The sequence below is a fragment of the Coffea arabica genome, chromosome 5e, assembly GCF_036785885.1.
Source record: "Coffea arabica cultivar ET-39 chromosome 5e, Coffea Arabica ET-39 HiFi, whole genome shotgun sequence".
Lineage (NCBI taxonomy): Eukaryota > Viridiplantae > Streptophyta > Magnoliopsida > Gentianales > Rubiaceae > Coffea > Coffea arabica.
This window is the reverse complement of record NC_092318.1, coordinates 861,889-933,977: the sequence shown is the minus strand read 5'-3', so window position 1 is coordinate 933,977 and position 72,089 is coordinate 861,889. Positions and strand designations below refer to the sequence as shown.

Below are 72,089 nucleotides of genomic sequence, written 5' to 3'. Positions count from 1 at the left end.
CAACAAGCGGAGTATGCGCCGGAACAGATGGAGTTTGAGCAAATAATAGTGAGCCCAGTAAATAGTACCATCAGTGACTCTCCCATGGCAGAAGAGAAGTCAAATGAGGAAGAGATTTCAACTCAAGAACCTCAACAACAGCAAGAGTCAATTGCCATTAATAGGCTAAGACGAGAAATTCAAAAACCTGCTCGTTTTACTGACATGGTGGCCTATGCACTTCTAGTTGTTAATGATGTTCCATCCACCTTTTCTAAAGCAGTTCGAAGTACAGAAAATGGTAGATGAAAAAATGCTATGGAAGAAGAGATGCAATCTCTTCAGAAGAACAAGACATGAAAGTTGACACAACTACCGAAAGACAAGAAGGCAATTGAATGCAAATGAGTATTTGCAAAGAAAGAAGGATTTCTTGACAAGAATGATGTTTGCTGCAAGGCAAGATTGGTGGCTAAAGACTACGCTCAGATGGAGGGAGTTGATTATAATGAGGTATTTTCTCTAGTGGTTAAACATTCCTCTATTAGAATCCTGTTGGCCTTGGTAGTACAGTTGAATTTGGAGTTAACTCAACTTGATGAGAAGACCGCGTTCCTTCACAGTGACTTGAAGGAGGAAATCTATATGTTTCAGTCAGATGGATTCAAAGTTGTTGGTAAAGAGAATTGGGTTTGTAAGATAAGCAAATCGTTGTACGGATTGAAAGAATCACCGAGGCAATAATACAAACGCTTTGACCAGTTCATGATGGGCCAGAAGTACACGAGAAGTAAATACAACCAATGTATGTATTTGCGCAAGCTACGAGATGAGTCCTACATCTACTTGCTCTTGTATGTTGATGATATGTTGATAGCATCAAAGAGCAAAGTTGAAATTGACAAATTGAAGGCTCAGTTGAGTAAAGAGTTTGAGATGAAGAATTTGGGAGAATCCAAGAAAATTCTCGGCATGGAGATAAGTAGGGATAGAATGAGAGGCAAATTTTCTCTCACACAGAAGCAGTATTTGGAGAAGGTACTACAATATTTTGGTATGAATGGAGATTCAAAACCTGTAAGCACTCCGCTTGCTCCTTATTTGAAACTTAGCAGCCTATTATCTCCAAAGACGGATAAAGAGCGAGCATACATGGCGAAAGTCCCGTATGCTAATGCAGTTGGTAGCTTGATGTATACAATGGTGTGTACGAGACCCGACATTTTACAAGCAATTAGTGTGGTAAACAGGTTCATGCATGATTCCGGCAAGGGTCATTGGCAAGCTGTGAAATGGATTCTACGGTATATCCAAAATATTGTAGATGTTGGATTAGTATTTGAGCAAGATGAATCACTTGGTCAATGTGTAGTTGGATATTGTGATTCTGACTATGCAGGTGACTTGGATAAGTGACGTTCTACAACTGACTACTTGTTCGCATTTGCTGAGGTGCCAGTTAGTTGGAAATCTACTTTGCAGTCAACAGTGGTTTTATCTACAACAGAGGTAGAGTATATGGCAATTACTAAAGCTGGGAAGGAGGCAATTTGGCTTCAAGGATTGCTTGAAGACTTGGGAGTTGGTCAAAAATACATTGATATTTTTTGTGACAGTCAGAGTGCTATTCACTTAGCGAAACATCAGGTCTTGCACACAAGAACGAAGCACATTGATGTTCGCTATCATTTCGTGCGGGAAATTCTCGAAGAAAAAGACATTTTTCTCCAAAAGATTCGGACTACGGAAAATCCTGCAGATATGCTGACCAAGGTGGTTACAAGATCCATGTTTAAACATTCTTTAGACTTAGTCAACATCCTGCACATTTGAGTTGGCGCCTGAGGGCGCAAATTTGAAAGTACCGCAAAGGCCATTTGTTATTTTGTTTAAGTGAGAAGGTTTGTATTTGTGGTGGGACTAGAAATTATGCCAAGGTGGAGATTTGTCGCCTTTTTGGCATAAGTCTCTGTCCCACATCGGTGGGATAGGTCTTGGGGGGAGTGCTTGTGTAAGAACCCGTGAATTTTCTTATTTTCTAGACTTTATTTTATTTAATTACACGCCTTTTCTATATTTTTTATTTGAAAATTTTTTTAGATAATTTCTACGAGTAAATATAGTTTTCAAATCATTTTTCTAGTAGAAGTTAGCTCATGAGTTTTTAGGGGTGTATATTGTACGTGGGACTCGCTAGTGCGGTAAGTTCGATAAATTTTAGCCGATTAGGTTAAATTTAGTATTCAGGGATTAATTTACTAGGTGTTCAGAGATAATTAGAGGTTACCAAATAGATGAGAGTTGGGGAGACAAAAGGATAGCTTTGCATTAAAGAAAGTGACAAGTGTCACTTTCTTATTTCTTCTTGGACTTTGACCAACTTACTAACTTTACTAAATAATCCAAAAATTGACCAAATTTCATTATCTTACAACCTCCTCTTGGCCGACTCCTCTCAAGGAGAAAAGAAAAGAAAACTCTCAACTTTCTTGCTCATAATCTTGCTCAATCTTTCAATCCAACCGATTAAACTTGAAATTCCTCCATAAAAATCCTTAGTTTAGTAGTAGTGAGGTTGGTTGTGAAGTGGTTTGGAAGAAAGTGGTGCTAAGTTGGGTCTTTTCTTGAGGTTGCAAGGTGAGTAGTTAAGGAATTCCTTCTTTGGTTTTGATAATGTGAAATTAATGACTTGTGTTAGTCACAGAGTTGATTTTGTGACTTTTGGTAGAGATTGGTGAATTTTATAATTATTCATGAATTTTCTGATTTTATATGTTTAGTGTTGGTTAGTCATGGATTGATGGTTTATTATAGTGTAAAATGGAGTTGGTATATGTCGGAAATGATTGGTTGTGTAAAATCGTTGGTTTGAAGCGGAAATTCCAAATTAGGGTTTCACCTAACCCTGTTCTGTCCGGTACTGTTTGGATAGGATGAAGGCCGAATTAGCCTTAGATTAAAACATGAAAGCTGTAGGAAATAATGTTTTATAGTTGCTTGCAAAATTTCAGCCCAATCCGAGCTCGATAGCCTGTGAAAAGACGGAAATACCCAGACTGTCATAGGTAAGAGTTTGGTGACATTGTTGACAGTTCACCCAATCTGACCGCGACCGTTCACCCTGATGCGTACTAAATTAGATTTTGACCAAAACACAAACATTGTAGTGCTGTGTCTTAGCTTTCTAACGGCCCTGGAAACACCTTAATTATACTTCGGTAGCCTGAGTTATGGTCGTTTAACCAAAATGCGGTTAGTTGATCTGTTTGTGCGATTCTGGTTTGGTACATTGAAATTTTGACCTAGCTATACTATGAACTGGACTGAGTGCTCTTCATAAAAATTGTAGCCCTTTATCTTAGCTTCGAAACGGTATAAATTATACCTCAATCCGATAATCGTAGCTCTAGTTGTGTCCAATACGCTAAATAACGTCAAATCTGCCTTTTGGATTTAGGGTTTAAACTTCATTTCCGGACTCTCCCTAGTTTGATTTTGCACTTATACGTTCTATTTGGTCTTACTCTAGTAGTATGTGGATTCGGATTATGACTCGTATTCGAGTCTCATTGTGTTTACTTGAATGTTTTAGGGCGTGCCGGTGACCCAAGGCGCTCATTGGACGGAAATTTGTGAAATTCCTTTTGTTTGATTGGTGAGTGTACTACTCACATGATTGATACTTCTTGGCTTTGTTATACTTGAGATGTATGATTGGAATGTTTGTGTTTACTGATGATACTGGTTGAGACGAGGGTGTACTTTACCACTCTCGTACTCTATGGCTTAATTGACTGTTTACTGTATCACTTGAATTATCTTGATTATACTTGAATTGGTGTCGTTTGGACGTGCATCCAACGACTTATACTGTTGATTATGAGCTCAACCCCATTGGTGGTCAATTGAATCGAGCCAGCAAGGGATTGGTCGAGAAAATTGATAAGCCATGGGGAACTGTTTCTAAAGAATCGATGGGTACGAGACTCTTGATTGCGGTATATTTGAGTATTATCATTATTGAATTGGTTGGAGTTTGGGCCTGTAGGGGTATGTGAGGTGGAAGGAATCGGAGAAAGTGGAGTCTACGGTATTGGTTACTCCTTAAACATTGACGGAGGGTCAACGAGGCGAGATCAAGTACGGCAAGTGAGGAAAAGGGCTCTTGAGAGCCGACCGTATCCTTTTAGAAATCTTTATTGAAATGTGGTGCTAGTTGATTCATTTATTGAACGTATTTGGATTGAGCAACTTTGTGCTTATGTGAATTTTGTTTACTTGCGTGATGGTACCTCATTGGGCGAAAACTCACATTGTTGACTGTTTTCCTTACAGGGAGTATCTTTTGAAGGTTATGGAGCTTTAAAGCATGAGTTGAGCCAGTTTAAATATTCTTTTGTATAGCTCATCGATGGGTGGAAAACCTTAAATGTATCTTGATTGAACATTTCCTTTTGATCTATAAAGTTGCAACCTTGTGTATATTAAAGTATTTAGTAATGTTCATGTATTGTTTTGGCTTGGAATTGTTCTTTTCCTATGGTGGTAGAATCGTTTAAGTGCAGTATTATATTTTGGAATGTTTAGATTGTGTTAAGTTTGTCCTAGTAGTTCTAGCGAGAGTTGGGCAGGCAGTCCGCTAACCCCTTTGGTCCGTCTTAGGGGAAGGTGGGGCTGTCATAGGTGGTATCAGAGCTTAGGTTAGAAATGACCTAGACAAGTTTGAAATTTTGTTCCTTAGGGCCTGCGAGGGAAGTGTTAAGGTACTGTTAGGCGCGATTATCCTTACGTTGCTTAAGATATGAATCCTTTTGCCATCCTTGTAGGTTATGGCTGGAACAAGCGAAGAAGGTGGAGGTGAGCCACCTCAGATGCGGCCACGAATCATTGATTACCAGGAGAGGCCCAATCCGGCTTTGGTATACCGCCAGTCTGGCTCGTCGTTGTGACCGTTGCCGAAACCACTCTTACGTCGACCACGTGGTCGTGACGGTGTTAGGCGAACGAAGGAGATTTAGGCGTGCCGCCGCCAGGGATCACACGGAGATACTTAGGCTGAAGGGCATCACGAGGATGCAAGCCGACCGGATAGGGGAGCTCCGTGAGGACATAGCTATGGAGCAGGAACACACTAATGCTCTTAGGGAGCAGTTGCAAGGGGTTAACCAACGTCTGACCAATGTCGTCCGGGAAATTAGAGACCGTTCTGGAGGCATTATTAATAAGTGTGAAGCGTTGATCCAAGATATGATTGGCGCCAATGCGCAGGTAGTGGCTCTTGGTGGCGATGCACCTAGTGAGGGGAGTACCCCTAGTTCTAGTCAAGGGGAAGAGTCTGTGGCCTCCGTAGGGAATTAGGCTAGAACTTTTGAACTGCTTTTGATTCCATGGAGGGAATAGTTAGGAAAGACTCTTAGTTAGCCGTTTTGGCCTAACTTTGTATATTGTTTTGGAGGACCCTTTTGTTTTATGGGATGACTTTTGTATGTACCTGACTGACTGTTTTGTATAATGGCTTGATCCTGTTATGTGTTCTATGTACATGTGTTATGTGTTTAAATGCTCTATGAAGTAGTTGTTTTGGCTAATTGTTCGTGTTTATTGTTATGAAAAGGGGTTATGTGCCCTTTCGCATTATACTTATATTTTGACCTTAGATCGACTTAGATCGATGGAGGGCACTAGTAATGGTCGAGGCCGGAGACGCTGGAGTAGGCAACCCACGTCGGAAAGGGGTAATGGGGAAACCTCGTCTGGACCAAATCCTGAACCTAGGGTTGATCCCAACGTCCAAATAGCGGCTGCCATGCAGCAAATGACTAATTTACTAGCCCAAGTGGTGCACCAACAGGGTCAAAACCCTAACCCCAACCCTGAGAATCCTGGTAATCACGTGGAGAGCGAGGATAGGGCTCTCGAGAGATTCCAGAAGTTTGCTCCACCAAAGTTCATTGGGGGGCCCGATCCGGACGTGGCCGAAAGGTGGTTAGAAAAGATGGTGGACATCTTTACCGCCTTACATTATACGGAAGAGAGGCAGGTGACTTTCGCCGTCTTTTAACTGGAAAGGGCGGCCCGTTCCTGGTGGAGCGTCATACGGCAAAAGTGGGAACGGGAACAAACGCCCAGGACTTAGGTGAACTTTATGAGGGAGTTCAATGCCAAATTCTTCCCTCCTCTGGTTCAGGAGTGGAAAGAAGATGAATTTATCCGATTTCGCCAAGGGACCCAGACTGTGGCCGAGTACGAGAGCCAATTCACTCGACTGTCCAAATTTGCACCCGAACTCATCATGACCGAGCAACGGAGAATACGGCGATTCGTCAAAGGTCTGAACGTGAAAATCCAAAAGGATCTAGCCGTGGCCCAAATTAACGCCTTCAGCGATGCCGAAGAGAAGGCGCAAAGAGTAAGGAATGCTCGGCTACAGGTGAGAAACTTCTAAGCTAAAAAACGAGGGTTCCCTAGAAGTAGCTCGGGGCAGAGGGATAAGAGTACCCCTCCCAAATTTGGACGAGGAGCCGAAGATGGAAGGCAGCCGGGCGTAGGTAGAGAGGCTCAGTCAAGATGTGGCCCAGCGGGAAGAGGTCAAAGAGGAGGTTTCCAGAGAGGTTCGAGTTCTGTATCCCGTGGACCCTGCGGGTATTGCGGAAAGTCAAATCATACAGAGGACAACTGCTGGAAGGAGAGAAAGTGCCTGCGTTGCGGAAGCGCAGACCACCAGCTCGCCACCTGCCCAGTTCTAAAGCAAGATGGAAAGGGAAGTCAACAACTGCAAAGGACCAGTTCTGGACCAGTTAAGATGGACAGGACAAAACCCAAGATGTCGGCTCTAGTGTATTCGCTAGAGCCCCAACAGGTCCCAGACTTTTCCGAGGTCGTAGAAGATACGATCCCTATATTTCACCGATTTGCGAAAGTTTTAGTAGATCGCAGTGTCACCCATTCCTTTGTTAACCCTAATTTCATGTGTGGTATGGATATCAAGCCTGCTAGTTTTTCTTATGACCTAGAAGTTAGTACCCCCACTAGGGACCATCGTTTGATCACTAGTATGGTTTATAAGGACTGCGAGATTTGGGTAGAAGAGAGAAAATTGCTAAGGGATTTGATAAGCCTGTCCATTAAAGGGTATGACGTGATCTTGGGCATGGAGTGGTTAGCCAGGTATAATGCTCAATTAGATTGTAAGAAGAAGATGGTAGAGTTCCGCATTTCTGGGGAGGCGACCTTAAGGTTAGATATAAGGGGAAGGTTAGCTTCATCCGCCTTGATCTCGGGCATTCGGGTTAGAAAACTGTTAAGTAGAGGGGCGCAAGGGTTCTTAGCCTTTCTAATCAATGCCTCCACCGATAAATTGAAGGTAGAGGATGTGCACATAGTAAAGGAATATCCAGATGTATTCCCTGATGAGTTAGTAGCCCTACCTCCAGAGAGAGAGATAGAGTTCAAAATTGACTTGTTATCTGGAACGTCACCTATCTCAAAAATCCCGTATCGGATGGCACCTGCTGAGTTTAGGGAGTTGAAATTACAGTTATAAGACCTTTTGGAACGGGGTTTCATTCACGAGAGTGGGTCTCCCTAGGGAGCCCCTGTGTTGTTCGTGAAGAAAAAGGACGGGAGTCTGCGTATGTGCATCAACTACCGGGGGCTGAACAATGTGACGGTTAAAAAGAAGTATCCATTGCCCCATATTGATGAGTTATTCGACCAGTTGCAGGGAGTCGTGGTCTTCTCGAAATTAGATCTTCGACAGGAGTATTACCAATTGTTGATTCGGAAAGAAGATATCCCGAAAACTGCTTTTAATTCGAGATATGGGCACTACGAATTCGCAGTTATGCCCTTTGGACTGACCAATGCCCCTGCCACCTTCATGGACTTAATGCATAGGGTTTTTATGCCCTACCTAGATCGATTTGTTGTTATTTTTATTGATGACATCTTGATTTACTCCAAAACGCGTGAAGAGCATGAGCAGCACCTAAGAGTCGTTTTGCAAACCCTAAGAAACTATCAGTTGTACGCCAAGTTCAGTAAGTGTGAGTTTTGGCTGGAGAAAATTTCATTCTTAGGGCACGTAATTTCCCAAAAGGGCATCTCGGTTGACCCAGTAAAAGTAGAGGCCGTGACTAATTGGAAGAGGTCAGAAAATCCCACGGAAATTCATAGTTTTCTAGGGTTAGATGGGTACTATTGGCGTTTCATTAAAGACTTTTTCAAACTGGCCGGTCCTTTAACCGACCTGACGAAGAAACATGTCGGTTTGTGTGGGATGCCAAATGCGAAGCGAGTTTTCGAGAGTTAAAGAAAAAATTAACCACGGTGCCAGTTCTAACTTTGCCTAACGGAGTAGACGAGTTCACCGTTTACACCGACGCGTCACAGGAAGGTCTGGGGTGTGTGCTGATGCAAAACCAAAATTTGATATCTTTTGCCTCTAGAAAGTTGAAACCCCACGAGCAGAACTACCCAACCCACGATCTTGAGTTAGCCGCGGTTGTTTTCGCTCTGAAAAAGTGGAGGCACTATCTATACGGGGTAACATTCGAGGTGTACTCAGACCATAAGAGTGTTAAATACCTCTTCTCGCAGAAGGAATTAAACATGAGGCAGCGACGGTGGATGGAATTTCTGGAGGATTACGACTGCACCATCAACTATCATCCGAGAAAAGCGAACGTAGTAGCCGATGCCTTAAGTCGAAAGGCTCAAGTAGCAGGGTTAATGATTAAGGAATGGGATTTGTTAGAATCCGTTTGTGAGTGGAAACCCAGCCTTGGGAGTCATAAGGTGGCTTTTAGTAATATTAAGGTAACATCCACCCTACTGGAACGAATTAAGGAAGCGCAAAAGGAGGATTCGATGGTGCAGAAGTAGGGAGAGAAGGTGGAAAAAGAGGAATCGACCGACTTCAACTTTAGTCTCGAGGGGGTTTTGAAATACCGAAACCGCGTGGTGGTGCCTAAAGATGCAACGTTGAAGACGGAGATCTTAGAGGAGGCTCATCGATCCAAATATATAATCCTTCCGGGTAATAGCAAGATGTACCAGGATCTAAAAGGAGTTTATTGGTGGGATAACATGAAAAAGGAAATTGCTTTATATGTGCAAAAATGCTTGTTTGCCAACAAGTCAAGGCGGAGCATAAAAAATCATCAGGCTTGTTACACCCTCTTGAGATACCCGAATGGAAATGGGAAAACATCACAATGGATTTCGTTTCAGGTTTGCCGCGAACGCAACGAGGACACGATGCCGTGTGGGTGATCGTCGATCGATTAATCAAATCGGCTCATTTCTTGCCGGTAAACATGAAGTATTCCATGAAAAAATTGGTTAAGATGTACATGGACGAGATCGTAAGGCTACATGGCGTTCCTGTGAGCATCGTTTCAGATAGAGATCCCCGCTTCGTATCTAAGTTTTGGCAGAAGTTTCAGAAGACTCTAGGGACTAAACTCAACCTAAGTACCACCTATCACCCTCAGACGGATGGACAATCGGAGCGAACAATTCAAACTCTCGAGGATATGCTAAGGACCTGCATTCTGGATTTTAGAGGTAATTGGGGTCAACATATGACCTTAGTAGAGTTTGCTTACAATAATAGTTACCATTCGTCAATTCAAATGGTCCCATACGAAGCGCTGTACGGGAGGAAGTGTCGGTCACCGATCTATTGGGATAAAGTCGGCGAGAGGAAGGTGCTAGATCCAATAACTATCCCATGGATGGAAGATGCACAAGAAAAAGTCAAGTTGATACGACAAAGACTCCAAACAGCTCAAAGCTGACAGAAGAGCTACGAGGACAATCGAAGAAAAGATCTGGAGTTCAAAGTTGGGGACCGTGTGTTCCTTAAGGTCACACCATTACGAAGCGTCACAGCAGGTAGAGGAAAGAAACTCCAACCAAGGTTCGTCGAACCTTTCAAGATTCTCCAGAGGATTGGTAAAGTAGCATATCAGCTAGAACTACCGTCAAGCCTATCCAGAATTCACGACGTCTTCCACGTCTCGATGCTTAAAAAGTATTATCCCGACCCGTTTCATATCTTACAATCGGAGGAAATCGAGATAGACGAATCTCTCACCTACAAAGAAAAACCTGTACAGTTGCTTGATCGAAAAGTTAAGGAACTGAGAAACAAACAGATTCCGTTGGTGAAGATCTTGTGGAGAAACCATGGAGTAGAGGAAGCTACCTGGGAGGTGGAAGAAGAGATGAAAAAGAAATACCCTGAACTGTTCGTGAATCAAGGTGAGAAAATTTTGAGAGCGAAATTCTTTTAAGGGGAAGAGAGTGTGAGAACCCGTGAATTTTCCTATTTTCTAGACTTTATTTTATTTAATTGCATGCCTTTTCTATATTTTTTATTTGGAAAATTTTTTAGATAATTTCTATGAGTAAATATAGTTTTCAAATCATTTTTCTAGTATAAGTTAGCTCATGAGTTTTTAGGGGTGTATATTGTACGTGGGACCCGCTAGTGCGGTAAGTTCGATAAATTCGGCCGATTAGGTTAAGTTTAGTATTCAGGGATTAATTTACTAGATGTTCAGAGATAATTAGAGGTTACCAAATAGATGAGAGTTGGGGAGACAAAAGGATAGCTTTGCATTAAAGAAAGTGACAAGTGTCACTTTCTTATTTCTTCTTGGACTTTGACCAACTTACTAACTTTACTAAATAATCCAAAAATTGACCAAATTTCATTATCTTACAACCTCCTCTTGGCCGACTCCTCTCAAGGAGAAAAGAAAAGAAAACTCTCAACTTTCTTGCTCATAATCTTGCTCAATCTTTCAATCCAACCGATTAAACTTGAAATTCCTCCATAAAAATCCTTAGTTTAGTAGTAGTGAGGTTGGTTGTGAAGTGGTTTGGAAGAAAGTGGTGCTAAGTTGGGTCTTTTCTTGAGGTTGCAAGGTGAGTAGTTAAGGAATTCCTTCTTTGGTTTTGATAATGTGAAATTAATGACTTGTGTTAGTCACAGAGTTGATTTTGTGACTTTTGGTAGAGATTGGTGAATTTTATAATTATTTATGATTTTTCTGATTTTATATGTTTAGTGTTGGTTAGTCATGGATTGATGGTTTATTATAGTGTAAAATGGAGTTGGTATATGTTGGAAATGATTAGTTGTGTAAAATCGTTGGTTTGAAGCGGAAATTCCAGATTAGGGTTTCACCTAACCCTGTTCTACCCGGTACTGTTTCGATGGGATGAAGGCTGAATTAACCTTAAGTTAAAACATGAAAATTGTAGGAAATAATGTTTTATAGTTGCCTGTAAAATTTCAGCCCAATCCGAGCTCGGTAGCCTGTGAAAAGATGGAAATACCCAGACTGCCATAGGTAAGAGTTTGGTGACAGTGTTGACAGTTCATCCAATCTGACCGCGACCGTTCACCCTGATGCGTACTAAATTAGATTTTGGCCAAAATACAAAAGTTGTAGTCCTATGTCTTAGCTTTCTAACAGCCCTGAAAACACCTTAATTGGACTTCGGTAGCCTGAGTTATGGTCATTTAATCAGAATACGGTTAGTTGACCTGTTTGTGCGATTCTCATTTGGTACATTGAAATTTTGACCTATCTACACTACGAACTGGACTGAGTGATCTTCATAAAAATTGTAGCCCTTTATCTTAACTTCGAAACAGTATAAATTGAACCGCAATCTGATAATTGTAGCTCTGGTTGTGTCCAATACGCTAAATAACGTCAAATATGCATTTTGGATTTAGGGCTTAAACTTCATTTCCGGACTCTCCCTAGTTTGATTTTGCACTTATACGTTCTATTTGGTCTTACTCTAGTAGTATGTAGATTCGGCTTATGACTCGTATTCGAGTCTCATTGTGTTTACTTGAATGTTTTAGGGCGTGCCGGTGACCCAATGCGCTTATTGGACGGAAATTTGTGAAATTTCTTTTGTTTGATTGGTGAGTGTACTACTCACATGATTGATACTTCTTGGCTTTGTTATACTTGAGATGTATGATTGGAATGTTTGTGTTTACTGATGATACTGGTTGAGACGAGAGTGTACTTTACCACTCTCGTACTCTATGGCTTAATTGACTGTTTACTGTATCACTTGAATTGTCTTGATTATACTTAAATTGGTGTCGTTTGGACATGCATCCAACGACTTATACTGTTGATTATGAGCTCAACTCCATTGGTGGTCAATTGAATCGAGCCAGCAAGGGTTTGGTCGAGGAAATTGATAAGCCATGTGGAACTGTTTCTAAGGAATCGATGGGTACGAGACTCTTGATTTTGATATACTTGAGTATTACCATTACTGAACTGGTTGGAGTTCGGGCCCGGTAGGGGTATGTGAGGTGGAAGGAATTGGAGAAAGTGGAGTCTACGGTATTGGTTACTCCTTAAAGGTTGACGGAGGGTCAACGGGGCGAAATCAAGTACGGCAAGCAAGGAAATGGGCTCTTGAGAGCCGACCGTATCCGTTTAGAAATCTTTATTGAAATGTGGTGCTAGTTGATTCATTTATTGAACGTATTTGGATTGAGCAACTTTGTGCTTATGTGAATTTTGTTTACTTGCGTGATGGTACCTCATTGGGCGAAAGCTCACCTTGTTGACTTTGTTTTCCTTACAGGGAGTATCTTTTGAAGGTTATGGAGCTTTAAAGCATGAGTTGAGCTAGTTTAAATATTCTTTTGTATAGCTCCTCGATGGATGGAAAACCTTAAATGTATCTTGATCGAACATTTCCTTTTGATCTGTAAAGTTGCAACCTTGTGTATATTAAAGTATTTAGTAATGTTCACGTGTTGTTTTGGCTTGGAATTGTTCTTTTCCTATGGTGGTAGAATCGTTTAAGTGCAGTATTATATTTTGGAATGTTTAGATTGTGTTAATTTTGTCCTAGTAGTCCTGACGAGAGTTGGGCAAGCAGTCCGCTAACCCCTTTGGTCCGCCTTAAGGAAAGGTGGGGCTGTCACAGCTTGAGAGTTATAAATTAACACTCTCCCCTCCCAATTGTAACACACTAAAATTTTGTATTCTTTCTTCTCCCAAATTAATAAGAGCAGGTTGCTTAGGCGGTGCTCGGAGATTAGGCGCATTTGGCCGCACTCCGTTATCAATTTCGAGTGTGTTCCTTTCTTTTCTTATCTCTTTTGTTACGCATCTGGTAGTTGCAATTTTGAGTGGGAAATTACCCGGTTTTCCCGACATGTTGCACTAAAACATTTAGTCATCTTTGTAGCTCCTCTATGTGAGAGATGAACTATGCAGTATTAAAACATATAGTCATTTTTGTAACTTCTCTATGTGAGATAAACTCAGTAGATGTATGAGTTATACTCTATAGAATTGGCCTTGATCTAGTATGTTATCTCTCTGAGTTTTGTGCATCTTATAGCTTATGTTTTGAATCAAAATAAAGTATCATTTTTTGAAACATATAGTTTGTCTTGAGTCTGTTTGCTTCTCAAGGTAACCAATAATTATTGATATATTAACTAATAGTAGTTACATAGTATGTAGTTCGATGATATTGTTTCTATTCTATTTTACTAGTTGAAAAAACACAACCTTCTTTTGTGCCTGTATAGATTTATTGATTAACTTGTGTACTTTTTCTACTAATCAATTGATTACAAGATTTATTGATTAAATTTGTTTACTTTTTTTCCTACTAATCAATTTATGATAGATTGCTAAAGGACAAACATGTTAATTGACATAGGTTAGAGAAAATGGGTTTCAATTGTCTTTGGAGAAAGATGCAGATTATCCTCATACTAAGAGCGCTGACAGACAGCCCTAAAATTCTCATCCTCTATTTGTTCGCGATTGCACCAGATACAGAATGTGAAAAAGATGTTCAAGAAGCGTACCTAACTTGCTGGATGTACCAACATTATTATAGCAAATCAGGTTTTTATGTCCAATATGTGGATGTGACAGATAGTATCTAGGATGGACAGATTGTGGAGATTGGCATGAACGATGATCTCATCAACGTATAGGTAGCTCATATAAACGTGGGGTATACATGTCACTCGTCTGCCTACAACAAAACACTAAAAACAAGATTGATCCATCAACTTATATGGCCAAAATAATGAGCAAACTTCACGGGATGGAGCATATCTAATGTGTCCATCATTATCCTATGCTTTCTATGGACTTCAGTGCACCAAAGGGATACTCCTCTCTTGCTATAATATGTAGACAATAGAATATACTGGAAAAGAATCAAGTCTTATCTCCTATGTATATGTATTTTAAGCATGGCCAAATTATACTATTAGTTATATTGATCCATTATCTTGGAAAAAAAAACTGGGAACTTAAATTAGTTTGGATATTGATCCACTAGCATGGCTTGAGTTCTCTTAGATGATTTGTTGGTGGTAGAATTTCGTAGGAGAAGAAGAATTGGGTCGTATCTAGTAAATTGGGCAGTTACTATTAGACATCTCAAGAGTTTCATCATTAGCTCCATTTTCTCTACTCAGATTGGATAAATATAGAACCATTTGACCTTTAGGGTACAAACCCACTTAATGCAGCTGGGAATTCCTTTGTATATTAGCTTGATGTTAAGGACAAGTGTTTGGCTCTTCCTATTATTTTGGAATATCAATCGGATTCCGATTACAGTGAAAATGAGAAAAGTGGAGGACGACTGTACTTGTGAAAGGTGACTGTAGATTTGATATGCATGAGGTTGATTATGGAGACTCTGAGGAAGAAGATGAAAATGAGAGTGACTACACAAACGGTAGTAAGGAAAAAGATGAGAATCCCAAAGAGTTCCTTCATAAAGTTTCTAAAAGTTATGGTATTGGAAGACAAGTTTTCTTTTGAATGAGTGCAACGACTTGGGTGGTTGGATTTGATTTTGGACTTGCAGCAGTACTATGTCTCTTTCATTGAATCATTTCTTTTGTAGATGGACAAGTGTTATGAGGTGGAGTTATGCTTTGAGTTTGGTACATAGTTAAGATTACATAATTTGAATTGTGTTGTCCAGAATTTATGATGTTATTTTTCATTTTGGATGCAATTCTTTAAGGTGTTAAAATGCCTGCTTTCAGGTCTGTTTAAATCTTTCTTGGGTTACTTTTGTTTGTTATGTGCTTCTTTCGAAAACTTATGTTGCATTTGTCTAAACTAGCGTTCAATGGTAAAAGTATGAGCTCTAATCAATTACTATATAAAAAGCACGATGAGTCTTAAGTGTAAGTATAAGTAAAAACTGGTTTTGGTTTTTGTAATATCAATATTGCTCTTGACACTAATAAATGGACAGATTACATTGCATTTCTTTAATAATTAATAAGAATTATGTTAACAGTTACAAAGAAACATTCTTTGAATTGTAGTGATTCTGATGAATTAAACCAGAAAAAGAACAACCAATTCAATGCATTTCATCAATAATTAATATCAATTATGCCAACTAAATATTTCACTTTGCTTTTTGTCGAAATTTTTGTTCCAAAAGATAGCGATGAATGAGATATAAACATAAATTGACAAAATTGTGGTTTTGATAAGATCAAAATAGCATGGATACGTTTTTTATACTTAGAATCTTTTCTCTGAAATAAGAAACGAGGTATTTTGTTAAAGAAAAAATGCAATACAAACAAGAAAACTTGCTTTCACGTGACTAGCAATATCAATTATGATGAATTATAATTTCTATTAGAGCACTTTAGAGTTTTAATAATTACAATATATGATGCTATTACACAATTATGATACCTAATTTTGTATGGTGTTATTAACTCCGAAGTTAGGGAGGCAAATTATGATTAATCCTAATTTTGTATGGTGTCATTTTATCACATTTTTTTTTTGATGATGCTATTGTTGCCAACCTTTGAATAGTCAAGTCAGGTATATATTCTAAGTTGAGGGTAGTCAAGTGTGACTACTTAATCCAATGGCTAAGTTAAAACCAAGCCCCAAAACCTAGAGGTTTTGGACTATAATCTTTTTTCCACCTCTCATCTTCTCAAATCTCACATCTTCTTATTTAAAAAAATTAAAAATAAAAAGTGTGACTACCCTATATGTTTCTCACCTCTCCCTACTAAAAAAATTTAAAATAAAAAGTGTGACTATCCTATAGGAGGCAAAGTGTGTATATCCTACCTCTCCCTGCTAGAAAAAAAATTTAAGAAAAAGTGTGACTACCCTATATGTTCAGGGGGTAAAGCGTGATTAATCCCTTTTGTCATCTGAAGGATATTATGTGTTGATATGTGTGCCCTGCTTGGTTCTAAGCTGTAAAAGACTAGAAAAGAGAGACAATAAAAACTTATGGCAAACCATTCATTTTTTTCCCTAGATCTTTCTAAATCTTTACTAATATACTTCTCCATTCTTTAATCTTTTTTTTTTGGGAAAATTGCAGAAACCTCCCCTGAAACTACTGACAGTTGCACTGAGCTCCCCTCTAAGTTCTGAAATGGCAGATAGCACCCCTCAACAGGAACATTAAGTTGCAAAATCAGTCCAGGCAGCTTCAATTCCCATTAAAAAATTAGCTGTACAAGTGAGATAAAAAATTTGTTCCAAATTTGCCCTGATGTTGGTTGACAAGTAGTATTAACAAGGGAGGGGCTTTTTCATTAAGCACAAGGAAGTTCAGGGGGTATAAATGCAACAACATGCTTCCAGATGATGACCTGCAACAACTTCATTTGCTGAGAAACCAACGGTTACTTAACGGCTAATTCATGTAACTAAGGCACTAGCTTATAAACGATGGTCAGTGGCAAAATGAATACCAGAATCTGGACTCATGTATGCAGCAGCAATTTTCCAGCTCAAAACACAGCTTGCTTGATAATCAGTTTGGCAGTTTCAAGTCATATTGCAGAAATCAGAAAATGGCTTCTTCCAGCCACAGGAGAACATCATGGAACTCTCCTACATCCTTCACAATACAAAACAAATATTGCTGGTGCAATAGAAAGGCAACATTGAAGATTTCTGAGTCTGAAAACAACCCCAACAAATTATACTTTTTTTGTGCAAATGGCAAGTACTTCCAGTGGTATGAGGGTCCAGAAGAAGAAGAGGTTAACAGTAGAAACTATGACACCAATTCAGTGCTACAATCGCACCTACAGCAACAAAGGTCTATGGCTGCTAGAAGGGAAATGCCAACTGTTCTGACAAGTGCAGTGGCTATACTTTTCATCATCAATCTCATACTTGTTGCTGTTTATGTTTTCATCCATATTGTGAAGTCAATAGGCCGATGCTATCCAGAAATGTACATTAGTGATGAAGTAGATATAGCTGCAGTTCGAATTTATATGTAAGACATAGGAGAGGAACAAGTTCCCTTCATCATGTATGCAGCAGCGTTTGTAGTTTACAATATAAATGCAAGCCAGAGTTCTGTTTATATCTACTGTCATCAATACAAAATCACTTGTTACCAACAATACAAAACAAAACAGTCACAGAAGCATACTTGTATTACAAGATTAATGCATTAATACAACAAGTTTGATCAGAATTCAGTAATTTGAAGTACTACAAAAGTGAAACACAACAGGCAAGTAATAGCAGAGCATGACTGAGCAATCCACAAAAGGTTCAAAACACCATCTGAACCATTAAATCACTTAGAACAGATGGTGAGGATTGCAATGTCGTGAGAGGCAGAAACATGTCTAAAACTGCCACAGTAGAGTACAAAATAGCTCTGTTATGTACCTAATTAATGGCATACTACTGAGTTGATACTTTCAGCAGTAAGCATTCACTTGCCAAAACTATAGAGATAGTATCAGAATTGCATACTAAAACTACTATTGTTGCTAACATTTGTTGAGTGCAGTGTTGTAGCTGCATTGATGGATTCAGATGCAGGTGTAGCAACTTGAAATGTAGCAATTTACTGATGATCAGCTTGTTCCACAATTTGAGTGATCTGAGCAGTATTTGAGTAGTTTCTCTTGCTGCTCCCTCTAGCAGATGCACCAGTATTGCTTAAAGGTCTTCCTCTCTGCACAATCACACGTGTTGAACATTACACTCAAGCATCTTATTGAAGCATATCATAAAATGCACTCATTCAATTGCACCTTTTTCTTTGAAGTGGTTGTTGTGCTCTGATTCTGCACATGCACATTCACAGTTGCAGGTGCAGGTTGAGTTGAAGGAGAAGGATTGCTGCCTTGGCTTGAGTGTACAACTGGAACATTGCCAGTGACATGATCCTAGCAGTAAACATTGACAAGTAATATTAGTTTCGACAAGGCATGTGCTATAAATGTTACAATCAGAAGCTTAAATAAGTTAAAAAAATCTTACCCAAAGAGTTGCTCCTGACAGGCCCGTGTTTGCAGTCCCTCTTCCTGGTTTGCCTCTTCTATAGCTCTGTTGTTAAGGAACAAGCTAATTGTAAGTAATGAATTGATATAAAATAATCACATTCAGTAGCAATTTCAGCACATATAACACCTGCTGGCCAGTAGTTCTGTTGCCATTCTTCTTATTCTGGACAGGTGCTCCTTGACATGACCTCTTGTTGTGACCAAAAGAGCCACAGTTTCCACACTTGATGTAGCAAAGTCTTTTTGGTTGTGACGCGGACTGTCCTTCATCATGTTCCCTTCTCCTTTTAGTCTTTGGTCTACTTGGAGCTCTCCTTAATGGAGGAGGCAGGACTGTTATAGGTGTAACATATGGCATAGGTGGCCACATTTTCTCATCAGGAATTGGATGAATCATACTTGAATATGTCTTTAAGTACTTATCTCTTGAGAACCAATGCTCACAGTAGGATTCCAGCTTTTCTCTCTTGTAGATAATCCCTAGTGCAGCATGTTTACAAGGAAGGCCTGAAATTTGAAATGCTCCACAATCACAAGTTTTAGCTGATAAATTGACTATGTAGGACCTGTTCATATCCCCCACTTCAAATACATCAGTAGAAGCCATAGTGAGTTCACATTGTCTTGATGCTTGTCCTATTTTTTGTAGTTTACCAAGCATCTTTGGTGTGATGGCAGTGGTGAGCATGCACCCTTTCTGATATCGCTTATGCATTTTCTTCATGAACTTCTTCCTCAGCCCATCAACAAGTGTCAAGATAGGCTTCCCTCTTAGCTCACCTATCCATGCATTGAAGGACTCAGTGCAGTTATTTGTGACATGATCACATTTTAGTCCAGTATTGAAGGTATATCTGCACCATGTTGTTTTAGGAATTTTATCCAAGTATTTCCATGCTTCTTTGTTTAACTCCTTTATGCTAGCCATGGCTTCATTATGTCCTGCAACATCAAAGCTTTTTGCTGCTCTCCAGAACAAGTTACTAAGCAGAATATCAGGAAATTGAGCTTTAAAATTACTGCAGATATGCCTACAGCAATGTCTTCCACTAGCAACAGGCACTCTCTCTTCATAAGCTATATTCAGGCCCTGAAATGATCACCAAAACATGCAAACAAGTTACACTAAAAAATACAGAATCATTGACGAGTACATAACTATTCCAGAATCTGGATGCATAACAGAATCAGAATAATGTTCAAGGCTTGTTGTGAAGCTCACCTTTTGCCTGTCACTCATGAAGGTTAGAGGACCATGAAAACCATTTTCTGAAGTAAATGGTCCAAAAAACTCCTCAAAGTAATGAAAAAACCAACTCCAGGTTTCTTTATTTTCAGCTTCAGCCACAGTAAATGCAATAGGAAAAATGCTATTGTTAGCATCTAATGTGACTGCTGTGAGAAGCACACCACCATAAGCACCTTTTAAAAAACATCCATCAAAACCAACAAAAGGTGTACAGCCTTCAACAAATCCACTTCTTTGAGCTTTGAAACTAATAAACATTCTGAGAAATCTAGGCTCAACAAGAAGAGTAGGCCTATCATAATGTATTTTGCAGATACTTTGTGGGTTGTATTTCCTGATCAGCTCTGCATACTTTGGCAATTTGGCGTACGATTCAATGTGATTGCCTTCAATCTCATTTCTTGCTTTAGTTAGTGCTCTATACATCTGCCATTTGCTTGGATGCACACCATACTTAATCATCTCAGCTTCTACCCCTTTGGTGGACATGTTGGGGTGAATTCTCATGACTGGAACTAGTTTCTTGGCAATCCAGTCAGCTGTAGCTTCTGTGTTCTTCCTGTCCATCACACATGTGTGTTCACCTTGATAAGTCTTAATCATAAAGGTCATGGAATCTAAAACTGGTGATGCATGGATTCTCCATTTGCACCCTTCAACACCACAAACAACAGTGACTCTGCTCTTCTCATTCTTCAGTCTCATAATTGGAAATCCTTTCTGAATTACATAGTCCTTTAAAACTGCTCTAAATGCATCGACATTAGTAAATAGTTGACCTTTCTTAAACTCTATCTCTACTTTTGGGTTGTACGTCCACAGTTTTGATTTCAAAGCTTGCTGAACAGGGTCAGTTTCTTCTTCATTTTCAGAATAAAGAACTAAGGCACCCTCCTCATTGTCATCAAAATCAGAAAATGACATGTCAGATTCATCACTATCGCTATGAACATCTAAATCTTTCTCATTGTCACTATCCATGCTGTGCAGCCAGCTTGAATCAGAGCTGGAATAACTATATTCACCCTCAGAATCATCAATGGCAACAACACATACCTTGTCCTTTCCTTTTCCTCTTAAGTTCAAATCAGTGTTATGACCATTTTCATTTATCTGATTAGCTTTATAAGATGGAATAACATCCATATCCTGCACATGCACATTAATCATTCTTCCAGACTTATGCATTTCAAACATTTCACGTACACTATCATCATCTGTAATATCAAACATATGATCTGTCTTAGGAATCTGACACGTCATATGTATTAACTTATTCAGATGCCCAGGGACTTCACCGAACACCTTCTCAGCAACATCAAATAGTAGATTAAGGTAACAGTAACCAATTGGATCGATATTTGGAATTCTCACTTGTTTCTCCTCATAGTGAACAGCTATATCATAAGCAGAAAAAAGAGCCATCCTAGGTTTCAAAAGTGACAGAAACTGAGCAATGTAAGTAGCAAATAGCAGACAACTGTATCTAGTTTAGACACTTATGTCTACACTGATGACTAGTCATGAACTCAAGACTATTGTAGCATTCACTGAGTTGATACAAGTCTTAAAAGATCGAAAAATAGATCATGATCAAAACATCCATTGATTAACATGTCTAAAACAACATGAATAGCAGAGTACAGCAGCTCGTCTAAAACCAGCTACAATATCATCATATTTGGCATTGATCATTACTGACAATAACATCACATTTGTTTCTGATCATTACTAACACATTCAACTCATGATGGAACAACAAACATGCATTCACTGCACTCAGTATTCAAAAATATGATCATACAAGAGCTAAAGTACAAATTTATTTACCTACTCCACTTCAGTTCTTGCAAATTAACTGCAGTTGATGCTCAAAATTGGTTCCTAGCTCACGGTCACATATGCTGTTTATCTCTCACAGACAATCAGCCTCCCATGAACTAAGCCAGAGTTCCAATTTTCTTCTCTTATGTTTCCTTCTCTCAATGGTCAGAATTTTATCTGCAAGGCACACTCTCTTATGCTGCAAGTAGGCAGCTTGTCACCTCAAGAGCAACTTGTAACAAATTGGCGCCAATTCATGGCGCCATCTTCCTCAGCAATTGCCGCCCTGTTCTTGCCTCTAAAACTAGTCTCACACTAAAGCATACTCTTAATCAAAGCTGGACGGAGACTACAGCTTGAGTTAGTTAGTTAGTTAATTAAGAAGTTAATTAACTAATTAGATAATTAGTTAAGCATCTAAAGTTAATTAGTTAATTATCTATTTATGTCAACAGATAATTAGTTAATTAATTAATTAGATTATTAGTTATTTAGTTATTTAGTTAAACTATGCATAAATAGTTAATTTAGTGTAAACTACAATTATCAAAATGACAAACATTTTATTGGGTTTAAGTCATCACATTCTTTGGTAAAATTAAATTTCAGTGAGGGTATGTTAGTAAATTGACCATGAAGAATCTATTAAATTGTGTCCGCCTTTTTTTAGGGAGGTGATTGCTATTTCAAAATTCATAGGGGAGGTCAATGCTATTACCATAAAACTCAGGGGAGGTTTCTGCAATTATCCCTTTTTTTTTGGCTTAAAAAGAAGTACAGTTAGAGGCTCAAATACTCATAGTAGTACAACAAGGCCCTATAAAAGAATGACATAGAAAGCTTTTTTATTATTATTAGTGAAAAGGTATGAACACACATTCTCTGTGTTTGGGCGTGCGTGTATGTGCTCTCGTCTTGGTATGTATGTGCATTCGTTCTCTGATTAAAGAACGGTAACATGAAAGTAGAGGTATCAAAAAAGATGATTTTGTTGAATTTGGGTGTGTTAACTTGGGTAATGGGTATAATTGGATCAACTCATTTATACTTATTTAATAAATGGTGTATGGGTATACTCAATTATCCATTTATGACTCATTTGAAATTTTAATTATTTTTTATTTTGTTGTATGCTGTTTGACAAGAAATAATGGTATTTTATTGTTATTAGATTGGTAGGAAATTCAAATTTATCTCCTTGACACTTACTAAAAATTAAAATTGAAATTAAAATTATTTTTAAATGAATATAAATGAATGAGTCAAGTCAATACCCTACCCACCAATTAAATGGATTTAATTGGATACCTATTTAGACTCATTTAAAGTTAATGAGCGGGTTTGAACGGTCAAAGTAATTAAATTGTGATTGACAAACTACACGAAAGAAACAATATGCTGCCGGCGAAGAAGATGGGTGAGAAGGGACTATGCTTTACTTGATGGTTTGCTCTTCATGTCCTAACATTTTTTAGTATTTATATTTCAAGAAATTTTAAATTCACCCATGATCATTTCCAGGTCACATTTCTTGCCTCCTTTGTTGTATGAATCCTTTGTGTTAGGTGTAAACTCATCAAAGTATGCCAAGTCAAGGGGAATTTTCTATGTTATTCTATTATATATATATATATATATATATATATATATATATATGTATACATACATACATACGTGTGTGTATGTATGCATTATGCGTGTATGTATATATATGTATATGTATATGTATTTATGTAAAATTAATATATTTATGACATTATTATTATGTCGTCATCTGGATCTCATTTTTTTTTTATTTTTGATAAATGAAAGGTTTTGAATCAAGACCAACTTACAATCCTACTATCTTACCACCCAACCCAACCTTTTTTCCAACTAGATCTTAGGTTCTCCTCTCTACCCAACCGGTTGAACCCATTGATTCTTAGACTTCTAAGTTCCTTCGGGTCACTATCAGGTGCGAGTTTCAAACATTGCATGCAATGGGTGATTTTTTTTTTTCTGCAATAATTCGAGGCTAAGTTTGCACTTTGCAGCATCTGACGGGAAAGAAAAGGTAAACGGAAAACAGAATTGTACATAGTAATCATGTGAATTGGATCAAAATGATTGGGCAACGATCCAATAGTAATTCGACACTCAAAAATTGCGAGTTAAGAAGTTCAGGCTAGCCCATGTTATTCCTTCCACTTTGGATCCATTACAAATGGCTCATATTTTTTTCATCCAAAATAATAGACGAGGACTATCATTAGCATCCGGGCCACCTACCCTGGCAGAACCGGCTAGTCTTCTTTCTTCCTATTTTCTTGATCTTGTTGAAAGAAGGGTAGTTGTTATTTGTTGTTGGACCTTCACAACAACAACAACGTGGTGTCCTAATCATTGAAAAGTCAATGACTGGATTCTATAGCACTAAGAGCTAAGTACTAGCATATATGTAACGTTTCAGGTGGTTTAGCGTGGAACCACATTCCACATATAACATTCTTTTGAAGAATGCTATTTTGGGGCCATAGATTGTCCTGATATAAAAGAAATTGCAGGCAATAAATGATAATTGAATGATAATCTTCCTGTAATAAACGCATGATCCTGCAAAAGAGCAGTTTTTAGCCAAAGTTCCAGGTACTTTGACCAGATTAAGGACTATTAGTTGGAAAGTTTAACTTTAAAACTTCACCAACGTCTGTCGTTCTTCTATCTACTTGTCATAGATGCATTGCTTAATTATCTCTAAACTTCAAATTGGAATGGTAGTTAAAGACAAGCAAGTAAGCAAAGCATGGATGTTTATCCTCGACGCATCAATTACTAACTTCGAAACCTGATAAAATTTTGATATAAACTGCTGTGAATTTGATCTACTTCAACGAACTGGCATGCTAAAGAACTTGGTTCACTTCAGAGTTTGATTTGAAGCAGGAAGCAGAGTCATAAGTCATAACATGGGCTCAGCTACAGAATACCAGCCTCTGCTTCTTGGACTTGATTCTCATTCTCAGATTCCGGATTTGACGTCCAGTGTTATTGAAGAGTTCTTGGAGCATAGGCCGATTCCTATCCGGTGGTATCCTAAGCTATTTGCCTGGGAATCAAGGCTACTTTGGCTGCTTTCTGGAGCTTCGATTATAGTTTATGTTTTCAATTACATGCTTAGTTTTGTGACACTCTCGTTCACAGGCCACTTGGGTGCACTCGAGCTGGCCGGGGCATCCATTGCTTGTGTAGGAATTCAAGGCCTTGCTTATGGAATCATGGTAGGTTGTATCCTTATGGAATTCCAGCTGTTATATATCTATTGACTCTTTAGTTCTATATTTCTACTGCACATGTTGTGTAGACTCTTGCTTTCCTCTAAATACATGAGCTAATGTATGAAGAAGAAAATTGTTTTCCATCTTTTGTTATCCCCTGAAAAAGGAAAGATAAACAACGGAGAATCAAATATTTTGCCTTCTTTTCTGCAAATCTAGCATGCATGCTTGGTTTCTGTACATATATTATAACTTAGTTTACTTATTAGATGGTTGACTACCAATTTCCTTGATAACAAGGAAAAGGAACTTACTGAGGTAAAGAAAAAAAGAAAAAAGAGCAGGGATTCACTCAGCTGAAAATCATTTTGAATTCATTGACTAAAAAAATTGGACCAATGTGCCTCTTCTAGTGTAAACATGTTACTAATTTCCTTCTCAATTATCATTCACCTGCACATATTTCAAGCGCTTACACATATAAAAGCAATCATGTGGAGTATAATTAGTTCAAATAGCAGTCTTTTTGGTGATAATACGGTTACTGACTCCACTAATTTCTTATGCTATAGTTGGGCATGGCAAGTGCAGTTCAAACAGTTTGTGGTCAAGCTTATGGAGCAAGACAATATGGAGCAATGGGGATCATTTGCCAGAGGGCCATTGTCTTACATGTTGGAGCAGCTGTTATCCTCACATTCCTATATCTATACTCCGGCTCATTCCTCAAATCAATTGGTCAATCAGATAGCATAGCCGAACAAGGCCAAATTTTTGCAAGAGGACTGATCCCTCAACTTTATGCGTTTGCAATTAGTTGTCCCCAGCAAAGGTTTCTCCAGGCTCAGAACATTGTGAACCCTCTAGCCTATATCGCTGTTGGCGTGTTCCTCCTGCACATTTTGCTGACTTGGCTGGCCGTTTATGTCCTTAATTATGGGATCCTGGGAGCTGCTCTGACACTTAGTTTGACATGGTGGTTGCTGGTAATTTTGCAAGGACTTTACATTCTTTTCAGTCCATCCTGCAGAGAGTCTTGGACAGGTTTGTCGATAAGGGCTTTTAAAGGCATCTGGCCTTATTTCAAGTTAACCGCTGCATCTGCTGTCATGTTATGGTATGTTCATTGCGCTTCAGTCATACTTACATTAAATGCTGCTCTCTAAAGATTGATTCCTTATACTCACTGATGCTGTAGCTTGGAGATATGGTACTTCCAAGGTCTTGTTCTCATATCAGGTCTCCTTTCCAATCCTACAATCGCGCTGGACTCCATTTCAATTTGGTAAAGACATTTGCTCTGCTTCTATTCCACAGTTTAGTTATTCACAAGCTAAAATTTTGACTAAAATTGCAGCATGAACTATTTGAATTGGGATATGCAATTTATGTTGGGGCTAGCTGCTGCTGCCAGGTATGACTATAGAAGCATGAAATTGATTTTCTGCTGGATCAAACTGGACAGACTTGTAGCAACTTTAATTGTTCATTCTCCTCGCCTTGTTGCAGTATTCGAGTAAGTAATGAACTTGGAGCAGGTCATCCAATGGTTGCAAAATTCTCAGTCGTCGTGGTAACCACAACCAGCATTCTGATAAGTATAGTTTTTGCGGCAATTGTGCTGATATTTCGGGTTGGATTAAGTAAGCTCTTCACAAGTGACTCTCAAGTCATTCAGGCTGTCTCAAATTTGACACCATTGCTGGCTATCTCTGTTTTCACAAATGGCATTCAACCTATACTTTCTGGTAAGAAACTTTATAAAGCAAAACAGGCTCTGAGATGTGAAATTCACTTGAAACATGTTGATTTTCAGGAGTGGCAATTGGGAGTGGATGGCAAGCTGCTGTGGCCTATGTCAATTTGGCTACTTACTACATCATTGGCCTCCCAATTGGCTGCGTTCTTGGCTTCAAAACCTCTTTGGGAGTGGCTGTAAGTCCTGATCTACATTTGCATTGTACTACTGGCATCTATCTGTACAAATGTATGTACTGAATAACAGGCTTTGGTGGTAACAAATTCAGGGGATATGGTGGGGAATGATTATAGGAGTTTTCCTGCAATCGTTGGCACTATTTATACTAACCGTGAGAACAAACTGGAACTCTGAGGTAATCCCTTAATTGTTCGAGTTGATTATGTGAATATTCAATAGATAACCATGCAGATTGCACCACTCAAAATTTGTTATTGGCTTGCAGGTTGCCAAAGCTGCCGTTCGCTTAAAGGATTCTGCAAATGAAGAGGGACGTGATAATTCTGATGGCATTTGAGAATGTATTGTCGAATTGAATATTATCTCTTTGCAGCGTAGGAAAGTTATTTTTCCTTCTTGAAACTGCCACGGGTACCCCAGCTTCTTGTTTGTCTTTGAAATGTATGCAAGTTATTGAGGCGCTCATTTTTCTGGCAAAATGTTCAATGGATTTTGCTTCCTAGAGAAATTAGCAGAAGAATACTATGAAGTTTTTGGATTTGCTCAATTATTGCTAGCCTTTTTTGACCGCTACGAGGCATAAATGTGCACAAACAAAATCACACAGTGTTCAATTGTCAAATGAAAACGTATTGCAGTGTGGTCTATTGCAAACATTTGAGATCACATTCGTCAACAGAATCAGACACTAAATTGCTGATATCATCTAAAGTTGTATAGTTCTCTTGCCAATTGGATTTTGGTCCCTAAAGATGTAGGAAAAAATTTAATTTTGACACCCGAACAAAATTTCAAAACGGTCCTACTAGTTTTGCTGAACCTCAAAAGCAAAATGGCCCCTAATCATATGCAGCATATACAGTAATTATCTTCATCCCCATTAGGACTGCAAACGAGCCGAGTCGAGTCAAGTTTTGAGCTAATCGAGCCGAATCTCGACTAAATTTTACCAAACTCGAACTCGAGCTCGAGCTCGACGCGCCGGCAATTTCGAGCTCGAAAAAAATAAAAAAAAATAATTATTTTTATTTTTTAAAAAATAAATAAAATAATATTTTTTTAATAAATAATAAAAATATTAAGGATATATATGTAATTTTACTATTAAAATAAAATATATATATATATATATACTTAAAATAAAAAAAATTATATATATATACTCGCGAGCTTAATATTTTGAGCTCGATTTCGACTCGAGCTTGAATCGAGCCGCTCGCGAGCGGCTCGATTCGTTTGCAACCCTAATCCCCATATCCTCATGTTAAGATTTTAGAGTATTCATATAAATGAAGAGTTAAACTTCATGTTGATTAAAAGTTTTAGAAATGCAATTGATTACTGCAAGATCACCTCTTTACTTCTATGTTTTTAAACTTGGATTAGAGCAGCAGGTCCGACCGGTCGAATCGGAAATCAACCAAGTTTTCAGTCCGAGTTATCTAAAAAATTGGATAGATAGAAACTCGGTCAAACCAGCTCAAAACTGGGTTTGACCGAAAAACCGGAAGAACCGGTTTGGTGTCAAAGTTTTTTTTGGAAAGGTCAAAGCATTTTTAATATTATGTTTTGACCCCTAGATTGTTAAAAATTATTAATATATCTCAAATATTTCATACTTTATAAATGTTGTTTTAAAGTTTGGTGTTATTTTTCAATCTAGTCCATAATTTTAATTCTAAACTTGTTAATGTTCATTGAATAATATAAATTGCTACTTGATCATTCTAATTTCTTTGTATTTTCTTGTTAAATATATTTGAAACATCAAATATATATATGAATATACTTTTATTAATATTAACATGCTCTTAGGTATTTTACATACAATATTTTAATTTTTAAACAATTTTTATTTATGACATCATCCGATTCAACTCCGAGCGAACCCATTGATACCTAACCCCTGAGTTCGATCGAGTCGATACCCGGTTCGAGTCTTAGCTTTACTTTCGCATACAAGGCATGAGCTATTTACTACCAGCATCCAAAATTAAGATGCATCTTAGTATTAAATTTGTGTCCTCGTCACCTCCTGCAAAACTTTTCCATTTCTTTATTCCTTCTCAAAAGATAGACCCTAGGGAAGAAAACAGCGATTTGGCCCTTGGTACTTGAATTTTGGGCCTTTTCGAATGCTCATAAGAGGCAAAATGGAGGCCTTTTGACAAACAATGTTTTCAAATAAGTCAAATTCCGCAGTCTAGAACTTGCAATCTAGCATGAAGTTCAGGGGCTTTTCCAGTTGATTTTAATTTGTCCAGTTTTGTTCATTTGATATAATTCTTACAACTTTTGAGATAAATTCATATAACTTTGTTATAATTGTGAATTTAGTTGTATGAGTTGACAAAATTCACGTTTACGCCAATATTGTATCATTTTATTCCAAATATTGTAAGCATTACATACTAAACGGAGTTGGACAACGGTTCAACCGGAGAGGCTCTGGATCCTGATCCAGCAATCTTGAGTTCGGATCCTTTTAATACTTTCACTCTTCTATAAGGATCTTCTAGCTTCTTACATTGTTCATGGCTTGTGAGGATGGAGCCGAATTGGAAATCCCTGAGCTAGCTTGGGAACTAAATTATGGGTAACTTTCTCATTATGAGTCAGCTTTTCCCATCTGAACTTTTTTACAACATTATGCATGAATATGAGCAGGGCAAATTATACTTTACCTCCTGTGGTTAGTGTTTTTGTACATAATCCCCCTATAGTTTCAAAAACTATACATAACCCCCTTATGATTTGAATTAAAGTATCAAAGTAATGGAATTTGTAATATATAACTGAATCACCTAAAATATCAAAAATACCCCTATGTAAAGTTGAAAATTATTATTAACTACAGGGGGGTTATGTGTATATTTTGAAAACTATAAGGGGATTATATGGTAAAACATTAAATCATAAGGGGGTTATATAGTAAAATATAAAACTATACGGAATTAGTGCGTCATATATATTATGTTTACATATTTTGATCACTTCAACCATTTTAATTTTGAAACCAGGATAATTTTGATATTTTTAAAGGTTCTGTTACGAATGACCATTTCCATCACTTTGACACTTTAATCCAAATCATGAGGGAGTTATGTATAGTTTTTGAAATTATAAGTGGATTATGTACAAAAAATACTAAACTATAGGGGGATAAAATATAATTTACCCATATAAGTATTGCTACAAGTGCATCCTCGTTCCCAAGGCACATTCTTTCGTTGGAATGCATTCTCCGTGTACCTGCAAATTACATCCTTGACAAATAGAAAGGCAAAGTGATAAAGCTTATAATTAAACATAAAAAAAAAAAATAAGACTCACGTGATAAGATGGTTTTGTATTTAAAATTTGATTATGATAGATTGATAAAAAGGATGAGAGAGCAAGGGTGAGAGAGGAATTAGTTAACAAAAGTTTATCCACAATGGGAAAAAATAAAGATGCTAGGCTTTCAGGGGAGAGATATGAGAGAGATAATGTGTGATTAATGTGAAAGCGAGTAAAATAAATTCCTTGTTTACTTAGCCAAGTAGGATACAGAATAGAAAAATGGATAAATATGAGAATATGACTTTATATATATATATATATATATATATATATATATATATGTATATATGATTTCTGTAATTTAATACTTATGAATATAATAAGATGGTGAAGTCCTCAAACATTTATTCAAACTACGGATCAAGACCAGACCTTATTATTTTGGGCTAAAAATCGGCCGCTCATTTTCAATTTTAAAAGTTAAGAAGTTCCTTTGCATAGATATCGATTGCATCAGGTGCCACCCAATCTGGGCCGTTAATACGTTGGCAATTCGGGGCCTTAGAACCATTCAAGTCCAAGATCCATTCAAATGTCCCGAGATATTTGGCAACGTACCAATTTACTTGTCCATAGCCTCGAGACGCACCCTAACTGGTAGGTACCTTAGTGAGGTAATCTTGTTATTTTTTGATTGGCTCTCAAATTCTTCATATTTTAATTTTTTTTTTCTTGTAATGTTTGGAGTCCACACGTGAAAAGAAACAAGAATCCACACGTGTATGTATAATGTATATAATATTCAAAAATATATGTATTCCATAATTACCTATTATCATCTACGAAAGATAAACTTAAATTAAACTGTGGACCATAGAAAAAGAGGGGGAGGGATGGGTTGGGTGGTACGAGGGGAGGGAGTGTAAGCAAGAGGTCTCGGGTTTTGAGTCCTCCTGTTTACACTAAAAAAAAAAAAGTTACCACAATTAAGGACCATAGAAAAGAAATAAACATTGAAAACAAAAAATAAAAGATAAAAAACCATGGCTAAATAAGTGAGGAGGTTATTTCAAGACTATCCTTATTCAAAAACCGTATATCTCATACCAAATCACTTTTACATCCTGATCACCTAATAGAATTAGATTGTAAAAAGAAGTTTCAGGAGGTGCGTTCTTCCCAATCCTCTCGTACTAAGAAAAGGTCATCTGAATGCCAATCTATATTAGCACCATGGTGCTGTGTGGACAATGTTTTTGGAAGAAAAACAAATTGCACAATGAGTAACAACTAAACTAAATCAAAGTAGAGGATGGAAAGACTGTTTCATACAAGACTACAACCTCAAAACATCTCGAACATACATGACAATGAAAGAATAAATCGCATTGTTTGTTCGATTGAAAAATTGCCTGTCTAGGTCAAATTGTAACTTCAAATCTGTCAGCTCACCACCATTGATGCACAAGGCTACCAGCCTGCCTGAGTTTTGAGAACAAATTAAAGCATTGATCATATGTGGAGTTGTACCTCTTAGTCCTCTTACCCGAACAACATTTCACCCAACGATCATAATGACATTCCAAGAACAACTCATCAATCAAACAAATTGCTCCACTCTCCACCAATCTTGGGATCAAATCCATTTCAGTTCCTTCAACATCCATTTTAAGGACTACAAAATCTTGCTTGGAAAATGACCTTATCAACCAATCTGCGAAATCAAAGGCTTGTACAACATTTTGCTCCCCCTTGTAGTCCTGAAAAACTTGTGGCCGTCCTGATTGAATCCTGCCTGTATATTCCCTTTTTTTATTTCTTGTCCCAAAGACTAATGTCTCATTCCTTATCCATGCTGCATATGGCAGAAGCGTGACATCCTTCTTCCTTTTGTACTCTTCATGAAAAGATTTGTCTGCTTCAATTGCGAAGATTTCAAAGTTTTTGTTTTGCTTTGGATACAGCTTCTTAAACCAATTTCCAATCGTTGAATCGTAAGTTCGAGCTCCCGAGTCAATGTAAATGTACCTCCTCTTGTAAATTAAATCAACCATGGTAGGGAGATACCTGAATAACCTGATGCTCTCGCGGTTCTTTCCCTGTTCGGTCCAGTCTTCCATTGGTTCTTTTTCTTCCAATGGCTCAAGATCGCCAATTAAATCCCGCTTGTACTCTGGAACTGTGATATTATCACATCTTTGGGCAGTATCATCCGAAATCGAATCTTCCAAACTTTTTCTTAGTACTACTTCACGAAGAGAAGAGGTCGAATTCAAGCCTTTAATGTCTCTAAATGTTGTTAATCTACAGCAGGTGAATAAACTAAGAAAAGAGTTAAAACTATACTCATCTTTAACTGCTATGTGAACAACTAAGTACCCTCCAAATCTAAGAATCCTACAAACTTCAGAAGCAATTTCAAAAGGCTGGTCAACTAACACAAAATCCAGACTAGTTCTTGGACCAAAAAATGCGAAATCAAAAGTATTGTTTCCAAATCGATCAAAACTTTGACCTGAAATCATGATAACATCAGAAATACCAACACTCTTCAATGCATTGACTTCTTGATCCAATTTTGTGCCTCGGATGCATAATGATTTTGAGGTTGTAGAAAGGTATCCTTCTTGAGCCAGATGTTGAAACACTCCATAATAGTAATAGTAGTGGACTGCTGCTTCTGATCTGTCACGGGGCAAACCTTTTATGGGAGGTGAAATGCCGTATTTATCCAAGATGTTAAGAACATCGTCATTTTTCAATCTGGGGAAGCTGGTACTTTCCTTCATCTTGGTTATTAATGATAAGAGAAGAATAACAAAAATCCCACATGAAAGTATCTTACAGTGGAGATTCTTCAAGAAACTCATGATTTTGTTCACATATACAATGACTTTGACAAGAATTGAACAAATTCGTACTTTATTTTGGCCTGCTACTTAAACTCGGGAAACTATGGTCAAATAATTTAGTATGGAAGAGTACCAAATATTTTTTTGCGTAAATCTTGTATATACTAACAGTGTACACACTATCATATGAATGTCACATAGGTGAAATTTGGATTTAAAATTCAAATTCAACATATGTGACATTCATCCAAACATGACAGTAGATACACTGTCAATGCATAGTAGGGATGGACGCGGGTGGATACTCGCCGTTCACCATTTGGCTGACCCGACTCATACCTTGCGGATCAGTCATTTTTTGACCCTTACCTGCCCCGTATATCAGTGGATACCCCCGGTTATAAAGTACTTGCTGAAATAGGGTCAGATCAACGGATATCTGCCCCCGCCCCACTTGTCATTTAATTTTTTAAAAATAATTTATATTAATTTAATTTTGTATATTTTACACATTCATATAAGATTTAATAAAGATTTTTTTCTTAAAAAAAGTCTCTCACCAAGAAACAAGTAGGCGAAGAGAATACAAGAAAAAGGAAAAAAAATATTAAAAGAATTCAAAATCAATAAAAGTTTGAAATAAGTAGCACATTTTCTTAAATATATGTTCTCCTTTTATTAAAATCTTTTCTATAAAACATAATATTATGATCTCTACAAATGAATCTTATAAATAAACTATAGTCTCTCATATTTATAATGCAATTTGTTCAATGAAATTACTTATTTAACTCTAAAAATATTATTTTATAATATGTGTATAAAAATAAAAAATAAAAAATATATATATGATGGGCGAGTCAGGTATCCACAGGTTTTTTATTATGTGATCCTAACCGGCCCCACATCTTAACGGATACCAGACCCTCTTTTGACCCGATCAAATAATACAGATCGGATATCCTAATTTTCGGATTGGATATGGAGGGTTTTCAAGTTAGCGGATAATTTTTTCCACCTCTAATGCATAGAAGGAAGATTAATCCACACTTTTTAGGAGTGCTAATATCATTTGTTCTAAGAAAATAATTTGTCAGATGATAGATTGACATAGGATAGCATGTGAGGTACTTAGGACTCGTTTGATAAAACTAAAATCCAAAATTGAAGTCTAAAATCTGAAATTTGAATCCATTAAATTATTGAAATATTAAATATTGAATTTGATACATTTGATTGTATATCACATTAAGTAAAAAGTGAATAGGTTATCACTTATTTTTGGAAGAAAATTTTGCTTAGAAAAGTCATTGCCATTTAATCAATTCATTTGTTCAATTTTTTGGTATCAAACGCATCTGAACATATTAAGATTTGAAATCCATTAAGTTTAAGTGATAAATGGGGTCATCAAACATGGCCTTAATTTTGCTTTGTTTAAGATCCTTTTAACAAGGTGGCGGAGTTAGGATAACCTATTGATCAGAAATTATTGCAGAGTTATTAGTGTAGCCCACTTTTTAGCCACTGACGAGTGACGACGCATGGACAACTCGCCTACTAAGCGCAGTGCATTCTCACCCGCCCCTGGAAAATTGAGCATGTGCTCATCTATGCATTTGATTTGTGACGTCCATATAATTTTCAATAATTGAGATTTAATGCTATTAGGAAAATAGAGAATGATGAAGAGGACTGTTCTTGAAAAATTTTTATGTATTATTTTGCAAACACATTTTTCAACCAAATCCATAACATAGGAATCCAAAAAAAAAAAAAGACACACACACACACACCCCCTCTATATATATGAGAGACACTTTTTTCAATCATTTTTTCAGTACCTCGTTATTTTACATACAAAATATCACAAAAAGTGTTAAAACACTACATTAATCAATATACAAATTTTGTTAAAATAATCCTCAATCCAAACAGAATTAATGAACACTTTTTTTTTTTTTTTTGGTGCGAAAGAGTCTCAGAGTATACTCTATTCTTTTTTTTTTATTATTATTGGTCTCCTCCAAAAGAACCTTAGAACTATTACATAAATATAACCATGATTCTCTTAAAAATGAAACTTAATTGATCAATGGGTATACATCAACTTGATCATCGCCAACAATCCACAAGGGGTAGATGCCTTGCACTCACTAGCTTGCATGGCATTTTAAAGAAAAAAAAAAGAAAAAGAAATGAAAAGAGATATGCTTGACACAAAAATTTTGGATATAAGTTCCAAAACTGTTTGATATATTGGTAACTAAACTCTGAGTGCATTAATGTATTGTGTTGTAAAGTATCAATTGATTGCTATGAACACCTTAAAATGAATGTGTAAAATTATGAACACCATCCCAAGCTTCTGAACCAATCTTATTTCTGTTGATTCACTAATTGTCTCAATAGTTATCAATGATGCTATTAAAGTGTAGGGCGGCTGAGGCATGAGCATCCATTACAGTGGACACGAAACATTTAATTGTTTGTCTACTAAAGTCCAGTAACAGGAATAAAATTTCACACTCTTCTGAGAATGTGTCCAGAACAGTGGTGATTGTTTGGGCAAGGTTTTTCACTTGCTTCTGGTAAACCTATGTACGAAAATGCAACTTTTGGATCTCAACAACTGAACGTACAAAAGACAGAACCCTCATGCCCCGACAATTTCATAATTAGCAGTAATTGAGATTATACTAAAAAGGAAAAAAAGATTGTGATTTCGATCCTCAATACAATAAAAAGCTAATAGAGGTCATGCAGTACTTTTTTTCCCCCTCACATAACATTTAAGTTACCATGTAAATACATACGTTCATATTTATTGATTCCGTACTTTAAAAATAAAAAAAAACTAACACCTGAACCTTCTCTTAACGAGTGTTCATTGGATACCTGTTGGCCAAACAAATAAAAGAATGAGATGAAATATGGTACTCTTTTGTGACCTTAGATGTATATGATAGTAAGACCATCTATGTAAATTTTCTTTTGTCCGGTACTAATGTAACATACAAATGGAATAATTTTTTTTGGGCAAATCAGCAGTACCTAAATAGTACACCTACTCTAATCTATACTAGGGAGGGACAAAAGGAGAGAAAACCACCTCTAAACCTGCAGCTAAAACTGCATTCTATGCTTTATGTGGAGACCAACTCCAATAGGGCAAGTTGGTTTAACAAATACATCACTTGAAATGGTTTACATGATGCAACCCCCACCTATAACCTTGTAGGAATGAAATGTTAATGGTGTTCCCTCTTACCTTCTGGTGGAAACATGGACTGGTTTCATAGCATGCTAAATATAACAACACAAGCATGAGAAATAATAGGTGAATGACACTGAGTATGCAGATTATTGAAGGCATACTCAGTGAATGGATGAAAGCTGTGACTGGATGAAACTCGTAAAGTGAACTTGGAGCACCTTTCGCTAAAACAATACTAATCAGAGAAAATGTAATGTACAAAATCTCCTCTGGGAGCATCAATCCACTGATTTTGCCGGAATCAGGTGGTTCTGAGATTCTATACAACTTGTAAGAGTATCTAACCAATCCCAGCAAATTCATTTTCAAAAGCTGTTGACTGAATTTGCAGTCTCAATTGAGGACGGTATACAAACAAAGGATTCAAAACTGACTTGAAAAATCTCTTGTTTGGTTCGATAACCATAATCATCTAAGTACCAATTCTTCTTTTGTGTCAATTAAACAGCTTTGTTCAGCAGCATCATCAAAGTCCTCGTCAACATTATCACGATTATCATTATCAGCATGGACGATAACATTTTTCTTCTGTTCATCTGCATATCCTATTAGCTCATAAGCTTCTGCTTTTTCTTCTGCAGACTTTGCCAAAGACAGAAGGATATTCTTTGATTTTTGATCAGGGATCACTCCAGTAGATCCCATCTCATTGTACCAGATTACAGCACTGTCAAAACCCACATTCTTGCCATGTGCATCCATAATGGTAGTGAACACAGTCTGATTTGGTCTGATACCACACAGACGCATTTCCTTGTACTTCTCCATCATCTTATCAAGATCATTTACTTTGGCATATCCTTTTATCAGAGTTCCATAAGTGACAATATTGGGTTGGAATCCATCTTGCTTTATCCTTTTAAAGAATTTCTCAGCACCCTCCATATCAGATACATTGACATAGGCTGACAACATTGTTGTGTAGGAGCAAAGATCCGGTGTACACCTAAAACACAAACACGTTATCTCAATTTGTTTTTGCTGCATATGGGGTAGAGGAACATATTCTAAGTTCGTTGGCCTCCATTACGTGAATACATAGATTCAGTGGTCCAGTTACAAATAAAAAATGTATTACTGCAGTATACATGGTTGAACAACAACTCAAATGGGTTTCGCCTACATACTGTAAATCATTTGCAATTCCAAGTCGCCAAGGAAAATATGCTTGGGAAGTAAGAGTCGATGAAACATTAGGTTGTAGCTAAGCATGTTTTCATCGCAATGAGTAATGATGTTGGGCGATTATTTCATAAAAGTAATTGTCCTATTTATTTAATGGGGTACCTAAGTCGCACCTTCATATCTTTATTTCTCAAACTAAAAGGTCAGATATGAAAAGCTAGTCATATAAGAAACACTCAAACCAATCTTTAAAAAGTGTAAGCCTCATTCATGTAGAAAACCATGCAAAGCAATTAGAATCTCAGATTTGATTTTGATAAACCTAGTCATCAGAACGTACAATTCCGTTCATATCCAAATTATCTCCAAATTCAACACTTTCAAACAACTCTTGCAATATTAAAAACATTAATTTACAATGCTATACCCATTATTAAAAAACATTGCATAAAAGAACAAAATCCACATGAAGTCCTTTTTTTTTTTGGTTAGAAATAGCAACTTTTACTAGAACATAGCCCAGTTTTCATCAGAACAGAATTTCTGTAGCTGCCGTACAGATACTATCATCCTTTTCTTTCTACAATGACAAAGTAAACACCAAAAATAAACAGCCTACACCCTAGCAGGATAAAGATCTTATGAAACTTCAACCAAGGAACTACTCCCAAGGCCTCAAGGATCTCAACCTTGTTTAGTTTTGGCCAGCAGATAAAGGCTTTGCTAGCAATACATGCAGACTTCAAAGGGTTTATAATGCCAGTGCATGGTTTGAACTACAGAAAAAGATGATTAGTATGCATGCATGGATGTATGTATGTCAAGGGTGAGGATATTTGGCTAAGTTTTTCTTTTCCTGACTATAGGTCAACTTCTGTGCTGGATCATTGCCATGGAGCTTATAAGATTCTTTATGAAAAAAAAAAAAGAAAATTCATTCTTCAAGCTGTTAAGGCTGGTTGCTGTTATGAAGTTATAGTTTACGGGAACTTATGAACCGTCAAATTTATACCTCCAGACTCATCCTATGCTCCTATTATTTCTCCAAAGAAGAAACCAGGCAAGAGAGATGGACACTGAGGTGTGTAATTATTTTTCTTTTTCTTTAATTTTTGATTCTGGTCATAATTGGAATCAGGGCCTTACTGCCTTAAGAATGACCCATCAACATCTCCCACAAATAGACTGTCATGAATTTATTTATATTCTGCCAAAATTTGTAAATGTTTTATGTCCTGACTTTTTGGGTTGTACAACACCAACAGACTGTAAATACATATCTATCCAATGTTATCCAAATATACTTATCCATTTAATCTTTTCTACTCCAATTCTAAGGATGATTTCTCCAACAATTAGCACATTTTTACCATAAGTCAACATTAATTTCATCAGCAAGTACCCAATGGAGATTAACTGTAAGCAAGGTTAACACAATTGTGTACAATCCTGATGTCATAACAATTACGAATAGCAGTTGGCAATTATAAAGTACGATCATAAATGATCTATGAACTCAAAGATGAAGCTAACTAAGAGTTCTAATAATGATCACATTTGATGTATTTCTCAATTAGTGGACTTCTACAACTCTATTCTCAGGCTTTCACTCATGATCCCTGTTACCTCTAGCCACCAACAAACTTCAAAGGGAAGTTGATTTATCTTAGACAATATTGCATGCACTGTGATCAGTGATCACAAAGATCACAGAAAAACTAGGAGCTCATTCTCTAGCTCTTTATAGAAATAAAAGTTCACTGAGCATTTAGAAGAATTACACCGAGAAAATTTCACAGATATTGCTTAGCAGAGAAAATGTCACCTGTCTCTTCGCATGCTTTTGAAGACAATGCGAGCTTGTTCAATCATTCCCGAGATTGCAAATGCATCGAGCAAAATGTTATAAGCTTTCTGGGATGGCCTGGAAGTGTTAACAGGTTTGTCATCATTGTGCCAAAAAACCTTAAGAGGAATATATCCAAAATATACATACTAAAAAGACTGCTCTGTTTGTGAATATTTTGCATGTACATATTTTATTACCAACAAGTGATAAACTGCTTGACCAAGAATCAAGTTGAGAGAGCTTTTTGCTGACTAGAAGTAGATCAAAAATTTTCAACTTTGCTCAGAAGTACAGTATTAGTCCCTAATTACGAAAGACAAATTTAGGCATTCTTTTCTTTTTCTTGAACCTGAAAAGGTGATAATGAACTGCATCTGCTAAAAATTCTAAACAGATTATTTAGTGGATTGGAGATATGGGAACACTATGTTACTTACAAGCTCTATATTTGTGAAGTACAACTGAGTAGAAATTAAAAGAATACACAACAAAAATTTGCACGAATCTTCCACGTCAAGAAAGAAAATGGCCTTATGCATTTGGAAATTGAAGCAAATTTTCTCTGAAAAGTTTCTGTTCTAATACAACTTTTTGCATTTGGTGTACTTTAAGATATTTCAACCGAGGTTGCACCAACATAATAAAGATCATAGTCTGTAAAGAAGCTTTGTTTACCATGAACATGACTGTAGAGAATTTAGCTATGTACCTATCTTTTAATCATGAGAAGTAGTTGATCAACATGTGCAAGAGGTAGGAGCCGCATATTATCATTTTCATACTTGTCCAAGAACTTGAGGACTTTGAAAATAATTTTTCAAGATTATCAAAACAGACTGTCAAGGCGTTACACGTGTCTTTTCCAGTCTTTACAACTAAACAATTGGAGCATCAGTTGGTTCATTGGTATTATATTGATAGAATAAGGGTTTCTCTGCATAGTTAAGCAAATTGCAGAGTCAATCTTATCCTAAAGCAACTTCCAAAAATTGGTTACGTTTCTAAATTACAAAAGCCTCCCATACACATAATTATTATGAGTTATTTATTGTGTCATGCCTGAACTATAATAAGTTCTAAAGAAAACCCAAGGGCGAGCATCCACTTGAGCAATGTACTCATTCATTGCAACAAAATACTGGTAAGTTCAGAAACCACAACTTTTCTGCATGCAATAGCCTTCAAAAACTGATGCATAAAAGCTTGAGTGGAAAAAATTTAAATTAAAGAAACCAGTTTAATGCACAAAAAAAATTTCTGATTTTGACAAAAATCTGCAAGAAAGCAATTACAAACCTGACACCTGCATCAAGCATCTCTTCAAAAACAGCTAATGCCTCTTCTTCTCTTCTAGCTTTTCCATATGCTTTAATGAGTAAAGCATAGCTTATAACATCAGGCTGAACTTTGGCCCGTTGCATCTAAAATTAAGCATTTACTTCAAACCTCAGATAAATGCAAATCAATGGAAACAAAAGTAATACAAATTACATATATAGTAAAGCCTTAGGAAGACCAGATGGCAAATGCTGTGCATGTATCCATAAGCAAGCACCAAAGTGCAAGTAGAAATAACAAATACATACACAAAGGTTATACAGTCTTCCGAATTTGTCCTATCAATAAAACTTTTCTTCATCAAGGGAAAAAAAAAAAGAAATAGAGAAAGGCAAAAGGTAGTGCTACATAAATTTCCACAGCTTCCCTCTGAAGAAAATAGAGTAGCATTATGGCTAAATGAGAAAATCCAGAAGCACAAATTAGACAGCTGATTAGCTGCAAAATCATATACAAGCATTACCAGAACAGAATTTAACTAAAGAAATTTGTTTCTCCAAAACACACACACACACACATATATAATAATTTATTTATTTATAGATGCTTTAACATTTACCTGGTCATAGATTTTTGAAACCTCCTTGTAGTTAGTCTCAAATGACATTAAGCTATTATACGTAACTGTTGTTTGCTTAACTCCTCGCTCAGCCATCAGAGAAAATAATTGACGAGCTTTATCATAATTTCCTGCTTTCTTGTACATGTAAATCATCATGTGGAACATCTTCTGATCAGGTTTCAGAGGTGAAGCATCCTTGCTTAGAAGAGATTCAAAGATTTCTTCAGCTTCTTTGAATCTGTCAGCCTGTAGTATGCACAGGATGGTGAAGGAGTACAAGCACCCATAGTAGGTACAAGTAGGCACGATAACTATGCACTAGCAGGATCTGTCATTCATTGTCAACTAAACTGAAAAGCAATCAAAGGCAAATGAACACACACAGGAACTAAAAACTGGTAGAAGTTGAGTAGCTAATCAAATAGAAAATTTAGGGGAAAAAATATAATGAATTTTGATTTTTTAGTGTGTCTGTCATGATATCACTGAATTCAATGGAACATTCATCAACTGCAATATGTACAAAAAGTTAGACAAAAAGTAAGCCATAAGCAGCAAAAATTGACTGGTTGATGCATCAAAATTGTTACAGCTCTCTCATTTAAAGAAGCAGGTATCTATAGATATGCCTCAAACTCCATTTAGATTAGTACAAACAGGGTAGAACACTTTAGACATGAAATGAATTGGACAAGCTATAACTAAGTCAACATGCACCCAAATGATTAATCATTTTGCATCACAATGTTGCTAGGCAACCCGCATTCTAGACATGCTTTGTTGTTTCAACCTGGAAACTTCAGGCCCACATCATAATCATGTATTAACTCCTCACTTTTCCCTCCATCCTTCCAGATTGAACAAGAAATGTGTTTACATGGCACGTTGAAGAAATCATGCAAAAGAAGCCAATATCTTGCTTCTCACTTGTTTTACTTTTACAACTCTAAAATCCCTCCAGTAACAAAATTTGTTGACGAATTATCCTTTTCATGTAATTCATAAGCTTTTCAAATCTTGCCCAAAAAGGTTTATGATTTTCCCCACTGGCCACTCATAACCTCCCTCATACCTGTGGTCTTTAAAATAATTCAGCTTCAATTTTCTCTCAGAGAGTCAGGATCACTTAAAGTTACAAAGTATTTACATCTCACTCATGCACGAATCTGCCTGTCAAAATAAATTGATTTCTTTTAATTACTTATCATCAGAGTAACTTAAATCCACTTAAGGTTTTAAAGCCATAATAAAGATCTTTTACGACAAAGAACAACTTGGAACTGAGAACTCAAAGAAACTATGAAACTGCTCTAACAGAGAAAGCATTTCCTTAAGTCCAAAGAGCTACCCAAGAAGCCACTTCATTAACCAGTTTAATAAGCAGGAAGATTAAGTTTCCTAATGTATTATGCTAATTCATGCATAATTTGGGAGTGGGAGCTAGATCTTTCTATAATAGTAAGAACATGATAAACAGTCCTACAAGTGTTCATTTACATTAGTTATGATAAAAGCTGCAAAGTGTCTGAACAATTAAGAGATAAAAGAAAATGCAGCTATACCTCAACAAAGGTTTTAAGGATTATCTGATATGTTAAAGCAGAAGGTTCAGGGCCTGTAGACTGCATCTTCCGAAATATTGCTTCAGCCTTGTTATATTGTCCACCTTTGCCATACGCTTCCATGAGGGCAGTATGGGATATCACACTTGGTGGATATGCTTTTCTGTTCATGTAGCTTAGAATCCTCTCTGATTTAACAAAGTCCCCAAGTTTTCCATATGCTGTAATTAGCATCAAAAAATCCATTTCATTAAAGTCCCACCAGTGCTCTGTTCGAAGCCATTCAAGCACCTAGTCAAAAGGTTTATCACATAACAATCCATCAAAAACACATTTGAAAATTACAAAAATCAATCAAGTCAACCCAAACATGCATATGCTCAACAAGGAGAACAAAGTAAATAATTTTAAGTGAAGATTACTCAATCAAAACCAATAAATACAGTAACAGATAAACTGCAGCCAAAAATAATTTTCAAATGAGATAATGGTCAGGTGCTCTCAGGTATTACATCTATTCATCAGCAGGTTAATTTTAAGCATAAATCCAATCATGTAGCTTTTGAAACCTCCAAGTTTGTGCCAAAAATGTGGTGATGAAGCTAGGTGAACACTCATTAATGATTTTGCAAAATGGTCGAGAGAAGTTAAATGTCTTGAAACTAGTTCAAAATTTCAAGCCAGAAGATTCATCAATTAGAACAACAATTTTCATATGTCTTAATTTAATGAAAAAACCTCACTCAGGTCTCTATCTCTCTATAGTCTGTATCTCTTTAACCCAATGAATACTATCTTTCACAACCTTCTCATGGAATCTAACAGCCACAGAAACCATATTACTTCATATTCTTCTAACTTTAGAAAAATAACAAAACCTAAGCACTGAAATATATGTACAGCAGAAACAATCACATACCTCAGCAACAAGGTTCCATTTCTTGAGCTGCTTGAATCTTACTAAAGTTCCAAGAACCAAGTCTTTGGGAAGAGACTCATTCTTCAGCCTATGGTTTTTGAGCACTGAAACAGCAGAACCCTCCTCCTCAATTTGGTTCATCAGTCTCCTCCAGCTCTTCTGATCTGCTTCATCATGGGCATCTTTAAAATACTCAACTTTCTTCCTCTTTTGCATAAACTTCCTCGGTGCCAACATGCCGAGGCATACCACCTCAGCTCTTTTACATATCTTAAGATTGCCATCCATAAAATTACCATTACTACTTGAATTGCCACTACAGAAACAACAAATAATCATCTCTTAGCCCAACTTTTGCAAGCAATATACTCGTGTAATATCAATGGCAAGAAGCGAACAGAAATTTAAACGAAGCAATAATTAAGACAACCAACCTTCACGGAATACCATTAAGGTGACTACCAGTAAAAGTCCCTATTTTAACACACTTCAAGAATCTTTACTACCATTCTATAATTAACACCAAAAGCCCAGAAATCAAAAATAGAAAAGCTAATAAAATAACCAAGGGAATAACTAAACAAGAGTCTTATCCTATTGTTCTATTTAGGCCATAATTTCTTGTAGGTAAAACATCATATATAAAGCTACAACCCCATGTTTCAGCTCTAAGAATTGGACTAAATTCTTTACTCAAGTTATTTAGTACATTTAGCAAAGACAAAAATTTTTACGATCATTCAGCTAAAAAAGAGGGAAAAAGAAATCCCCAGATAAGATTACAGCAGAAAGAATAAGATTTAAAAAAAAAAGATTTAAGGACACAAACCTCCACAAGGAAGAGGAAGGAACTGAAATTGACGTGGAAGGTTTGAGAAACATCATCATCCTGACAGCTTCAGCATTCAGGCAGGCATTCTATTCTTTCTGAATTTCTTACTTTCTACCTGAATTTAAGCGTTTAGCTTCAAAACTCCCCCCATTTCCATCAATACGCAGGGCTTAATAGTGGGTTTTAGGAGAATTTGCTAAGGCCTAAGGGAATGGATATTTTTTTGGATATTTCATGAATTAGTAGTCAAATTAAATCCGCTTGGGAGGACAGTTTGGAGGAGTACTATATCGTTATTGCAGATAAGCCCCGGATGTTCTTGAAAACCTTTTTTTTTTTTTTTAACTTCATGCCTAATAAAGATCCGGCCACCCGCCCCGCGGTGGGCTATTGGGGCCGCGGGAAGGGGTGGGGGATTTTTTTTTCACCCATTTAGAAACGGAGCGGCTCCCCACCCCATCCCCGTCCCGTCACTCGCTTAAAAAAAGTAAATATATAAATATATATATGTATATAATTATATATATAATATTTAATTTAATTAGTTATAAATTTATGATAATGATATTATTAGTTATATGTATTATTTAATGTATATTAGTATATGTAATATAATTGATATTATCAATTATACTAATAATTATATATAACTACTAATAGAAATTATTAATTAGTTACACTAAATTTACTAATACATTTATACTAAATCCCTAATTACACTTAATACAATAACATTTTTTTCTCAAAAAAAAAATCACAAGCACAATAATGAATTGGTGATTATATTTGTACTAAAAGTGAAAACTTGACTACTTTAGTTGTATTTATTTCATCATGTTGGATTGTATTAAAATAACTTTTGTTTAATTATTTTTATAAGTTTCAATTATGAAATTACAATAAATAATAATTTGGTGATGTGTCGATATTTTAGTACTTGATTATTTGCTAAAATTTAACTATAATAAAATTATATAACAAATTTTAATTAGCCCCACGGGTGTCGATATTTTAATACTTAATTATTTGCTAAAATTTAACTATAATAAAATTATATAACAAATCTTAATTAGCCCCACAGGGGAAGCGGGGCGGGGCGGGGGATGGGGGATGGGGCGGGGGCGGGGGCGAGGGCGTGGGGACATCCTTACTGTTTTACCCAAAATATTTTGATTATTTCTTAGCCTGATTTATAGACACTTTTGTGTGTCTCCAAAAGTTTCCTCTAATTTTAAAGTTAACTTTTCAAAAAACTTTACTTTCCCATAATTTTTTTTCCTAAGTATTTGAATTTTAAAGTGGTCGAAAAATCGCAACGAATCTTCTGTCCCATTTCCTGTGCCACTGTCTATCCCACTTTTTATCATATTACTATTTCTCCTTCATAAACATCATATTTTAGTTCTTTTTTATTTTCTTAAAATCCAATAACTATTAACTGAACAAAAAATAAATACAATAGTTTAAAAAAAGTAATATATGATAGAAAATTAAAAAAATACAACAAAAAATTCATTAAAAATCTCATTTTTTATGCATTTTGATTTTTCAAAATTATTAAATTTTATGTATTATTCAATTAATAGTTATTGGATATTAAGAAAATAAAAAGAAACTAAAATATAAAGGAGAAATATTAATATAGTAAAATGTGAGACAAAAAATGTCATAGAAAGTGAAACAGAAGACCTGTTGCGTGGAAAAATACTTGAAAGTTTTTCATCACTAAAGTATCAATTCAATTGATGGCAACTCTTATCAATCATAATAAAGTTCAGGAAACTTCGCAAAGACGTACATAAATTTAAATCAATCTTGGTTGAAACGAAAAAAAAGGAAACAAAAATTAGTTTGCCACTTGGTGAGTAGGCCATTTCTTTAAATCTCTATACTGTCAAAATGAAATCATTTTTGTGCAATCGCCAACTGGATTTCTTTCTTTTGCTTTTCTCTCATGATTTATAACCTTAAATTTCGATCATACGAATAGATAATTTAAGATAGGGTAAAATACAAGGAACCCCCTTGTGGTTTCGCAAAATGACACCTTACCCCCTATCGTTTAAAAACCTGCACATAAATACCTTAAACTTCATAACTAAAGTGGAAATTACCTTCTGAACCGGCTTAGTTACCGGTAGCAGGTCAAATACCCTGGCAGGCTGTCCAATTCCTTCACAAAAAAGAAAAAAAAAGTTACTGTCTAGGGAAACTAATTTGTACGACGTCGACCAAAGAGATATCTGCGATTCGACTTCACTCTCCCACCCGATATAAGCATACATAAGAGAGAGAAGGCAGAAGCGAAGAGATCCGCAACACTCCTCCTTTCTCCAGTCTTGCAATAGTATTAGCAGCATGCGACACCACCAAAGCAAATTTGCTCTGAATCGGATTCTGCCATACAGCTTTCTACTATATCTTTTCCGCTTGAATGAAACTTCCAGAACTCAACTCCCCCGTTTCTGAGCAATGAAAGGTATGTCTTCACTACTAAAGGTCGTCTCATGTTGCAGAGTGTTCTAAAGGGTATTCAAACTCAGAATAAAAAATTTGGATGGAAAATCTTGCGATACCTTATTCCTTTTTTCATCAATGTTGTTCCTACAGACCTGAAGCATTGGGTCTCTGTTTTAACAAGCCTCACTGCAATTTCTTCTCCTCAGATTCGAAGTCCGTAACAGCTGCAATCTCTTATTTTCAATCTTCTCAAGCTTGGCAAACATTTCTTTTTGACATCTGCATTCAAGTGATTATCAGCACCAATTTTCTTGACAAAGCTCGTTTCTTGTCAATATGTATTTGTCTACTCCAATCGCAACTCGTTCTTTTTCTTCACACCATTAGCTTTACCATGTCTGTCATTGAATGGATCCTTAGGTGAAAAATTGCTAAAATACATAACCAGTTCAATTTCCATATATGGCAAGCAAATTTAGTCAATGAAATTCCATATATACCATTTTCTGGAAGTTGTAGATTTTTAAAAACCAGAAGACACACGGATCGAACACTTTATCCAAAACCTGTGCCCACTTAAAAAGCAAAAAGACAAAAAAAAGGAATTAGCAGAAGTTGAAATACTGGTCCTGCGGATTTATTTAATATTTGTATTTGTAGCCCTGGGTTAGTTCTTCACTACATTAATTTCGATGAGATCGGTTAATTTTGGCTCAAATCTGCTTTAGCCTTGGGAATTTGTTTGAACCTTGCCTGAGTTTAGCAGTCAATGAAATGTGATGTTGTAATTTCGATTCTTTAATCTGTAGTGGATTACTCTCCATTCATGGGGATCGAGAAGGGTGTTGTTCTGCAGGAAGCGAGGGTCTTTAATGATCCTCAATTGGATCCTAGGAGATGTTCACAGGTCCAGTTTTCAGCATGCCTTGTTACCTGATATTCGACCTACACATCTGGTTAAAGGTCAATTTCCACTTTAATTATGAAGTTTATGGTGTTTATGTGCAGGTTTCTAAACAATAGGAGGATAAGGTGTCTTTTCGTGAAATCACAAGGGGGTTTCTTGTATTTTACCCTTTAAGATATTCCATTGCACAGTGCAAAGTGTATATATATACAAAACAGATCCCTTTGTGTTTGTAATAGAAGCCATTTAACAGAACCAATTTGTTCTCTAATGAAAGACAGTTGACAAGATTCTTATAGTTAGGCTTAGGCTTTTTAAGGCTAACTGTTCAGGTATGAAGAGCTCATACTGCTGCTACATAAGCTTTCGATTCACAAAGCAGAAGAAAACAGGTAAAAGTCTTCAACACCTTATCACAATTGCGCTGCAGAATGGGTAGACAGCGAAACTCAATCATGAAATCAATAAATGATAACATTCATGATCAGCTCTGTAAGAAATTTTCAGAATTCCAATATCAGATATTTGAATATAATTATAATATAAATGCGGAAGTGTACTTGAATTCATGTTGACAAACTGGCACTTGAATCCTTGAAAATTTTGGGATGATTTTCCACATCAACACGTATTTACCAATCCTTGAGAGAGTCCTTTAGTTTCTCTTTGGTATCTTTCCTGACGATGGAATATCAGGGAAGAGTTATTTTATAGTACTAGAAAATATGACAATCAGAATACGTGTGATTTGGGGACCATAACCCTATTTATAGGTAACATTCCTATTACCTTTTGGATTTCTATTTCATCTCATCATAGAAATAGGAAATATCCTTAAATCCATACACATTAAAGGCCCACACCCTATTAGATACATTAAATTTAAGTCATATTTGATCACTTTAATTGGACTTAATCTTATTTAGCAGTTTGCAATATATAATTATTCACATATAAGTCCAGCATTGGATTAAGGATCTAATAATCTCCCATTTGGATTATATGTGTAACCTTATAATTATATTTTGTAATTAACCGTATGAACTCAACTTTACTGTCATTATCAAAATGTATTTATAGCCAATTCGGTCCATCAATTATATCAACATAGGATCAAAGTAGCCTTTGTTACAATTTCGTAACTCGACCTATCAATGGTCATATATATTGATATAATTAAATGACATAAACCATGATGTGGATGTATAGTATGAAAATTTCATGTAATGTGATCATAACATGCCTATTTTCAACTACTCCACCTTAAATTTTCATAAGATTAAATCATACCAAAATCAGAGTATAAATAAATCCAAATTTTATCTATGTATAAAATATTCTTAAATCATTAATAATCGAAAAGTATTATAAAAGCATTTAAAATAACAAATTCTCATTAAAACTGTACATCATTTAATAACATGATACCCATACGAGCAGCATGCTCATGAAATATTTTGGATACAATTCCTTAGTAAGCGGATCCGCAACCATGGAGTGTGTTTTGATATGCTCTATCGATAACTGTCCACTCTGTACTCTTTCTTTAACAGTCAGGAATTTGATATCTATATGTTTAGATTTTGTCGAGTTCCTGTTGTTATTGGAATATAGGACTGCTGACTTATTATCACAAAATAATTTGAATGGCCTTTCTATACTATCCAATACACATAATTTTGTGACAAATTTGCAACCAAATTTCATAATTGGATACCTCATAACAAACTGTAAATTCGACAGTCATAGTAGAAGATGTTATAAGAAACTGTTTAGCACTCTTTCAAGATATGACACCCCCAACTAACAAATAAATATAGTCTGACGTCGACTTCATAGTATCTTGGTATCCAACATAATCGGAATCAATATACTCAATGATCTCGAGCTTATTTGACCTCCAATACGTGAGCATGTAATTTTTTATTTTCTTTAAATACTGTAAGACTCATTTGGTTGCTTTTCAATGATCTAATCTAGAATTACTTAAATATCTACCCAACATTTTAGTAATATATGCAATATTTAGATGCGTACATACTTGAACATAAATTAGACTCCCTACTACTGACATATAAGAAATCTTTTATATCTGTTTTTCCTCAAAAGCATTCTTAGGACACTATTCAAGACTAAATTTATTTTCTTTAACCACAGAGGTGTCATCTGATTTACAATTTTACATGTCATATCTTTTAAGAAACTTTTCGATATAACCCTTTTGTGATAGTTTCAAAATATTCCAAGAACGATCCCGATGTATTTGTATACCTAATACAAAAGATGCATCACCAAAATCTTTCATCTCAAAATTTTTAATTAGAAATCTCTTGATTTCATGCAATAGGCCCATATCGTTGCTGGCAAGCAAAATATTATCCACATATAATATCAGAAAAATATACTTGCTCCCACAAAATTTATGATATATACAATTATCTAAAAATTCATCTCAAAATCAAATGAGATGTTCACTTGATGAAATTTGAAATACTATTGTCGAAACGCTTGTTTGAATCCATAGATGAATTTTTTAAATTTACAAATCATATTTTTTGAATCTTCCGATACAAAGTTTTCTAGTTGCATTATATAAATCGTCTCATCAATATCACTATTGAGAAATATTGTCTTTACATCCATCTGGTGTAACTCAAAATTGAAATGCGCTACTAATGCCATGATAATTGTAAAAGAGTCTTTCGAAGAGACCGAAGAGAATGTTTCTTTATAGTCGATACCTTCTTTTTGTGTAAATTCCTTAGCGACAAGACGCGCTTTGTATATTTTCACATTGTCTTTTGAATCTCTCTTGATTTTAAATATCCATTTATAACCCCTTCTGGTAATGGGACATTGTCTTTCATGTATTTAATCTTCTCATTCATGATATCGATCTACTTTTAAAAATTTGAGTTTTTCATGGCTTGACAGAAGTTGATTGGATCATCTTTCATCAATCAGTGTCATTCTCATATTTTTGGAGAAAAATAATGTAATCATCTGGTATTGCACTTCTCCTTTCTCTAGTAGATCTTCTTAATGGTACTAGTTTTTGGAGAGAAAGAGTTTGTTCTTTTAGAACCGTTTGTTGTTCGACATTGTCTTGATTCATTATGTCATGATCAAGGTCAGGAATGGGATCCTGAACAAAATCAATGACACCTGTGAAAATATTGACATATTTCTCTTTAAAGACAAGTTTTCTTACTATATTTTCTTCCCCAAACTCGACATCCTCAAAGAATCGGGTATTTTCTGTCTCGAAAATCGATTTAATCGTGGGATCATAAAACTTGTAACTTCTGGATCTGTCAAAATATTCAATAAAATACCAACTAATCGTTTTTAAATCCAGTTTCTTTTCATTTGACCTATAAGGTCTTGCATCAACTGGACATCCTCAAATATGTAAATACTTTAAATTGGGATTTTTTCCTATTCAAAACTCATAAGGGGTTTTGATAGTTGTTTTAGTTGAAACTCTGTTAAAGATATATGCTACAGTTTTAAGTGTTTCTTTCCAGAGTGATTTTAGTAAGGTAGAATGATATATCATACTCTTTACTATGTCTTTAAGCGTTCTATTTCGTCTTTCAACTACACCATTCATAGTGGGTGAAACCGGCATAATGTAATGTGGAATGATATCGCATTCCATCCACATTACTCAAGGTATTTAGCAAATGGTCCTGAACGTTGTTCACCTGAACTGTCATATCTATTATAGTACTGACCACCACAGTCAGATCTGACGCATTTAATCCTTTAATTGAGTTGGTTCCCAATTTCAACTTTATAATTTTTGAACACATCTAGTGACTGTAATTTTGCAGAAATGAGATAAATGTAACCATATTTTGAAAAATCGTATATGAATGTTATAAAATATTGTTGACCATTCCAAATAGATGTAGAAAATGACCCACAAATATCTGTATGCATAAGTTCTAAAACGTCTGAGAACCTATTGGTTTCAAATCTTCTTATATTGGTTTGTTTTCCCTTTATACAGTTAACTCAATCATCAAAATTTGTAAAATTCAAGGGGTCAAGAATTTCATTTGATACAATTTATTTTATTCTCCGTTTGGAGATATGTCACAATCTCTTTTACCATAATGCAGCTGAATTCTCATTGATTAATTTTCTTTTTACTCCTCTAGTACTCAAATGTAGAGATTCATTAAATAAAATAATTGTATCAATTAAATATAAATTATCGTAGTGCATTAAAGAACCAGAACCAATTAATTTTGAATCACGAAATAATTTAAACTTTTCATTTTCAAATGAACAAAAATAATCAAATTTGTTTAACGTAGAAATAGAAATTAAATTCCGTCAAAAATATGTTACAATAAATGTTTCATTAAAATTCAAATAAAATACGATCTTTAACAATAATCTAAAAATCCCTATTGCCTCAATTTGAACTGTTTTACCATTACCCACGTAGATATATCTTTTATTATCATTAGACTTTCGACAATTCAGACAACCTTGCATAGACACACTGATATGAATTGTTACATTAGAATCTAATCATCATGTGTGTCTAGGTATCAAAGTTAAATTAGTCTCAGAACAAACCAAATTAAGAAATATACATTTTTTAGCACGCCAAACGTGATAGTTGGTGCAATATATCTTTATATGCCCTTCAGATCCACAGAAAAAATAACTATTCTTTCCTTGATCAACTAATTTCTTTTGTTGTTTCTTTTGTGGTGCTGTACCTGCAGTTTCTTTATCCTTTTTTCTCTTAAGTCCCTTGCTTTTATTATTAGTGGTTGAAACTAGATGAGCACACTCTGTCTGATTTTGTTTCAACCTTTTCACTTCTTCTGCATAGTGCGAGATGAGCTATTTAGAGACTAATTTTTGATAGTTGTAACTCACCTTAAACTAACTAAACTGTGTAGGAAGAGATATGAAAATCAAATGCACTAGTAACTCTTCAGAGAGTACCAATTTAAGTGCATTTAATTTTGAAACAAGATGAGATATCTCCATGATATACTCTGTGATATTATTTTTATCACTATATTTCATTGAAATTAGGTGTGTCAAGAGCGTACTAATTTCAATATTTTTGTTCTTGACAATTTTTTTTTCAATGCTTTGATGGAACTTTTTAGCGGTTACTATCGTTTCTGACATTGTTCCTCTGAATGCTTCTAGAACGACTTTTTTTAATGATCATCAGACACAAGCGATTTGATCTCTCCTATCTTTTCTAATCTCTCTTTTCATCAGAGGTACTCTGATCTGTAAGAGGTGGGAGAGAATCATCCCTTAACACAAGGTCGAAATCCATTACTCCAAGTACTATTGAGAGATTTTCTTTTCAAAACTTGAAATTTGTGCCATTCAGCACAGGAATACTATTGATATTGATAGTAATATTCGTAAGATCATTTGCAACTGAACAGAATACATAATATAATTAAACAAGCTCACATAGACCATAATAATAATAAATTCAAATAAAGGTAACCTCATCTCAAGATACCGATATTCCATTAATATTTTGTTTTTGGACAAAAATATTAACTTTTAAGTGATATCTTGACGCAGTAATAAAAACTGATAATAATAACATGTTAAAAAATAAATTTTTCTTTGGGCTAATTTATAATTCACATATAAAAATCTGAATAATTATCACATGTTTATTACCACAAATGAACATGCAATTTTATTAAATATTGATCTTCTTTTGAGCTTATCAATATTCACAAAATCACAAGTACTCAACTAGTTATATTCTAAAATAAATTAATTTTCACAATAGAGGTCACTTTGGTAGCATATTATTTCAATTAATTTATTCCAAAAAATATATAATCATACCAATATTTAAATTTAAAATTATACAAATTACACAAAAATTTTGATCAAAGTCAACTTTGATCAAGTCTAGTCAAAACATGGTTAAACCTGGTCAAACTAGTTAATTGGATCAAGACTTATTGGACCAAAAGTTCATATCCATAATTTGCCCCAAATTTATCATTCAAACCCAAAATTTTCTTGAAATCCATAAATATTTTATAAAACTATATATTTAATAGGCCAAACAATATGAACTTTTGTAGGGTTTAAATATCTTGTTTATCTTTATTAGGGTTCATTCAAATTAAAGAAACCATAATTTGTTTAACATAAATATAGACATATTATTCTTGAAAAAAAAATATAAAAAAAACCCACAAATTCCTTATCCCATTAACCAAGCATGGACTGCATATTAATAATAGTACTATGACATGCAAGTCCTAACAAGAAGTACGCAAGCCGGACAATCAAAAGAACCAGGCATGGATTGCATATTAATAATAGTACTTTGACACGCAGGTTTGACCTTTCAAACTAAAGGCAGCATACAATTTCTTAAAAAAAAATAAGACAACACATGGCTATTCAAGTCCAAGCAAGAAGCAAGAAGCATGAAGCATTCGGATCCAAGCAAGAAGCATGAAATATGGTTCCATCTTAATTTTATGCCATTCAGCCATATTTGAATGAACGAAATAGTAATACTACTTTTCATGAATAAGACCAAATTAAGCACCACTTTGAAACTTCAACAATTCAAATTCTGATATTGGAGAATGTCTGATACTACTTGTAAGAAATTTTTAGAATCCCAATATCAGATATTTGAATATAATTGTAATATAAATGTGGAAGAGTATCTGAATTCATGTTGACAAACTGGCACTTGAATCCTTGAAGATTTTGGGATGGCCTTCCAGGTCAACGCGTATTTATCAATTTTTGAGAGGGTTCTTTAGTTTCTCTCTGGTATCTTTTTTGACGATAGGATATCAGGGTAGAACTATTTTGTGATATTAGAAAATATGACAATCAGAATACGTGTGACTTGGGGACCATAACCCTATTTATAGGTAACATTCCTGTTACCTTTTGGATTCCTATTTCAGCCTATCATAGAAATAGAAAATATCTTTAATCTCTACACATAAAAGACTCACACCCTATTAGATACATTAAATTCAAATCATATTTGATCACTTTAATTGGACTTAACATTATTTGACAGTTTATAACACAATTATTTACATATAAGTCCAATATTAGATTAAGGATCAAACAAGCCCAAGTCAAAAGATAACTCAAATGATAAACAAAACCAACTATCCAGAAGTTACAATCAACAACAAAGACTTTCAACTGCCCTCAATGGAAAAATAACTGGTCTTCAGTTGCCCTCAATCAAAATGTTACTTGTCTTTCTTCAGATATTACAACTCTTGCAACTTTCTGGAGGAACTCTCAAGCAATCTGAAATTCCTCCTCAGTACCACCACTAGAAGTTTCTAACCTTCACATTGGCGTGATTAGTCTCATCATCCTCACTGTCAAACGTCACTAATTCATAGTCACTGTTCTCTACTTTATCATTGTCTGAGTAATCCGAATCTGAGGCATATTCCGGAAGTTGAGGAAGGGTCAAACACTGTTTCTGAGCATCAAGATAGTATATGAAGCAATCCCCAGCCATATTAGCTAGGGGTAATGGCCTCAGCATCAAGTGGCTTCGTATCCCTCCAACCTGAGTAAAGGATATGCATGGTGACAATGAAATCCTTGAGATATTGAATAAAGCACCGGGGCATCTCTGAAGTTGTAACCCCCCATTTAGCTGGATAGGACCCGATCCTCCTACTCCTCCTCTTCTTATGAAATTCTACTGGCAACATTTCATAGCCATGAAGTACCCTTTGCACATATATGTGATGAATCATGTGAGGGAATTCATGCCAAGAATATTTCCTTGGATCCAGTTCTAACCTCATGTTTGTCCATAGCTTTATTCCAATCTACTAGATACAACATCCTGGCCATGCCCACATTACATGGGGGATATGCCTTGCTTCTTGTCCAACATATTGACCCAAAGTTCTCGTGAAATACAAATATCCGTCAGTACCAGATGCATCGATAAAATGCAAGAAAAAGCACAGTCGCATGGGATACAACCGATTCGATTCATACATCCAAAGGTGGCTCCTCCTCCATGGATCAATTTGATTAACTTTGTTTGCTCATCATAGTCGGATGAGTTTTCGGTACTGACCACCTCTACTATTGGAAAATTGGAGCATAAACAAGGATATCAAGACTATATTGAGGGCTAGAAATTGAGTTTAGCTTCTTCATTCATCAATACCTTATTTATACTGTTTACAAAGAAACAAACTAAAACAATTTCAACTAACAATTCTCTAAAAAATCTCAACAAAAACTACTTGATAACATGATTTTCTACTTAGCAAATTTCAGCTAAAATATTTATTAACAAATCAATATGATTTTTTGGTTAACAAATATCCTAACAATAAGACTTATTCTTCTGCTAACTAAATTATTTTGGTATTAAATTCAATTTGGAAAAATCTATAGGAAAATTTGGCATATTTCAACACTCCTTCTTACCACTTTTACTGCAGATCCCCAACTATCTTCTTAAGCGTTCAAACCTTATTTTAGACAAGGCCTTTGTAAAAATATCTGCAATCTAATCATCAGTCTTCCAATGAACTAGAACAATTTTTTCTTTCTTTTGAACTTCTCGAAGAAAATAATATTTGATTTTGAGGTGTTTAGTCTTCCCATGAAACACTGGATTGTTGGAGATAGCTATAGCAACTTCATTATCAACAAAAATTTGGATAGCTTCTTGTTGAACATGATTTTGATCAGCTAATAATTTTCTAAGCCATAAGGCAGCGGCAGTAGCAGCAACATATTTTGCCTTAGCGATAGATTGAGCTACCATATCTTGTTTCTTTGAATTTCATGAAAAACATCCATGAACCGAAGTTGAACAAGTATCTAGAATTGCTCCTCATATCATCATATGAACCAGTCCGGGCACTATCTAAATAGCTATGTAAATCCAATTTTCCTGATTTTGTAAAGCAAACTCCAAAGTCAGCAGTGTCCTTGACATACTTAAGTACTCTTTTTATAGTTTTGAAATGCAACTCTCTTGCACAATGCATAAATCTAGACAGTAAACTCATAGCATACATAATATTAGGTCTTGTTGTTGTAAGGTACATTAAATAACCTATAAGACTTCTATATAAGTCTTCATCAACTTTAACTGCTCCATCATGTTTGCTGAGTTTCTCATTCTCTATCAATGGAGTGCTAATTGATTTGCAAATCTCCATGTTGAACTTTTTCAACATATTTCTTGCATACTTGTGTTGACTTATGAAAATTTCTTGTTGAAATTGAACAACCTCCATGCCAAGAAAATAAGGCATCTCTCCCAAGTCAATCATTTCAAAGATTTGCTTCATCTACTCCTTAAACTGATTTACCAAGATTAGCTTACTTCCTGTAACAAACAAATCATCAACGTATAGTAAAACAACAATTATATCATTATTAATAAATTTACATAAAGCGTTGATTTACTCAAACTCTTCTTATATCCAATCTTTAGAAGATGATCATCAATCCTGCTGTACTAAACTCTTGGTACTTGTTTTAGGCCATATAGTACCTTGTGAGGTAGGTACGCTTTGTTTTCTTAACCTTTCACTACAAATCCTTGAGGATGCTCTAAAAAAATCTCCTCCTCTAAGTAGCCATTCAGAAATGCTGACTTGACGTCAAGTTGATAAACTCTCCATCCTTTTTGAGCTGTAAGTGCTAGGATCAATCAGATGGTGTTAAGTCTTACTACTGGTGCAAATGTATCTAAGATGTCCACTCCAAATTGTTGAGCATATCCCTTGACGACCAACCTCGCCTTGTGCTTGTTGATAGAACTATCAGCATTTAATTTGGTTCTAAAAATCCACTTCACACTAATGGGTTTCTTATGAATTGGTCTGTCCACAAGAATCCAAGTCTGGTTCTTTTCAATCATTCTCAACTACTTTCATTGCCTCGACCCACTTCAAGTCTTTGATAGTTTTTTTATGATCTACTGGTTCAAGAACTACAAATTATATTTGTTATAGATATCAGAGAGTAATCTGGTACCTCTAACTGGAATATGATCTATTGACTGATCAATTCTCTCCTTCTAAGATTCTTTAGATTCTGATCTCTTGGAATATTCAATTTTGAAATTGTTCCAATCCCATGCTGTATATTCATCAAAATGGATGTCTCTAATGACTATCATTTTTGCAGTCAAAGGTTGATAAACTTTATTAACTTTGGTACATGCTGCAATAGCTAAGTTTGCCTTTTCGTCAAGTTTGCCTATTTTTACATCAGGAACATGTGTGTAGCAAATGCAGTCGAACACCTTCAAATTTCGTACCAAAGGTTTGTATCCAAACCAAGCTTCAAATGAGGTCTCGCCATTCCATAATTTTATAGACAACCTATTGAAAAGATACACTACAGTGCTGATAGATTCAACCAAAAATTTCTTTGGCAATTTTTTCTCAAACAACAAACACCTAGTGATAAGTGACTAATTTACATAATAATTGTATGATATTTTATATTATTTTTAGTCACTTTGATTATATTATTGGAAGAAAATGAATCATTTTGGCTATAATTGGTGAAAAATACTTTTAAGTGGTTAAATGAGGTTTTTATCACTTTTTACTTGGATTTTGTGTATTTTAACAGTTTTGACATATTTTCGTATTTTGGCTATAACTGAGCTACAGCGATCGGATTAAGATGATTCTTGAACCAATTTGAAGATAAGAGATAGATTTACAACTTTGGTGAAGACATCGAAATCCAGTTCGAAGGTGTTCCAGGTCAAAAAGCCGAATTACGGTAGCTAATTTCTATTGGTCGAAGCTAAAACAGGGCAATGAGTAGTCAAGGGTATTTTGGTAATTTCTATGCCTACACATATCCAAATGAGGTGATTCTTGATGCATTGGAAAGCTAACTCAAAGGGCTACAAGTTTCATGTTTTGGTCAAGAGCTAAATCAGCTTTTATCATCAAGAAAAGTTCAGTTTAAGTTGACACAAAATCGGCGCAGAGTCGGAAATTGAACAAAAGTGCACCAAAATATCACTGTAGCAATCCGGCAGGAACTTGGCCGGATTGTGGTCAGAGAAGGCTGCTCTTTAAGTGGAAAACTCAATTTCACCTCCATTAAATCACATGTAATGCTAGACATGTGAGAAACATTACCAGCTGTAAAAGGGAGGTGTAGGCCTAATTTTCTTGACTTCCTTTGTCTTGAAATAGCAAAAAATTTGCAAGATTGAAGGAGAAGAGAGGAACATACGGGAGGAAAGCTTGGAGTGCAGAAATGTAGCTCTTGCATTTTCTGAGTGTAGATTAGTTTAGTATAGAGTAAGTATAGTTCATCCATTCTTGTATATTGGCTAGATTAGGATGAAGATGTAGATGAAGATGAAGGAATTGAAGTTCAAGTGACATGGGTTATCTCTTCTCCAACTCTTTATCTTTTGTATCAGATTCTTAAGTATAGTTAATATGCAAGTTCTGGATTTTGTGTTCAATATGTATCTTTAAAGTTTATATCTTGGATTTGGTTGAACTTACTATGATTGTTAGTGTTTATTATTTGGCTATTTAATTGCTATGATTTGAGCAAGTTATTTAGCACTTTAGCTCTTAAAATCATGATTAATCTAGTACCATTGATTGTAATTATCTAAGGTGTTGTTTCTGTAATAAAAATTGAGATTTAACACTGGTTCAAGAAGTGCTAAACATAAGAAATACACTCACGAGAGTAGAGGTGCACCTATACGGTTTTGGTGATTAATTTCACTGAAAAAATGAATTTGTAACTAATTTCATAACCATGAGAATAGGTATGGATTAGTTATGAGTATAATTGATTCACTACGAAAGTAGGTTTCATATGCATAAGGAAATTACACCATAACTAAACTAGATAGTAGTATTCAATAGTCCAAATATAGCACTTGCATGAGTAGTTAGGGATACCATAACCTAAGGAGATTTCATTTGTTATTTTGCATAAGTTCAGTAGGTTTCATTTCTTATAATTCATTGATAGTTTAAATAATAGAGAAGTTTTAGTAGTACCAGTAATTGTTCAATCTTCCTCGAGGGATCGACCCGATATATGCTCTAAACTACTAGTTGACCTGTATACTTGCAGTGAAACGGGTATAAATCAGATTTTTTAACTTGTACGTATATTAAAAGCCCGTCAAGTTTTTGGCGCCGTTGCTGGGGAAGATTTGGCAATATCAGTGTGTAGAACAAGTTTATTAGTTTAGACATTTCATTAGTTATAGTGTGAATATTATTTTCTGTTATTTTTGTGTTTTATGTGTGTATGTGTTTTATTACCTATTTTTCTTACTAATTTTACTTTTGAGGTTGTTTAAAAGCAATTTTAGGTGATGAGAAGGGTAGGTCAATTTGGAGGATAATGCTTGAAAAGTGGAAGATTGGCAATGGATGGTTACCAAGTGCAAAACTCCCTCAACAGAGGTAACCAAGAATTTACTGAATGTATGTCTTTTGAAGATGGTTTAAGGTGCTTAAAGGCTAAATTTGATGTTATGATGTTACAAGTTCAAATGGACACAATTATGCATGAAATTGAGCAAGGGATGAATGTTAATGATTTTAATTCTTATCATGTGGTTTGTGACTTGTGTGGAGGTTATCATACTACTAATACATGTAGACAAGTACAAAATATGGATTATTATGATGAATTAGAGCATTACAATCCTTGTTTTGATCAATACAGTGCTAATTAGAGAAATTCTTCTACGTATGGTTGGGATAATCAATGTGGATATAGCGATTCTCCAAATTTTTATGATTACCAACCTGTAAGTGTCCAATATGAATCAAAACCATCTTAGGAGTTGGCAATAAAGAAGTTAGCTAATGCACCTCTACCTTGGGAATTAGAAAGTGAACCATTAGCTAATGATTCTAATGCATCTTGGGAGCTAACTGTAGAAAATTCTTCTAATCAATTTGATTTAGCCATAGAAAAGCTAGCAAATGCAACCTCCAATCGTTTTGATAGGGTTGATGAAATGTTAGATGAATTAACTTCTCACTTTGGTAAAATACAAGACCAATTATATGCATGGTGTGAAGTTATTTCCTCTAATGATATGCAAAATGGCCCTATTATGAATAGTGAGAATGTTGTATGTGACAATGGATTAAATTTTGATCAAAATGATGAATCTAAATTGTGTTTCAATGAGGAAATGTCCATTTCACAGGATAGTACCTTTGGAGCTAACATTGAACTGCAAGAGGCGAGCCTTAACGACTCATTTTTCACCCCTCTTAAGGAACGTGTTAATTGTATAGGCTCTATAGGTATTATAACCCAAGAAAGCTATGTAGATGTTCCTTTGGTGAGTACTCAAGTGGTGTATGTACAAGGTAATATCTATGATTCACTTGAATTAGGTAAACTACTTCCACTTCTTATATCATTAGAACACGTGACTCATGTGATCGGGTCACTTTTTAATGATCCACCACGTTCAAAAATGGTGGATTATTCGTTAACTAAGCCTCCTTGAAAAATGAGATAATATAGTCAAGCTAATGACTATAAAGAAGCGCTAGTTGGGAGACAACCCAACGATTTCTTGTTTTTAGTAACTTTTAGTTGTTTAACCAGTGTTTTTGTGTATTTTGTAGGTGGTAATGGCAAGGGTTCATGCAAATGATCTCAATTGCAAAAGTGTCTATATTGAGGCAAAAAAGGAGTTTTCATGTTCAATTGCTGCATTTCATGCATTTAAAGTGTTTCATGTTAAAGTTGTGTTCATACATGATCATGTTAAACTTGGATTTTATTCAAAGAACATGAAAGCAAGTGGATACCAGTGGAATGCGGAAGGTTGGCCAAGCAAATTTGGAGGAAAAACTACAGAAAACAGATTTTTTTGCAGCAAATTCGGCCCTAAATTCGACCAAATATTGGCCGGATTAAAGGCCGGATAGTCAGGGGAGAAAGAAAAATTTTTTTGGCGCTACTGCCTTGAATCCAGCCGAAAATCCGGCCAAAAATTGGCCGGATTGTAAAAAAAAAAAAAAAACCATTGTAGCAAATCCGGCCGAAAATCCGTCTAGAAACTGGCCGAATAGGCAAAAAAAAAAAAAAAATCTGCCACGAATCCCTCCAGCAATCCCTCCATGAATCCCTCCAATTTCTGGCCGGATATGAACAGTAACCAACATAAGAGAAATTTGTGAACCGATTCCTCACAATTTTCCTCCCTTCTTCTTCAACCCCACTCACACACTAACACCTCAAACACACACCACTCACTAAAACATCATTTTTTACCATTTAATCTTCAAATAACCTTCGCCAAATCATTTTCTCCTATCCTCTAGAGTGAATTTTATAGTTCGTATTCTTTCAAAAATAACTCTAAAGTGGTTTCAAGCTTACCATTAGTTAGGGTTGTACCTTCTTGAATCACTCAATTGAGGCCGAATGGGGGTAAGTTTCTTGGTGGTTGTCACATCATATTCATCTCTAAGCATCACCAAACCACCTTGAGGTAACAAATCTTCACCTAACTTTGTTATTTGAATTTTGCCATGATTCAATATTTTCTATTTTTAGGCAATTTTTAATATGTGAAGTTAAGTGTATTTATTTGAGCTTATTGATGCTATTGGTGATTGTTAGTAATAAATAAATCTTGTGGTTTGCATTTATTGTATTTATTTGGTGAATTCTTGCTAGTTTTATGCTTAATTTGGTTTGGTGACAAAGTTGCACATTAAGTGGCCAATGTAGCATTTTAATTAGTTTAATGGGAGTTTTTGATATTCATGTGAGTAATTTAGATTACCTAACGAATGAAAAGATGCTTGGTTGAATGATTTCTTGAATTCTTAGGTAATTCTAAAAGAAGAGGTGAATTGAAGATGGCCTTAATTGGTAAAATTCATAAATGCACTTATAATCTTTGTGGTTCAATGGTTTTTAGTATTTCACGAATTCTCACGAAGGTCATTTATATTTTGTTTTGGTGTGTTTGCCTCCATTTTGAGATTACTTTTATACTTGAGGGGACTTGATCATTGATGGCAAAATGTATAAATGGAACTTACCTTGCTCAACATGGTGGGCTTATTTTGTGAAATTAGCATCCCTTTGCTTTGGATACTAATGCATATATTTGATTAGTAAAGATTAGCTCATTTCATGTTTTTATCCCTTGAACATTGTATGGTTCCACATGCTTGATCATCTTTCCTTCTTCCTTGAATTGCATGTTTTCTTCTTGTTGATTGCAACCTTTTATTCTCAAGGAGTTGTTTTGTTTTGAATTTTTTTTTCAGGGTGCAATAATTGAACTCTCCATTCTTTCCCAAATAAGGTTGAAAATTCATCACTTGGACATGGATTCGGATTGCGCAAGTTCAATTGAGCAGTATTTTACTCTTTATTTATTTTCCTTTTCTCACATTGAGGACAATGTGAAGTTTAAGTGTGGGGGATGAAAATACTGGACTTGCATTTACTTGCCTTGTGATGATATTTTGTGAATATAAATGCTTAGAAATGTTGGAATTGTGTTTGAATTATTTGCCATGTGGATAAATTGCTTGAATTTGGGTTTGTTCGCAGAGAGTTTTGTCCATTTATAAGGGAAAACTCCTTTAAAATTTTTCTCAAATCTTTTCTAATATTTCACTGTGGCTCAAAAATTCTTCAAATTTTTGCATTTTTATTCAAAAAGGGCCAAAGTATTCCAACCTTAAGTGTTTAATTCTTCCAATTGTTGAAACTTTATGTGTATTTTGGAAAGTTTAGTTCTCATTTAACTTGGAAATGGTTATTATGGAATTAGGATTTTTACATTTTAGAAAGTATATTCGGTAAAGTGAGAAAAATTATGCCTATGATTTTATATGTTTAATGAGATTTCTTCTCTTTACTTAATATTGCAAACTAAGTGATTGATATAGTCAATAAAGGTTATACTCCTCCTTTGATTATTTTTATATAATTTTCTATGAGGGAAAAATCTATTTATTTTCTCATAAAAAAAGGAAAAAAAAGGAGAAAAGAAAGTAAATAAAAATTGTTCTACTCCAATGATTCTCGAACTGAGTAACCGGGGGTTGGCATCTACGAATGTCGACATTCGCGTAAAAAGGTACTTGAATTAAGAGTATGCATAGCAACTTGAATAGGTGAAATATTGAGTAATCGGGGATCTTCACCTAAAAGTGTCAATTTTCGCGTAAAAAGGCATTCTCACTATTTAAGTAAAATTAGTATGAATAAATCCCTCTTAGTTGTAAAATTTTGAAAAAAAGATGATTATAGGAGGAGAAAAGTTATAAAACGACTATGTGATTTGCTTATTTGTGAAATTAGGTTAGGGTGAGAGATTAAATTTAACTTGTTAAAATTAAGGTATAATTGTCTTTCCTTTACCTGATATTATGAGTATTTAGTGTAAATTGAATAATTTTATAATGATTGTTTTCCAAGTCATGAGGAATTAAATTTGACAAAAGTGCATATATTGTTTCACCTCTTGAATCATTGTAATTGATTATGTGTGGATTGCTTGAGGACAAACAATAATTTAAGTGTGGAGGAGTTTGATAAGTAACTAATTTACGTAATAATTGAATGACATTTTATATTATTTTTAGTCACTTTGGTTATATTATTGGAAAAAATGAATCATTTTGGCTATAATTGGTGAAAAATGCTTTTAAGTGGTTAAATAAGGTTTTTATCACTTTTTACTTGAATTTTGTGTATTTTGACAGTTTTGACATATGTTCGTATTTTGGCTATAACTTGAGTTACAATAATTGGATTAAGATGATTCTTTAACCAATTTGAAAATAAGAGATAGATCTACAACTTTGGTGAAGACATCAAAATCCAGTTCGAAGGTGTTCCAGGTCAAAAGGCCGAATTACAGTAGCTAATTTCTATTGATCGAAACTGAAATAGGACAATGAGCAGTCAAGGGTATTTCAGTTATTTCTCTGCCTACACAGATCCAAATGAGGTGATTCTTAATGCATTGGAAAGCTAACTCAAAGGGCTACAAGTTTCATGTTTTGGTCCAGAGCTAAATCAGCTTTTATCATCAAGAAAAGTTCAATTTAAGTTGACGCAAAATCGGAGCAGAGTTGGAAATTGAACAAAAGTGCACCAAAATGTCACTGTAGCAATCCGGCAGGAACTTGGCCGGATTTGTAGCCAGATTGTGGTCAGAAAAGGCTGCTCTTTACACGAAAAACTCAATTTCACCTCCACTAAGTCACATGTAATGCTAGACATGTGAGAAACATTACTAGTTGTAAAAGGGAGGTGTAGGCCTCATTTTCTTGACTTCCTTTGTCTTGAAATAGCCAAAAACTTGCAAGATTGAAGGAGAATAGAGAAACATACGGGAGGAAAGCTTGGAGTACAGAAATGTAGCTCTTGCATTTTCTGAGTGTAGGTTAGTTTAGTATAGAGTAAGTATAGTTCATCCATTCTTGTATATTGGCTAGATTAGGATGAAGATATAGATGAAGATGGAGGAGTTGAAGCTCAAGTGACATGGATTATCTCTTCTCCAACTCTTTATCTTTTGTATCAGATTCTTAAGTATAGTTAATATGCAAGTTCTGGATTTTGTGTTCATTATGTATCTTTAAAGTTTATACCTTGGGTTTGGTTGAACTTACTATGATTGTTAGTGTTTATTATTTGGCTATTTGATTGCTATGATTTGAGCAAATTATTTAGTATTTTAGCTCTTAATATCATGATTAATCTGGTACAATTGATTGTGATTATCTAAGGTGTTGTTTCTGCAATAAAAATTGAAATTTAACACTGGTTCAAGAAGTGCTAAACATAGAAAGTACACTTACGAGAGTAGAGGTGCATCTATGTGATTTTGGTGATTAATTTCATGTAATTTCACTGAAGAAATGAACTTGTAACTAATTTCATAACCATGAGAATAGGTATGGATTAGTTATGAATATAATTGATTCACTACGAAAGTAGGTTTCATATGCATAAGGAAATTACACCATAACTACCCTAGATAGTAGTATTAAATGGTTCAAATATAGCACTTGTACGAGTAATTAGGGATACCATAACCTAAGGAGCTGTCATTTGTTATTTTGCATAAGTTCAGTAGGTTTCATATCTTATAATTCATTGATAATCTAAATAATAGAGAAACTTTAGTAGTACCGGTAATTGTTCAATCTTTCTCATGAGATCGACCCGATATATGCCCTAAACTACTAGTTGACTCTCAGTGAGACCAAGAAAATTAAGCAAGCAAGCAAGTAGTGCAAATTAGTCAAATAGTATATTTGAAAGCAATTTTAACATGAACTTTCATTTAACTGCACAAGTAAGAAATAAACACGCATGGAAGGATACAGGAACTCTCGGAGCTATTTCCATATCTCGACCGATTCAAGCCATTTGGGGTTGACTCTCTGTCAACTTAAGTAGTACATGACCGTGGCGCTTCACTTACTTCCTCCATCCAACATAATACCCACTCGGATCCGGAACCAAACATTCATGTAGTGGCGGTACTATTCGACTATGCCAAACGAGATTTCAAAAGATCAACCTATATCATTTTCCAAGGTTCACCAAACTTCTCGACCAAACCCTTGTCGGCTCGAGTTACGAGGTTAGCCAATGGGTTGGGGCGTCCCCACAAGTATAATTGGTTGATGAGACAATGCTTCAATCGATTTAGAATTGTTCATAGCTCTGAGTCGGTATGAGAGGCACCTCCCACCCGAATAGGGTGTGGTAGCTGCTGCCGCTCAGAGAATCGATCATAGCACTGAGTCGGTATGAGAGGCACCTTCCACCCGAATATCGAGGCACCTCCCACCCGAATAGGGTGTGGTACATGCTACCGTTCAGAGAATCGATCATAGCACTGAGTCGGTATGAGAGGCACCTCCCACCCAAATAGGGTGTGGTACAAACTATCGCTCAGTGCTCACGAGTTAAAACATGTTCGAGTACAAGTGCAAATCATAAACATTCATGTAACAAGTATCATTTAATCAAGAGAGAAAGAGAGGACGAGGGCGGTAAAGTACATTCTCGCCTCAGCAAATTCACAAATTATATAGCACTTGTACCAAATATCATTTCAATCATAGTAACATTGAACATGCACTTGACACTCATCAAAAGTTAAGGGCAAGGCAATAACAAAAGCAAGAGGTTAAACAAGCTCCTCGGCGTCCATGAGACCACATGAGAAATGCAAAATCACTATTACCTAGGTACTCGACCAAGACTAATAAGAAAAATATCCTTTTGCTACCCACACTCGAAAGCCACATGTTCAAGTCGAAGTAAAAGAGACTTTCTCTCTTAATCATTGAAATAATACACAAGGAGAACTCAAAAATCGCTTTCAAGTCAAGTCGTGGAAAGAAATCTCAATTCCAAAGAGGAAAGTACCATACTTAATTTTGGCATGAAAATCGAGAAAAGGGAAGATGGTTTTCATATCTCAAAACTTCTAATCCTATGTCCGAGTTTTAGAATATAAAGGAGCGTTCACAATTTCGAAACTTATGGAGTCAAACTCCGTTAAAACACTACTCATTTTCATAGTAAATGTTGAAGTTAAAGTTCCAAGTTTACAGTATGAAGCTAGTGAAATCCTTCAAGAAGTACTCTAGATAAAACGCTCCATTTTATGGTTCATTTTCATGAAAACCAAGGGCATAAGACTAGGGGTTGAAATTCATTTTCCAAGTATGAAATAATATGCAAATAACCAAGAAACTTATGCTTGTAACCTAGAAAATGTTTCCAATTGACTTTGGAGTTTTGTCATTTCCCAAGGAAAAATTCGGTTTTGACAACCTTCTTTTGAAAATCATAACTTGAATTCCATAACTCCAAAATTTGCAAATCGTATATCGTTGGAAAATAGACTTGATGATCTAAAATTCTCTAGAAGACACTTTTTCTAGATTCAAATCCGAAATTAGTCAAATCGTAGCTCCAAATCACTGTTCTAGTCAGAACAAAGCAAAACAGTCTTGCATTTTCAGTTAACTTTGAAAATTTGGTAAAATTCATAAAAATAGAATCAGCCCTTGAAATTTATACCACTGAAATAACTCCAAATCTAGTTTCAAACGCAACAAACGAACTCAATTTGAACCTTCCTACACCAAGACACAATAGTTTTAGGAAAGCTGATATTTAGAACCTGGTTCACGGAATTCAGCTTTGGAGCACTTGACACAGTTTGTAAATCAGGTCATCACTAAAGCTACACAAATAAAAATTTTGTATGGTTTGTGGCATTGAAAACTATATTCAAAATGCTAAAATTCACTAGAAGAAACTATCTTAAAATTCGTTTTGTAGGATGAGTGAAAATGAGCTACAAACTGCAGCTATGCTTGTTTCTCGGATTGAAACAGTGAGGAAAATCAGTCAACTTTGCCAGTTCACTATGGCTCATAGAAAATGAACTAGTAGGTGCATTTTATACCGTTGAAAAGCCCTTAGAGTCTAGTTTCTTATACCATAAACAACACTTGATTTTGACTCCTGGACAAAAAGTTATGACCTGTTAAGTACACGCTAGTTTGGTATCCTAATCAGAAATTTTCCAGGTTTGCTTCCTCACTTTAATCCAACTTTAACTCAACCAAATGAAATGCTTTTTGGGAGATAATTTACACACATAAACACCAACACATAACAAGCATTTTGGTATCAAAATAACCACAAAATTAGAAATTAAAATGAAGGAAATAACTAGCAAAATTTCGGACAACATTCTCCCTTTTATCTTCAACTTTTCTTTTCAACTTTCTCAACCAAAACCAAGTTACCATAAATCACCAAAACAACAACTAAACAAGGAATTCCTCAAGGCCACTACCTAAGAAGCCACCTCAAGACATCTACTTAGAATCAAGGTTCATTGAACCCATCAACAACCCAAGTTTAACTTAGTTAAAACTAACTAAACTAACCAAGGAAAAATGAGGGTTTTGGAGTGTTACATTTCTTCCAAGTGTAGGGTGCAGGACTACAAGGAAACAAGCTCCAAACCACCAAGCATCTTCCTCCTCCAAGTCTCCTTTCAAGCTTGAGTAATGATCCAAGAAGATGAGCAAGATTGGAGTGAGTTTTTGGAGCCAAAATGGAAGAAGATGAAGCTGAAATTTTGGTAAGAAATGAGAAGGGATGGCCAGCCAAGAGGGGAGGGAAAAGAAAGGGTTTGGTAGCTTTTTGTGTGATGTGAGTTGATGAGAAAGATGACATGACATAAAGGTATCTTTGGTGCAAAAGTCAACAAATGAATAGTGGGCCATTAGTGCTCCTAATTGAGTTTAATTCAACTCACTCACCTCTAATCTCTCAATTAACTTTTTTTAGCCTACTATTGATCACCCTTAATTCTCTAAGACCACTGCACTCTCTGTGACAGCCCCACCTCCCCCTAGGGCGAACCAAAGGGTTCGGCGGACCGCCTGCCTAGCTATCGCCAGGACTCACTCACTCATTACAGTCCTCAATTAAAATACAACCCTCACATCCCAAAACATAGGGTACAATCTCAATAATAAACGAAATAACATTTCCCAAGCTTAGAACGTATACTTACATACATTCAAATTTCAAATAGTGGTACAATTCCCCGAATGAGACAAAAGTTCTCAGCTCTCAAATCAAATACAATTACAATATCAATTTCAAATATTACATCAAATATTCATCAAGTGCATCGAATTCAAATTATACATGAGATATCCCTTCAGGCACTCTTCCTTTGTCTCGAGCCCTGTGGAAGGGAAATAAATATTTTTGGGGTGAGTTACAAGCTCAGCGAGTGACTAGTAAAAGCAGTAATCAAATAAGTTTCACAATAGTTCATTTCGATGATGTCATGGATCAGTGATCAAATGTACGTATATTGCTCTTGTGAGCCAGTGAAGTCATTGTACTTAGAACTCCAACGCTCAAACAGATCCAGTCAGTCAAACAGTACAAACGAGCCATTTGCCCAAAATAATCAGGGGTGGAGACGTTGGTTCTAGGCACACGAATTTCAAGTACTCATTTGAGCCAAAATATGTCATGGTCCACATGCAAGCACAAGCACTCATGATATGCAAGCGAGTAAACAGTGCAAAAATAGTTCATAAGTAACTTTGGAAATAGTTTGAGAATCACTTACCAACCACAGCTCATGATCCATTCATCATAGATCATTGCCTTGATCAAGTCCACGCCCTAGATTACAAATATCATGTCAAGCAAAGGAAATTCTAAAAGCATCAAGTTCCTATCACCTTTTGGCATTTTAATCACAATTGAAGCTACACTTATCCGATTGAAACAAATCTTATGGCGTTACGAAGCTAAGACATAGGCCTACATTTTTATGAACACCTCCAAAGCCAAATCATACATTTTCATGGACAAAATTGAAATCTTAGAGAAAACGGAAAACTGTTCGCGAAACAGGACTTATGGGCAGCCAAGGGTATTTCAATCATTTCACATGCTACAGTAATCCAATCGATCTGAAATTTTTCCGGTAGATAGTTAACTCATATATCTACAACTTTCCAGAAGACACCATTGTAAGATTTAGAACACAATTCAGTCAAATTCGAGCCTCAAGTGGCTGCTTTATCTAGTAAAAGACAGAACAGGTATGTAATTTCAGTCAACTTTGGAAAATCACCATAAATCATCATAAATTTTCACGGTTTATAGTTCTATGAATCTAGTTTCAAACACAACAAATGAAACTCGATTCCGAAATTTCTACATCAAATTATAGCAGATTTCCTGAGACTGCACAGAAGTTCCTACGAAAATTTTGACAGCACATCCCTTTATTTTTCTTTACTTATCCATCCAAACCTCAACACCAATCACTTCTCAATTCCACTACAATGGCACCCACAAATCACAAGCTATCAAACACCTTTAATTAGGGATACAATACCCTTCAATTAGAACCAAGTAATAGCTCAACATAAAAACCCTAAAGCTGGAATTTAGACACCTAAGCTGGAAATTTCTTGTAGGTGAATGAAACTAACACATATAAGCTCAATATTACACACAACAAAACTAACAATCCATGGTGAATACTTAAACATCAAATAAGGGCAGAAAAATCACCAAAAATCTGAAATTTCTCATAACACCACTTCCTTCATGAAATTTTTCCATAAAACTATATAAGTCACAACTCTAAACCACTATTTAACAATTAATTAGAGTAAAGAGGAAGTTCTTGGTAAAATACCTTAAAAACCCAAGAAGAGTGATAGTTTAGTACTTCCCTTTTCAAAACAACTCCACGAAACCCCTCAAGCTTCCTTAAAGATCCACTTTTATGGACTAATTTACAAAACTAATGGTTGAAACTCAAGATTGAAACATGGAATTGAAGTGCAAGATGAAGCTCTCTTTCTCTCTTTCATGAAGTTCAGCCAAGCAAGGTGAAGAAATGAAGATATTTTAGTCAAAAAGCAAGATAAGAATGAAAGAAAACAACCGGTCAAAGTTGGCTGCCGGACTGCCACGTCACAATCCGGCAGGAATCTGGCCGGATTTCCGGCCGGATTGCTGGCCGGATTCAAGGCAGAAACTAAACAAATTTTTTTCAAACGAGCCAACCAATTTGGCCAAGTATCCGGCCAGAAACTGGCTGGATATGCGGCCGGATTCAACAGAAAGCATTGTTCACCGAAATTTTTTCCTTTTCTTCTTTTTTCGGGCGTCACAAACTCCTCTCCTTAAAAGAATGTCATTCTCGACATTCCAACTCGTACTAATCAGATCAAAACAATCCTCGAAAGCAGTCAAGTACTAAGAATCACTCCAATCACACTTATCACTTAGTAACAGGCCAACAGATAGCTAAACAGGTAACCAAATAGGACATGCAAAAGGTCTCGGTTCAAACAACTGGCCCTGAGTTGGAAATAAAGACTCAGATATTCGAAAAATTCAGAACATGGCTTAGCCTCAAGTCAAAAATTTCTCAAGTCGGAAATTTTACCCCTGGTGGTGCTTGAAAACACAACAAATTAGCACAACGGCTAAATTTCACCAGAGAGTCTCAGTTCAAGAAATTGTCCCTGGTGGTGCTTGAAAATACAACAAGTTAGCACAACAGCTATGCTTCACTAGAGAGGCTTAGTTCAAGAATTTCATCCCTGGCGGTGCTGGACAACACAACAGGCATGTCTCGCCAGAAGAATAACGGTGCTTGAAAACACAATAGGCAATGCCCCACCAGAGAGGCTCAGTTCAAAAATTTCATCCCTGGTGGTGCTTGAAAACACAACAGGCATGCCTCACTAGAAGAATGGTGGTGCTTGAAAACACAACAGACAATGCCTCACCAGAGAGGTTCAGTTCAACCGCTACCGAGGAGTAGTAGCCGGTCTACAACCACACGAGTATGAATAAGTTCAAAAGCAAGGTCCAACATATAAGTTCAAAAGCAGAGCCAAATACTTCAGGTTCAT

General features: G+C 35.7%; 3 protein-coding genes across 3 annotated transcripts; 1 reads left to right on the top strand and 2 right to left on the bottom strand.

Annotated features, from left to right (window-relative positions):
• Positions 1-24,109: 24,109 nt before the first annotated feature.
• LOC113743796 (protein DETOXIFICATION 41) lies at positions 24,110-27,150 on the top strand. Its single transcript, XM_027271894.2, has 8 exons — positions 24,110-24,667; positions 25,237-25,781; positions 25,863-25,949; positions 26,022-26,078; positions 26,174-26,412; positions 26,481-26,599; positions 26,692-26,778; positions 26,869-27,150. The coding sequence occupies exons 1-8, from the start codon at positions 24,356-24,358 to the stop codon at positions 26,938-26,940; spliced, it is 1,518 nt and encodes a 505-aa protein (XP_027127695.1). The 5' UTR covers positions 24,110-24,355; the 3' UTR covers positions 26,941-27,150.
• Positions 27,151-31,333: 4,183 nt separating this feature from the next.
• On the bottom strand, positions 31,334-32,674 carry LOC113688391 (uncharacterized). Its single transcript, XM_027206199.1, has one exon. It carries the CDS (start codon positions 32,672-32,674, stop codon positions 31,334-31,336), a length of 1,341 nt encoding a protein of 446 aa, XP_027062000.1.
• A 3,479-nt stretch (positions 32,675-36,153) lies between these two features.
• Positions 36,154-44,666, bottom strand: LOC113688531 (pentatricopeptide repeat-containing protein At3g59040-like). Its single transcript, XM_027206373.2, has 7 exons — positions 44,199-44,666; positions 43,370-43,685; positions 42,451-42,741; positions 40,886-41,134; positions 40,285-40,409; positions 38,965-39,063; positions 36,154-36,960 (listed from the first exon to the last, which is right to left on the bottom strand). The coding sequence occupies exons 1-7, from the start codon at positions 44,255-44,257 to the stop codon at positions 36,423-36,425; spliced, it is 1,677 nt and encodes a 558-aa protein (XP_027062174.1). The 5' UTR covers positions 44,258-44,666; the 3' UTR covers positions 36,154-36,422.
• Positions 44,667-72,089: the final 27,423 nt, after the last annotated feature.

Coding starts and splice junctions, on each gene's coding strand:
- LOC113688531 (XM_027206373.2), bottom strand. CDS start 44,257: ATGATGATGTTTCTCAAACCTTCCACGTCAATTTCAGTTCCTTCCTCT. Junction 42,742..43,369: donor AATGGAACCTTGTTGCTGAG/GTATGTGATTGT, acceptor CCTTTTGACTAG/GTGCTTGAATGGCTTCGAAC. Junction 40,410..40,885: donor TTTCAAAAATCTATGACCAG/GTAAATGTTAAA, acceptor GCTTAATTTTAG/ATGCAACGGGCCAAAGTTCA.
- LOC113688391 (XM_027206199.1), bottom strand. CDS start 32,674: ATGAAGGAAAGTACCAGCTTCCCCAGATTGAAAAATGACGATGTTCTT.
- LOC113743796 (XM_027271894.2), top strand. CDS start 24,356: ATGGGCTCAGCTACAGAATACCAGCCTCTGCTTCTTGGACTTGATTCT. Junction 24,668..25,236: donor GCCTTGCTTATGGAATCATG/GTAGGTTGTATC, acceptor CTTATGCTATAG/TTGGGCATGGCAAGTGCAGT. Junction 26,079..26,173: donor GGGCTAGCTGCTGCTGCCAG/GTATGACTATAG, acceptor GCCTTGTTGCAG/TATTCGAGTAAGTAATGAAC.